Raw genomic sequence first — 72,089 nt, forward strand, 5'->3', positions numbered from 1 at the left:
ATAGAGATTGTAATTATGAGCATTTTTAGTATTTATTTGAAATTTTTTACATAATGATTTTAAAAATATAGAGATTTTTGTCTACTCTAAAATTTATTTTGACATCTAAAAATAGTAGTGTAGTAGAATAAAAGTCTTAAAGTGTCATTTTATATAATCCCTAGTAATTTGGTAATTTTTTAAAAATATGCATTTTTGTCTAATAGGATTATTTATTGTATACCGTTATGACATTTTGACATCTTCTTAATTAAGCTCAATTATATACTATTTTTTACAATGCATTGAAAATAGAAGTGGATATGTGCCTGAGTAATAACTGATCGCTATTACTATTATAGTACTGTGATAATAATGTGCGTGTGTGAAACAAACAAGTAAAGATTAGTTGATCCGTTGGTTGGAGACTAATTGACTTGTACAGGATGATGGACCGATAAGCTTTCCTTTAAAACTATGGTTTGGTGTTATCATATATTAATTTACGTGATACACTTATTGAGAGTTATAAGGATATTATTACTATGCCGACGGGCAAAGGATAACGACTTTATATACTGAGCCAACAGTTTACTAACACTGAAAAATATCGTGATAGCTAGGACTTCTTATTTGTTTAGTGCATATTTTTGAGGCATTATTCTTATTATTGTACAGATTTTTTGTACTGCATAGATTTACTGTTATTGTATTATTATACCAATCCTGCCACTTTATTATTATTGATATAGATACTATTTGATACTACTGATTCATTGTACTAATACTAAGCATGTGATATACTAAACACATGATATACAAAATTTATTGAACATGTAATTGGGATATTGAGCTTTAGAATGAGATACTAAATTAATACTGATATACAAAATGACTGAATAACATGTGTATATTTTATATAATTTTAATATATTAATTAATTTTAATAGTCTTTATTTTTATTTGTTATTTTATTTGATTACAGATATTTGATTGATTTATGGATTTGACACTCGTACTATTTTGCTGCTTTTATACTATAGTATTTTACTGTTTATAGATTCTACTGCTATTGTATTTGAGTTTTACTAGTCTAGCATATATTCAATGATCATATAGCTAATACTCCTATAATTTGACCCTTAATATGCATATTGCTCTTTTATCGTGTTTTGAATTCAATTATAGATTTTGGTGACCTGTTGGGCTGTTTAAACTTATTATATATGGTTAATTGATTTCAGGTATAGAGCTTGTCGCGTGAAGCTTTATACTGATGCTAGTATAGTTTTTGTTAGCTTTTGGTTCATGTATTTTGTAGCAAGTGTGGCTATTGTATATATTCTTTTGGATGCTAGTTGTGTATTGTAATTATGAACTGTATTAATGTGAATTATATTTTTTATATTTTATTTGCTTTCTTTAATGCAATTATTAACTATGGATGTTTGTATTGATCTGATAAAAAGAAAAAAAAAACATGTTCTCTCACTTAGATCACGAGACATTACAGTACTGATATTGAGCATATGATATACTAAGCAATGGATCAACTAGTATTTATTGATATTGATTCATTGTATTGATTTATTGATATTGATTCACCATACTGATGTTAAGATACTGATTTAATGCTGATATAAAATAATTGGATAACAGGTGTATATCATTACAATATTTTACTACATTGATATAATTTTGATAGTCTTTATTGATGCTTTGATTTTATCATTTCATATAATTTTTTTATTGATAATATTAATACAATAATTATTTTATTGATTTGATATTTGTACTAGTTTACTAATTTTTCCATTGTATTATTTACTGGTTCATTAATATACTAATTTATTATTTGTAGATTTTACTACTACTGCATGTGAGTTTTATTATTTTTGCACTGATTCTGTATCTTATGTTTGCTACTATTATTTATTGGTTATTATGTTTAGCTCATTATATGTGCTTTAAATTATTTTATATCAGGAAAGAGGTTTAGAAGTGTGAGACTAGTCTATGTTTCTTATGCTCCATTTCTTTTTATTTTATTTATTTATTTGTAGTTAATATTTTGTACAAAAAATGGAAGGATATATTATGATTATATTTTTTCTAAGTATTATATATGATTTATTTTTTTGATCAATGAATATAGATGTGTATTAATATTTTGAATTATAGAATTTATTTATGTTGTTTATTATTGATAGATGAAATTAGATTGTTTTGATTATTATATAATAAAAGATAAAAGAGTGACTTTTTCCATATTATATTATGAGACGTGATAGCTATGGTGCTAGGTCTTATGTTAAAAATATTTTGGGGAGTTTAGAAGATTATATGGGAGCGTGGTGGCACTGGAAAAGTGAGCACTGCAACACTAGTTTTGAATAGTGAATATTAAATATAAAATATCTCAATCCATTTATTTCAAGTGTTCCTCCCCATTTTATTTATCTTGTCGAGGAAGGAAATAAATGAGAAGAGAGAGAGAGAGAGAGAGAGAGAGAGAGAGAGAGAGAGAGAGAGAGAGAGAGAGAGAGGTAATAACCAGTAGATTCTGGGGCATCACAAGAAGTGAGAGAGAGGAGAGAGAAGGCTTTCCAGGGCTTATTTGTCTATCGCTCTATTATAAAAGGTATTTTGATTGTTGTAAGTGACCTTTATTCTATATATGTTTTCAATGATTTTAAGTATGATAAAATTTTTCTCCAAAAAATGATAAAAATGTGATATTTCACATTTTAATGAACTTTTATTGCATAACTTCTTGTATATGGTAGATATCTTTATTATGAATATTTTGACGCATTTGTACTAAAGTTTTAGTGGATAATTTGGTTTATTTTATATTTTAATTGAAATGAGATATATGTTATTAGGGTATATATGATTAAGAATGATGTGATATGAGTAAAAATATGAAAATGAATAAACTGATGTGATATATGATTGAAAAGATTGATGAGTAATATATGACTGATAATTGAAAATTGATAACTGATTAGACTAATAATTTATAAGACTGATGACTATTATGTTAAGATTGATGACCAATATGATGGATGACAAATATGATAGATCAATGATAAATGATTGATGAGACAAATGCTACATATATAACAAATGATAGATGACAGACAAATAAGATTGATGACTGATACGACTAATGACACATGATGTATAATATACGATGATTGATTGATTGAGGATATTAGTTGATTGAATGATGAGATTGATTGATTAATTAATGATATAAGAGACATGACTAACATGTAGCTAGAATGATATGGTACTAATATGAATACATGATATATGATGCATATGATAAGATTGATCCACTTGATGTGAGAATGACAAGAATGTGTACAACATATGATTGTTTATATGAATATGATTTCTTACATGTATTATAATGGCTCTTAAATTTCTAAAATATATGTTTTGACCTACAATAATCAAATAATATTTTAGGAGTCATTATAAGTCCAATTTATTAATAATCTTTGTTATATCATAAATATTAATATGTTCTAATTATAATTTTTTCCTAATTTTATAGGTAGTGTAGATATGAAAACATGAAACTTCTTATTCAATTGCAATTCCTTAAGAAATTGATGCATGTTAGTACAAGTGAATATTTTAGGATCATTAGGTGTTTATTTTACAAATCGATTTTATTAGAGCCTTCTAGACATGTGGGGCTATTTTATGAATATTTTTTTTTAATAATTTTTTTATCCCAAGTTTTGAAAATATAAAAGAGTTTATATGAATTTTATATTTAAAACTAAATAATTAGCCTAATTATCAATTTACCCTTAAAATATTTTATTATAAAATATCCCCTCCCACTACTAAACTTTGCATATGCCATTTCTTTCCTCAATTCATTTTAATAGAGAAGAGAAAAAGACAAAATAAGAAAAAAAAAAAAAGAAAAATAAATAGGAGAGGAGAGAAGAAATTAAGATCCTGAAGTCCTAGAGTCATTTAATTTTAATGTTTGTCCAGTTAAGAAATTTGTTTGTCTCAAAATAGGTTATCATTATCCTACAATTGATTTTAATGTCTTTACCTATTTTGTGTTTTCTTAATTTTAATTTGGTCATAATTTACAAAAGTTGTTATATCATAATTTTTAGCAAATTTCCATTGCGTAACTTTTAGTATGCAATAGTTTTAATCATTCTACACATATTGACAGAAATATATTGAATTTTCACCAATATTTTTATATTTTTGAGGAAATGCCTTAATTTGATACATTAAATAAATATATTATTAGATATCTTAAACTTGATATGTCATCAAAAAATTATCTTGATCGGGCACGAATCTCGAGGAAAAATCAATCCGAAAACTTCAAAAATTAAATTTGGGATCACCTGAACTCCGATTTCAGCAAACTTATAGTCAAACTGAGCGTCTCAGAAATACAAACACAACAACACCAAAATCGACTCAATCCAAGCCCAAATGGGTCCAAATCAAGCACTTGAAGCACATTTTAAAAGTTCAAACCATAATTTGAGTTACCAAACAGTTTCCAAATATGACGTTCTTATAGCCGAATCGAGCGGCTCGACGAGATGAATCCAACGAGCCCAAGATCGCTGAATTCCTACATCATTAAGACCTTCAAATGCCGATGAACAGTGCACGATCAAGGGATTCAATATCGGCCGTCCATCTGACCACTCCCTATTTACCCCTGATCTCTCACCTATTTACAAGCCATGTCACTACAGAATATCTATAAATAGACCTCTCATTTCTCATGAGAGGGGAGAGCCAAAGCAAGGAGGAGGGCCCAAGCAAGAAGAAGAAGAGAAGGATACGAGGGAAGAAACTCCTCGACTACCGCCGGAATTTCGCCCGACTTCAAAGTGATGCCGAAATTTTGCCCGACCTCCAAGTGACGTTGGAATTTCGCCCGTCTTCAAAGTAATGTCGGAGTTTCACCAAAACTCCAAGTAACATCGGAGTTCTCCCCGAATATCATCTAACGCTGGAGTTCTCCTCGGCCACCAACTAACGTCGGGCTTCTACCTGATGTTGGTCCTCCGCTCTTCGCCAAATTTCTACCTGATACTGGACTTCTGTCAATTATCGAACTTTCACCAGACATCTATCTGATCTTGGATTTCTGTCCATTGATGGACTTCTACCAGACATCGTCTTTCTAACCTCCGTCATCAGACTACAGTCCTTCCGACCTTCATCGCCCACCGACTACTGTCCTTCAGACTTACGTTGCTCACTGAATACAATCCTTTCGACCTTCATCATCCGTTGACTACGGTCCTTCAGACTTACGTTGCCCACCGACTACAGTCCTTTCGACCTCTGTCGCACGCTGACTACAGTCCTTCCAACTTACATCGCACACCAACTATAGTACTTCTGACCAAACTAACACATCAAATAGGATGCTTTGTATTCTCATCATGTAATGTACTCTATAAGATGTATATCAAGTTAAGGCATTCCACCAAGGAAGGGCTTCATTTGTAATCAATTGCAATACTAGTGGATTCATTCATACTAGACCAGGCCCTGTGATTTTTTCCCCTTTTTTCAGGGATTTTTCATGTAAAAAATTTGGTGTCTCTAGTGAATGACGCACTCTCTCTCTTATCTAATTGCGTGCCAGACTTTTGTACAACGCTAAGCTGTTAAACTTTATATTTTTCTACCACCGCGAATAGTCCAGGACATAACAGTTTAGTGTCATCTGTGGAAATGTGGTTCCCAATTGGGGGGAAATTTTTTCTCCAATATTAGAAGGTCATTCAAGTCAACTTTATGATATCACTCATTATTGTATCAATTTCATAAGAAACTGGGGGGAAACTTTGGCTCCATCCGTGGTCAAAAATATCCTCTAATGCTTTTAATATCAAGATGATATTTCAGGAAAATCCCAGTAATAGCAAGGATACTTCCAATCAATTATAAGCTTTATACAGTCCATATCCGAACTTCTACTCCTTGGGCAAGGACTTAATCTTGACCTCAAAAAGGCAGTAATGGTCTAAAGATAGACCATTTTTTACCTTTGATTTGGGATACACACGGCATTTATCCCCTCTCAATCAAGGCAAAATCGATCACAGGGGGATTCGATTCAACCTCTTTTACACAGGTTAACATCATCGAGCAAAGTTCTTTGACATATAATATCAGATAGGTATTACATCCTTGGTGGATTCTCTCGACCTCTTTCACACAGGTTAACGTCATCGAGCAAAGTGCTCTGGCATACAACCTTAGATAGGTCTTACATCCTTGGTAGATTCTCTTGACCTCTTCCACACAGGTTAACGTCATCGAGCAAAGTGCTATGACATGAAACCTTAAAAAGGTCTTACATCATTGTTGGATTCTCACGACCTCTTCCACACAGGTTAATGTCATCGAGCAAAATGCTCTGACATACAATCTTGGATAGGTCTTACATCCCTGGTGGATTCTCTCAACCTCTTCCATACAAGTTAACATCATCGAGCAGGGCTCTGACATACAACCTTAGATAGGTCTTATATCCTTGGTGGATTCTCTTGACCTCTTCCACACAGGTTAATGTCATCGAGCAAAGTGCTCTGACATACAATCTCGGATAGGTCTTACATCCTTGGTGGATTCTATCGACCTCTTCCACACAGGTTAACATCATCGAGCAGGGCTCTAACATACAACCTCTGATAGATCTTACATCCTTGCTGGATTCTTTCAACCTCTTCTATATATGTTAATATCACCGAGCAGGGCTCTAACATATAACCTCAGATAAGTTATACATCCTTAGTAGATTCTCGTAACCTCTTCTACAGAGGTCAACATCATCAAATAATGTTCTAAGTGAACATTCTCTCTAAAAAAAGATTTCATGAAAGTAAGTTATTGATAAAATCATCACTCATATAAAGACCTTAGCAGTCTAACAATACCTCTAAAAATATGGGGGGAAATATATCAAATCATGTCTCAAAGATGTATAAATAATTTAGCTTCCTTAAAGGAACAACTTCTTAACTTCATATACAATATCAATGAATTTACATAAATTCAGATTCAGATGTATATTTATTCTCGCTGGAAGTTGAAATTAAAAAGTATATTGATATCTATTGTATAAGCTACTGTCATCAAGTAACAAGAAACTTGAAAACGATCAAATTTTCTTGGTGGATTCAAGTGACCTCTTCTCTATTATGAATTGAAGTATCTTCTATAACTTCTTTTTCAAAGAAATATTACAATTTGATCTTCATCAGACCCCAACTCAATTGACACTATTAGTGTGTCTCTAGAATGCTGATAGTGCACACCACTTCATAAGGGAGATCTGATGTCATTACATTTCAATATGGATGCACATTGCCTTAACAAATGCCTCTGGACACCTGCCATCATCGGACATTCGTCTGATATCTGCCAGCGGTCCTTTACTTCATATCAGCCATCATCAGATTGTCGATCGACTGCTACTTGCAACGCACCTTTGAACTCTCTCCTTCAGCTCTCCACTCAGCCGTTGACTGTTAACGGACTTCGGCTCGATCATCCCTCGCAAACAAACTCTCGCTCAAGTGGCATCGAAATTCTTCCCATCTACTCATCATTTCTAGTTCTCCTCCTAGAGATTATTACCGTTAGATATTCTCAAATTACCCTCGCATACGAGCAATAATTGATCTTCTTCTATCAAGGATTAACTATTAAGAAGATAGCCTCTCATCGCGACTTCTTCTACACAAGAGAGGGGCTGTCACGACCCGACCCGACGGGGCGGATCCCGCCCGAGCCGGACCGCGACAAAACCTTCTTATCCAGGATCTGGCTTTGGAATTTGGTTACTAAACTGAATCTTCCAAATTAATCAACTCAACAGACACACAAACACAGAACAACAGAGCTACTATAAGTCACCAAATGCAGCGGAACAAAACATCTATATTTTCATTTTCCTCAAAACAATCATCTACAGATACAGTACATGGCTTATCGTCCCGACCGTCCTGGACGGTTCCCAGAACTATTCTCAGGCCGATATTTTCTACAGTGCCGATCGGCCTGGACGATGTCCAAATCGGCCTGGACGATATGTACAGAAAATCACCTGGAGCAAAACTGGACAAATTCTGGAACAAAATTACAACTGATCGTCCCAGTACGATCCTGGAGCAGATTTTTGATATTACAGGGGCACTGAAGCTTGATAGAGGAATGACGCCTATCTCCGACAGTGGAATGCCTCAAATATAAGAAGAAGAACACAAGTGAAAAATAAAGAGGAAAATATATCCTTCTACATAAGAGATGGGCATTGAAGCTTGATAGGGGAATGTCGCCTATCTACGATAGTGGAATGCCTCTAATATAAGAAGAAGAACACAAGAAAATGAACGATTGTAAAAATTCTAACTTCTACACATGGAGAGAGGCCTTAAATTTGAGTAGGGGGTGTCACCTACCAAAATAGGGGAATGCCTCAACTAGAAGAAAGTTAGAACGAGAGAGAAGAAAGAAAAAAAATTTCAACTTCTGTATGAGAGGATGGGCGCCGATTTACGTAAGAAAAGTCACATATGTAAAGTAAGTAGAATACCTTGACTGTAAGAAGATTTGCAGAAGAGAAGATAATGCAAGCAGGAAAAAAAATTTCTTCTACATTGAAGGGGGGTGCTAATTTAAGTAGTGAAAATCACCTACGAAAGATAGCGGAAAGCCTTTAGAGCAGGAAGAAAAAATAAAGAAAATTTCAACTTCTATACCAGATGAGGGGCGCTGAGTCAAGTAGGGACAGTCACCTACTGAAAAACAGCTGAAAGCCTCAACTGCCAAAAAGCCAGAAGGAGAAGAGGAGAAGGTGCAAGTTCCCCCTGGCCCTATGGGCTATTTATAACATTTTTGGGAGGAAGAGAGAAGTTTCTAAAGTTTTTGGAATTTTTCAAAATTTTATAAATTTTTTTTTTTAGAATTTTTGAAATTTTTTTGGATTTTTTTTTCCAGATTTTTTACGAATTAAAAAAAAAATTAAGTCGGCGATCTCATAACCGTCAGCAGCCGCGGACCAGAACTAGCGCCTGGCCACCAACGGTCATGCGGGACTACGTGGGCTAGGCGCAGGCTAGCCGGGCCAAATACGGGGGCAGGCACGGCAAGCGTGCGGGTCGAGCAGGTGGGCGCAGCGAGTCGGAGTGGGCCGTGGGCGGGCCAGCAGTGAGCCGAGCTAGAAGAGCCAGGCGAGCCGCGCATTCAGTTTTGTAGTCGCCGATGGTGGAGACGACAAATGGCTAGCCGATTTGGTTGGTTCGGCTGCCTACACGATTCAGGGTCCAATTTTTGACCCGAAAGGGCCAAATAGGATGTTTTTGGGGTCATAGGGACAATTTTTTAACGTTCCGGACTCAATTTTGGTCTTTTAAAGTTATTCGGGACTCCTACACGCAAGATTGGATTTCAAATAATATGAAAAATTCTCCAAAGTTTGTGACGCATATTTTTGGACTCCTGGAGCTTCGATGTCCGAAAATAGAGGGGGGAAACTGATATTTCATAAAAAATTATCTTGATCGAGCACGAATCTCGAGGCAAAATCAAGCAAGAAACTTTAAAAATTAAATTCGGGATCACCTGAACTCCGATTTCAGCGAACTTATAGTCAAACTAAGCGTCTCAGAAATACGAACTCAATGACACCAAAATCGACTCAATCCGAGCTCAAAAGAGTCCAAATCAAGCACCCGAAGCGCATTTTGAAAGTTCAAACCATAATTTGAGTTATCAAACAGTTTCCAAATATGACGTTCTTATAGTCGAATCGAGTGGCTCGACGAGATGAATCCAACGAGATCAATATCGCTGAATTCCGACATCATTAAAACCTTCAAATATCTGATGAACAGTGCATAATCAAGGGATTCAATATCAGCCGTCCATCCGACCACTCCCTATTTACCTCTGATCTCTCACATATTTACAAGCTATGTCACTACAGAATATCTATAAATAGACATCTCATTTCTCATGAGAGGGGAGAGCCAAAGAAAGGAGGGCCCAAGCAAGAAGAAGAAGAGAAGGATATGAGGGAAGAAACTCCTCCTCGACCACCGTCAGAATTCCGCCCGACTTCAAAGTGACACCGAAATTTTTCCCGACCTCTAAGTGACGTTGGAATTTCGCCCGTCTTCCAAGTAATGTCGGAGTTTCACCAGAACTCCAAGTAACATCAGAGTTCTCCCCGAATATCATCTAACGCCGGAGTTCTTATCGGCCACCAACTAACGTCGGACTTCTACCTGATGTTGGACCTCCGCTCTTCGCCAAATTTCTACCTGACACTGTACTTCTGTCAATTATCGAACTTTCACCAGACATCTATCTGATGTTGGATTTCTGTCCATTGATGGACTTCTACCAGACGTCATTCTTCTGACCTCCATCGTCAGACTACAATCCTTCCGACCTCCGTCTCCCACCAACTACTGTCCTTCAGACTTACGTCGCTCGTTGAATACAATCCTTCCGACCTTCATCGTCTGTTGACTACGGTCCTTCAGACTTACGTCGCCCACCGACTACAGTCCTTCTGACCTCCGCCGCCCACCGACTACAGTCCTTATAACTTACGTCGCACACCGACTACAGTCCTTAAGACCAAACTAACACATCAAATAGGATGCTTTGTATTCTCATCATGTAATGTACTCTATAAGATGTACATCAAGTTAAGGCCTTCCCCCAAGGAAGGGCTTCATTTGTAATCAATTGCAATACTAGTGGATTCATTCATATTGGGCCATGCCCCGTGGTTTTTCCCCATTTTTTCAGGGGTTTTCCATGTAAAAAACTTGGTATCTCTAGTGAATGGTGCACTCCCTCTCTTATCTGATTACGTGCCGTATTTTCGTACAATGATAAGACGTTAAACTTTATATTTCTTTACCCTCGTGAATGCTCTAGGACGCAACAAAACTAATTAAAATTTAAACCACGCTCTTTCTATAAATGTTCAGAATAAAATAATACTTCTATAATAGGCAGTAATATTTTTTCTCAAAAATTTTCTCCTTACAAAAATAAATTATGCCGCAATAAATTCGGATCCGACCCGTATTGCCTGCATCGGCTTTTAGCACTTACCGGCTTGGCTGGGAATCCGCAGAAATAAACATTAATATAAAATAGAGCGATATAAAGCGCAGACTGTCTCTAGGGTTTTTTTCTAGCTCCATTTCTCTACTCTCTCAGCGTCGCGAAGTTATTTCGAGGGTTCGGCTCGGAGAAGACGGTTTCTTTCAAATTTCTGCTGAATAGAAGAAACGCCGGAGACCATGTACAGGTCAAGGGGGTAAGAGAAACAAACAGAAGCCCTAGTTCTTTTTTGTCTTGTTATTCTTTATCTCCAGGCATTCTTTGGTTGGTTCCATTTTATTTTGGTGGGTTGATTTTTTTAAAACATCTTTTTTAACCTTTTCTGACCTTGGTTGATTTATTTCGTTGCTGGTAGTTTTGGATTTGGACATGTGGGTTCTGGCACAGAGGGAGTTTCCTGAAGAGATTATTTCTTGTTTTGAGTGATGGGTTGCTTATAAGAAATCTAAGTTTGGGTTTTGAGAGAACTGTGGGATAGGCGATCCTTGGTTATAGAATTTAAACCATTAGCTCACAATAGGTAAGAAATTTTTTTCTTTTATTTTGGTTGTCTTTCGTTTCAAATGTTTTTGCTTAGAGATCAATGGTGATACTAATCCAGAGTGTATGTTTTTTTTTTTATTAAGCCTTTTTGGTCTATCAGATTTATATTACCTAGCAGAGGCCCTTTTTTTCGTCAAAAATCTAGTTTTGTTGCTTGCAGGCCACTCAACAAAACAAGCTGTTAGCCAAGATGTCAGTCATGGCGTCTTTAGTGACCATATGCATAAAAATTAAGATGCTTGAAACACTTATTTTAGAGGTTGCTTGTGGTGCTTCGTATATAGGGTGGAGGTGCTTCCTTGGGTTCCGGATAGAGTGAGTAGTGAACTCTTATTATTAAGCTTGATCTATATAACTTGCAGTGTCATAGGAATTCCCGTCACCTTACCACTAGAAACCACAAAGGGCTAAGGGAAGTTGGGTGTAAGTTGTTGACGTGCTGGAGCATGTTCCTTTTTGAACTGTTTCTTTCTTTGATTATTTGAAAAATATCCCTTTACCATAGCCTATTTTGTTTTGTGAATAACAAAGGCCTAGACCAGATTCTTTTATAACAGCTTAAAATACATCAAAATCTGATTGTGACAAGCATAGACTAGTCGACATTGGAGGCAAGCTTTGTCTTAATGTTTATAAGCTTAAGGAGTAATGTCCTTGGTGTTTTTAATTTGAATTCCAACACAAAAGGATGACCATGGCTTTTATTGCTTGTTTTTGTTTCTTTTCATTTTCCTTTTTTTTCTTTTCAAAGATTTGGTTGGTTTGTATCATAAAATTGTTATATGAAAGTATAAGAGATATTAGTTATTTGATTGGGTCGCACATAAAGTTTAGGTTTATATACTGAATACAACAATTGACTTTTGTAACGGAGTAATTATTATTTTGCATTGCAATATTTGTGGCAATTGGGTCTTGGTTTACTGGTGTAGTTTCAAAAAAAGACAGAAAGCTCCCATGATGATATTTCCTGCATGTTTTAAAATAGGGCCACTTGTGCTTGAAGGCAACAAATAACTTCTCTGCTTCACCTTGACATGCTTCCTAAACTTGTTTCATGATTTATCAAAGCATAAAATAGACTGTAGAAGACAAAAGGAATCTTGACCTGGCTGGTGTTTGCTATTAATAGGGCTTTTGTGTGTGTGGCAAACCTGTTTTTTTCAGTTGACGCTACATTGATTGCTGCTTGAAACATCTTGATAACCTTGCAACAAAAGTGAAGTTGTGTCTTGTAAATTTTGGACATGATAAGCTATTTTCAAAGCAAATAACAAATATTAGTAAGATAACGTTAATATGATCTAATCTTCAAAGTGCCTAAGATTCTTAGCTTTTTGTACTTTTTTGTTTAGAAATTGGAGGACTACATAACAGTTCAAGTCCCATGTAAATTTATTTGCTGATTCAGTTTTCTTGGAGTTGTCAGCTCAACCATTATTATGCACTTGTTTAATTTAACAAGGTTATCATAAGCTTATTGTCCTCCGACTCTTGTTGAAGTTGAGGTATGCTAAAATTTGATGTCATTCATATGAGGGGAACTTGATGACTTGATTACCTGATACATTTTTTTTATTAACAAAAAAGTGGTTTTATGGATACCAAAATCTGTTGGGATCTTTTTTGCATAGACAAGTTCTTCTCAAGTAAACTCTGTGAATTATCATCGTTAGCCCTATTTTCTTGCATTAACAAATCACTACCACCTTATATTGGTAAAATTAGATGTTTTGATTGTTTTTTTAGTACTTAGATTGTTAATCCTTTAAAACACATTATTAAGAAAGGCTAATCTTAACTCTTTAGGTCACCAAAATTTTATGTATGATAAGATGATTTAGGGTTGAGTCGACAACATCGCAAAACTTGTTGAATAATCATGACATGAAAATGTTTGATGTTTTTTAGTACTTAGATTGTTAATCCTTTAGAACACATTGTTAAGAGAGGCTAATTGCAATTCTTTATTTCACCTAAATTTTATGTATGATAAGATGATTTATGGTGTAGTTGACAACCATCGCAAAACTTGTTGAACAATCATGATATGAAAAGGTTTGATATTTTTGTATATAAGATTAGTTTGTTGTAATGTTTTGAAGTCTAGAAATAGATTGTACACTTAAAAAGTTAATTTAGTGGAGTGAGAATGTGCCAAAGATTATTAGAAAAAATACTTTTGTAGAGTGGCAAAAACTGAATATTATTGATGCTTATAATGATTATAAAAAAGTTAGAAGGCTTTCGAAATATGTAGAAAGCAATGTAAAAGCGACTATTTCTTATGAATTTAATAATAGGCTTTGTACTAATGAAGAAGAAAAAGAGATTTATAGACTAACCAATACAAGAAGAAAAATATCTAGGAACTTTGTTGAAGTTAGATGCATTGGTATGAAATATCATATAATCTTAGTTAAGGATAACATGAAGAAAAGGTGGCAATGCTCTTTGAGAAATTATTAAATGATGATTGCGAGTAAAAAAATATTTTGGAAAAGCATAAAAATCAAAGCAGTGAGTTTTATTATAGATTTTTTTTTAATTTTTAATTTTTATTTTTTTTGAGTTTTATTATAGATTGATCACCTAAATGAAATGATTTTAGCTATGAACAAAAAGCATAAAGGTAAAATGTTAGGTACTTTATGAGATACATATGAAGTTTTATACATTGTGGGAATATTAATTTTGTTTAATTAATAAATATTTTCAATGGAATTTTGAAAATTAAGAGAATGTAAAAAAATAGTAGTAGAAACATTTGAAAAAAAGAAATATTAAAGATTGTGTTGATTATACAGTATTTAAAATTTATGAGCCATATAATAAACTATGTGAGAGAGTAATGAAACTTTAGCTTAAAAAATTATATTAATTTGATAAATCAGTTTGATTTCATACTAGAAAGAATTGACTTTAGAAGCAATCTGTGTTAACACAATTAATGAAAAAGTATAGGGAGAAGAGAGAGTATTGCTATTACTTTTATTGATCTTGAAAAGATATAATCGATCACCATAAGAATGAATATGGGACACTTTAAGAAAGAAATGTATGTCAAATCTATGAAATTATTAGGATATATATTAAAGTGCCCTCATTAGTTTTAGTAGTTATTGAGTGATAAAGAAGTTTTCATTTATTGTAGGATTACATCAAAGATTAGCAATGAGTTAATATATTTTTGTATTGGTTATTAATGTGTTTACAAAAGATATTAAAAGTGACGTGTCTTGATTTATGTTTATTTGCATGTGATATACTTATAATCAATGAGATATTTTTTGAAATAAATGAATGTTTGAATCATGGTTTAAAAAGGCGTTTGAGGCGTACGTCTCGAGGCATAGCTTGAACGCCTTGAGGCTTAAGCCTCACCAGTTTGGGCGAGGTTCACACTTTTTTTCATTGAGGCGTACACCTCGAGACAGTTTTAGCCACCTACCTCGTTTCAATTGTTGGTGTTTTTTTTATATATAATATAATTCGGCCTAGTTGCGCGTATTAGATTTAGGTCTGCCTCATTTTAGATTTAGTGTTGCTTACAAAATTGTTCAAGAAGTTTCTTTGCCTCTTTTGGTTCTTCTCAGCGAAGGTAACGATCTCTTGCTTCGTGTAAACTACTTCGGCTTTGCCTGCTTCAACTTCGCTTCTTTGTGTCAGATTGAGTTTGTCGTAGAAAAGGTAATGATCTTGCTTCCCTTTTGACCCTGTGTCGACTTCGTCTACTTCATGAGAAGTAGAGCTTTGAAAGTTTCATTCCAATAGGAGTCGTAGTGAACGTAACAATCCTTTCAATTTTTGCTTTGGCTTCACTTGCGTCATTTGAATTGTGAAGGTAAGGAGCTTTCTTTCCTTTTGACCTATTTCACCTGCTTTGTGCGAAGTTGAATTTTTATTATCTTGAACTATCTGATCAGTAGTATAAATATTATTTCAAAGTTTGATTTTAATTCAATTTATGCATTCCTCAATAGCACTTGGATGTGCCTAGCAGTAATGAAACATAGCTTTTGCATATTATAGAAGCAGCAGAAAAATGGTACAAAATTATACTTAGATAAATTGCTTTTTCTATTAATTAGATATTAGAAGTTATGCCTCTGTTTGTTCAAAATTATGCAGAATAAAAAAATTGGAGAACTTTATGCAAAGCGGAAGGACCTCCTAAAACCCATGAATAATTGATGTTTTAAATTGCATCAAAAGTACAATTCTTGAAATTATTTCTCCCATTTTTAAGATGCTAAATTAAACTATTATGTGTTTTAAACCTTCTTTAGCATGAAAACTTTGAGATATTTAGGCAAACTAGGAGTATTTATTTTGAATCTTGTGTTTAAGTAGCATTTTCTTTTAAACAAGTCATTATATTTATAATTTTCTTAATATTTTTTATTTTTATGAGTTATTTATAATTTTTTTAGTTATTTAATTTTTTGGTTTGAGGCTTATGCCTCAATCCGCCTCGAGGCTTACACCTTATCTCGCTTCGATAAAATGCCTCGATTCTGATTTCGCCTTTTTAAACCTTGGTTAGAGTAATAGAGAAGGCATATAGATGATAAGTGCATTTGAATTAGTACACCAAATATTGAGTATGATATGTAATTTCAGATTTATGTTAGTAATTATCAAATATTAGAAGATAAATTAATACTTAAGTGTGATATGTTTAAGTATGTTGAATTTATTATGCAAAATAATGTGAATGTGTATCCATTTATTATTTTTTGAGTTAATATTGAGTGGAAAAAAATAGAGAAGTGCCTAAGGAGTATTATGTGTTAAGAGGTTATCATGGAGACTTAAAAGTAAAATTTTATAAGGTACAATTATATGGGTGTGAGTGTTAGGCAATAAAAAGTCATTGCTTGTTGAGTTGAGTGTGGTGAAAATGAGAATTTTAAAATGAATATGAAGCAAATTTACGAAGGATAAATTATGGATTGATTTTATCAAAGTAGTTAAAGTGACTTGTATTGAAGATAAGGTAATTGAAAATAGACTCAAATAGCTTGAACATGTATAATAAATGATAGAAAAGTTAGACATGATAGAATTTGTTTTAGAAGATTGAAAGAGAAACTTTGGGCCTAATTTTGATTGTAGTTGTTCACAATGTCAACAAAGAATATGTTAATGACTTGACTATTAATTTTGTGCAGCCAAGTTTCTTGTAATTTAAATATTTACAAGATATGAGACGTATTTATTGCAAATATGAGATTAAGTTTTCAAATATATGGTTAAAAACTTTTTTATTATGGGATAGGAGATCTTTTGTTGACTTTAAGAGATTTGATAAAATTTTTTAATAAATTAACTTCAAAATTACTACTTTTCCATTACAAGTAGTGCCTTAAAAGGGTTTGATAGGGATGTCAAAATGGGTATTTGGGTCGGCTTCGAGTCGAACTCGGAATTGTCCCGAGTCCAAACGTTGACCCTAACCCGAGGTTTTGTAAACCAGTCAATACTTCAGACTTGGACCCGACCCGTCGGGTTATCGAGTTGACCCGACCCACTAACATGGAATTTTTCGTGTTGAGTGATGATGCGCCGGCGCGTGCGGGCGAAGGGTTTGCGAGTGAGCGAGCCAGCTAGGGTGCGGGATCAGGCGCAGGGGAGCTGATGATCTAGTCGTCTTGGTGCAGACGCGTCACGCGAGCGTGGGCACCGGATTGGGTTAGGGTGTGGACGCGAGCACGGGACCGCGAGAGGTAGAACGCGACTAGTGGCCTTTGTGGTTGCGAGCGTGGGGGTAGGAGGTCGCGAGCGGTATCGGGGTCAATTCGGGTCACCTTCGGGTTTCCGGGTCAACCCGAATCCGACTCAGTTTAAAAATGGGTCAGAATCTCGAACACGAACCCAACCCGAATGGCAAACATGTTGACCCGAACATGAAATTTTTAGGTCGGGTTTTGTTATCTTTATTCCAATAAATTAAGTAAATGTATAGACCAAAAATAAATCTAAACAAGCAAAAAGAAAAGAAAAATCATAAAGACAAAAAATGGAAAAAAAAAAGTGGAGAAGCTATTGATTAGATGAAATAGATGCTTGTAAATGGTGGAGTGCTTACTCAAGCTTTTGATCTTTGAAGCAGATGCATCAATGGGGGCTTACACGGACATAAAAGTTGTAGCCGTCTGAAACCCAATTTTTTTGTAGTTTCATCACTATCTCTTCACTGCATGTCTTATGTGTATGCTTAGACGAGCCAATGCACGCATATTCTTCTATTTGTGGAGCTATAGAAACCAATGTAACGAGTAATCAATCTGTTCAACCAATTAACGTAGTAGCTTTTCCTGTCTTATACTCTAATTTGTTAACTTTGAATACCAACTTTTTGCTGAAGCAAATAAGTTCACGAACTAGTTGTCACAATATCTGCCACTATTTGGCCTTGCGTTTTTTATCATTAGCTCTCCGACTTCTGTTGTTGTTGCCTCTATCTAGTCCACTTCTGTTGGTTTAAGATACTGACTTATCACGCAGATGCTTGGTTAAAGCAGCGGCAATGGTTGGAGACTTCCAATATGGTTTCCTGATGACCATGGGTTGAAACCAAGGATCCCTTTAGCTAATCTACTAATTAAAAAGTTTTAAAAAAAATGGAGACTAAGAATTGCAAATTTTAGTTGTTTTGGGTGACGGTCTATGTGCTGCAAACTTTTAATTGTCTGAAAGCTTATGTAATTATTAATCTGCACTCTGATGACCCGCATTGAAGAAATGCATTAGTGGCAGATTTGCATTAGGTAAACTTTTGAAGTTGTTTAAGTGTGATTTTAGTCTACTTGCAGTCCCACTAAACATTTTTCTTTTCCATTGATTACTTTTCTGCAGTATATGAACTTGCTGACGTTTATTCTTCTTTGTTTGAATGTTGCATTCTTGCATGATGTCTTTGTTGAAAAGTAATTCTTAACCATCCCTTTCTGAGAAAATATTCTCTAATATTCTTGAGAATTCATTTAATTAGATAATTTTAAAACTTTACATCTTGAACTACTTGCTTTTCTGCGCTGTTCTCTTTATTCTTTAAATTTATGAATTTCCTGGAGGAATCATGCTGTTATTTCACCTTTCTGCTGTTTATTTTGCATTTTGCTATACTATAGTAAAGCATGATAAATTACTCCAGCTAGTTAGATAGCCACTAGGGTGAAATTCTAGTGATTACTAGGATTCAAATTTTCAAATGGGGATTGAGTGTTAGGGGGTACCATCTCCTTTTTTTTCTTTCTTTGGGATGTTGGATATTATGAAGGGCAATGATGGGAAGCGGGGGGGTTACGGACGGGTACGAGGGCGCAAAGAGACAGCGAATGATGGAATCCAATCCCTACTTCGCAGTGAGCGGTGGAGGGGTTTCAGACGGCTACGACTTTGCTGCTGCCTCAAAGCGCCCTAGGATGCTCGAATCAAGCCCCTATTTTGGAGGGGCTGGTGCTGGCTCATTTTATGCTTCAGCATATGGGAACTATGGCGGAGGTCCAAGCAGAAGCAGTGCCTACAGCTTCCCTGTGGTTCGTCTGCGTGGCCTGCCCTTCAACTGTGATGAGCTTGAAGTCCACAAATTTTTTGCTGGTTTGGATGTCGTGGATTGCTTGCTGGTGAACAAGAACGGGCGCTTTTCAGGTGAGGCCTTTGTTGTCTTTTCTTCTCCAATGCAGGGAGAGTTTGCCCTTCAGCGAAATAGGCAGAACATGGGACGCAGGTACATTGAGGTCTTTCAGTCCAAGAAACAGGAATATTATCATGCCATAGCTGAGGAGGTGAACAATGGTGGCTCATTTGACGGTGAACATCGAAGCGGCTCACCAGCACCTCGTTTGAAGAAGACTTATGATGACAAGGATCAAATGGATTATACTGAGGTTCTCAAGCTTCGCGGGCTTCCGTATTCTGCAACGGAGACGGACATTGTCGACTTCTTTCGAGATTATGATGTGAAGGAAGGGAACGTGCAGATTGTTCGCCGCCCGGATGGGAAGGTTACTGGGGAAGCTTATGTAGAGTTTGCATCAGCTGAAGTTGCAAAGAAGGCAATGTCCAAGGACAAAATGACAATTGGATCGAGATATGTGGAACTGTTTCCATCAACCCCAGAGGATGCAAGGAGGGCAGAGTCGAGGTTCAAGCACTGAACGCATTGATTGATATGAGCATTGGCATGAATAGCTTGTGCCCTTATCTTTTTCTTGTCCCTTAGATTTCTAATATTTTAGGGAGTTTAATCTGTTCCATCGTGCTCTCTCTCTTCCTGAGGATGTTTTTATCATATATTTTTCATGTCTTTTTGTCAAACTCCCGACCCTTTAATCTTATTATTCTGGATAAATGGCATGCATACTGAGTTGGTTGTTTTATCATGGGGTGCTTTATCCTGAAGTAAATGATCTCTTGGTGAAATTAACAGCCATACTTTGATCACATCTATTCTATATTTTTCCTTTTTGTTACAGCGAATTTCTGTTTAAGTTTACTATGAGGTTTAATAACCTTGCTCTGTTGAAATGATTTGCACACTGCAAAATGAAGACCCTTAAATAAGGTAGATGGACAAGGAAGCAAAAATGATAGAAGCAGTAACTTGATTAATCCATTCAGTATTTCTACATGCTTGTTTTTCAGATTCTGGTCATGAAATTTAAAAATTCATATTTAACTTCAAATTCTGTTATATACAATTGCAGTATTGCGCTTTACGGCCAAAAGAACTTTTGTTTTTCTTTTGCACTTATATATTTTCTCCCTCTTAAATAAACTTACTTTAAAATCTTTATAGAATCAGTTTATTAAAATCATTATACATATATAAATACACACACATGGCATTTAAATTTCTTCTCAATTATAATTTTAGCCTTTTATTTTACTTCTCATAGATAAATTCAAAACATTTATTTTATTTATATGTTTAATTTATTTTTTTTTAACTTTATATTTAATTAAATGCATGATGTTTATTTTATTTTATTTACATTAATTGAATATAAGGAAGAGCTTATGTTAAAAATGCTAAAGATTTTAATAGCATTTATTTCTAGATTTAAATACAAAATAATTATTATATTTATTTGTATTATATTTTTAATTTATACCTATCTTAACAATTAATAATATAATTCATTCATTAATAATAGTCAAAATTCTTTAATTTTCATAATCCATATTTTTAAAATTAAAAAAAAAATTAAAGTATAAATTTTAATTAATTATTTTAGAAATCTGCAATTGTATATAACAGAATTTGAAATTACAAATATTTAAAGTAATAACTATTTTTAATTAATTATCAATAATTAAATTCATTAATTAATATTCAATTGGTAATAACTTTTACATATTATATGACTATGATTAAATAATTAAATCAAAATAAATATATTCTATCTATATTAATATTATAAAAATGACTTGAGTTTTTTTCAATATAAATTTTTAACCACACATTTAACCCTTAATATTTTAAATATCAACCATTCAAATTTATCGTCATTTATCTATAATACTATTATAAATTCTAAAATGAAATCTTCATCTTTGATTTAAAATTTTAAATCTTGATCCTTTAGTTTTTTATTTTTATTTTTTATGATGTATCTATATTACTTTGACTTTCATTTTTATCCTTTCATATTTATACTAAAAAAAATTATTCACACCTGCATATTACAAGTTCATATTAATTTTATAAATAAAATCTTACTCATTTTTATTAATAAATTCTGACTACAGAATTATTCAGTGTTAATTTTTAGTAGGGAACCCAATAGTTGTAGAAATTGGGAGTCAAACAATTTTAGATATCCGGAACCAAATAGTTAGTAACCACATCTTATTAATTAATTATTGATTAGCCAAACTACTTAGTATCTATTCCTTTGAGCCAAAACATTATTGTTAAATAACTATTCATGTCCTATTCTTTTTTATTCATCCCATTCATATCCAATTTCAAGCAACGATCATTCATATATGATATATCATCAAAAAATTATGTTGATGGGGCACGAATCTCGAAGCAAAATCAAGTTGGAAACTTCAAAATTTAAATTTGGGTTCATTTGAACTCTGATTTCATCAAGCTTATAGTCAAACTGAATGTCTCGAAAATACGAACCCAACGAAACCAATTCGACTCAATTCGAGCCCAAATAAGTCCAAATCAAAGACCCGAAGCACATTTAGAAGGTTCAAATCATAATTTGGATTACCAAACGGTCTCCAAAAGTGACATGCTTATAGTCAAATCGAGCGGCTCGACGAGAAAAATTCAATGAGCCCAAGATCGCCAAATTATGATATCATTAAGACATTCAAATGTATGGTAAACGATCCATGAACAAGGGATTCAACATCGGCCGTCCATTCAAACTACTCCCAATATATACTTGATCTTGCTCATATTTACTGTACATGTCACTCTAAAAAAACTATAAATAGTCTCTGGGGGGAGGAAGGGAGCACAAGGAAGAAGAGAAATAAGAGTTCCACCAAACTCCTTGACCAACATAATTAAGCCCAAGGAATATATGCAAAGCACTTAAGGATAAAAGCAAAGTTCAACAATTAGAAAAAATATGGGTTGATCATGTAGTCTAATTCGATAATTGTAGAGTACGATTTTTCAAATAGTAAAAAAAATAATGAAAAATAAACTTGTTTAATCGTACAATGTGATTAAGATTGAATAATATAATTAATTATACCAAATTTGCATTTAATTCCCACTTAATATATCTTAAGCCAGATGGATGCTACTTCTATAAAAATTTCAAATGTAACCAACGACCCAATTGCCCTCAAGTTACCATAATAAAAAAATACATGATCCCAATATACCAAAAAGGTAGCAAACCAAAACAAAATGACCTATCCTAATATTGCCACCTAGAATATTAGTGGTTTAATGACTCTATCAAGGCTATTTCGAGTAAACAATTTGTTAATTCTTGTAAGATTGATATGGTTTGCATTCTTGAAGCCAAAGTCTCGCTTGCTTCTATGAATGACTAGTGGTTTTCAAAAACTCATGAATTTTTTTATGATGAAAGTACCTGTAATAACTTTCATTGTATTATTCATGGCAAAATTTGGATTAAATAAAATAAATCCAATTTTACCTCTTCCCCACTTTCACCCTAAGCCAATTGATTCGTGGGAGCATTCTTGCTAGTTTTGGTTCAAATTTTGATATCTTTGTAATATATGCCTTTGATAGGGATCTTTTGTAGCAGCAACTCATTAGCATTGGGAAAAATGCATGTCACCCCTATATTTTGATGGGGGATCACTTCAATAGTTGCAGGAAAATGAGGAAAAGGTGGGTGGTAACTATGTGCGTTTCAATAAATTTGGTTTTCTTAACAATATGATTTTTGTTAACTATCTTCATGAACTGGCTTCTATTATTCTATGTTATACATGTTTTAATCAAAGATCTGAAAATCCTATTCACATTAAGCTTTGGTGAATGATCTTTGGGTGTCTTCTTATCCTATATCCTTTTATCACGTTGAGAACCCTAATTATTATGATCATGCTCCCTTGGTTCTTCACATTAAACCAAAACCTCAACCTAAAAGTGCCTATAGATTTCTCTTTAGGAATTACTGGACCAAGCTCCGTGCTTTTTGGGATGCTTTGCACACCTCCTTTTATCAATCCCACCTTGGTAATCTCATTTATGCTCTCTACTTGAAGCTCCAACCCCTTTAAAAAAGGCCATTAAAAGTAAGTCTTGGGCTTCCTCCAATCATTTAACTTCTAGCATTTCAGCTCTCCTAAAGCAACAAGATATGGTTCTTCAACATATTCAACTGGATCCCTCAAATCAATGGCTGAATGGTTCTATGAAGAACATTAATAGGCTTCTCTATGCCTTTTATTCCTCTTGAAATTCTTGGGTGTTTAAGAGATCTAAGAAAAATATGCTCTCATCTGGAGAGGATATTGATTTGCAGTTTATGTATTGTAGAATAAAATTTAGAAGGAGCTGCAATCACATAAAAGAACTACTATTGATGGTCAAGTTTCTGAGCACAATGCGACTTGTGATGCTATCATTCACCACTTTAAAAGACTCTTCAATTCATCCAAAATTTGTCCCAATGATTTATCCTTCATTCCTGTGGGGAAACACTACAAGAAAAATGCCAATATACGACGATTTTTCCAGCATAAATAAATTCATTAGAAATTTTGTCATATTTTTGGCATATTTTTTATGAATTTTTAGGTAAATTTCTTGTGGAATTTTTCATGGAATTTCCAACAAATTTTTGACACAATTTTTAATATTTTTGTAAAATATTTATTCTTATTTTTTAAAAATTTGTTTTGTAAAATTAAATTAATTAAATTAATTAAATAAAGTATTGTTAAACTAAAATAATAAAAATGTTTTAATAATAATTATTATTGTTATTTAACTAATTAAAATAAATTAGTTATATAATCTAATATATGTTGTTAATACATATTAAATAATATAAAGTTATTATGTATTAAAAATAATTATTAAGAAAGTATAATTTAAATAAAAAATATAACAAAAATAACATTATTTGGAGTGTTTGAAGTGGGAGGGAGTCGAACCCCACGCAGCACAGGTAGGGTGGAGTAGCGAGCGAGCCTAGCTAGTTCACGGGCTGGCAGAGTAGTAGGCGGACCTGATTCATGGGCCCGTAGAATAGTAGGAGGGGGACCTGGTTTATGGGCCCGGTTCATGGGATGACTTGTTGCGTTTCACATGCGGGCATATTGCGGTTAATGGGCAGACTTGGTTCACGACCCACGAAGTGCAGAGCGGGCCTAATTCATGGGCTTGCTCGGCTAATTTTTTAAGCAATTTATGGAGGAAAATTTGCTAGAAATATTTCACGCAAATTATTTTTGATGGTATTTATTTTGTGATGCGTGATTTATAGTCAAAAATATGTCGAAAATTTAAATTACCCATAGATTTCATTCATTTTTCGACGGAAATGGCTGACAAAAAATGACAATTTTCCTATAGTGAAGGCCACCGTCATCACCATCTTCCTGCTCTCACATATCCTTGCAATAATTTTGAAAAAAAAAATGTTCTTTTTTTGCTCCTAGATTCTTTGTTCCTGGCCCTGATGGTTTTATAAGTATACACGAGGAAGCATTGGCTTTTATGTTTGTAAATTTATTAAGTATTTTTTTCCTAATGCCTATTTGAAGTATAGGGTCAAAGCCTCTACTTTATTCTTTATTCCTAAGAAATCTCATGCTTAAAGTGTTTCTCATTAAAGGCTGATATCTTTATGTACTACTTTTTATAAGATTATTGCAAAGATTCTTGGAAATAAGCTTAGAGAGGTCATACTTATTATCATCAGCATAGTTCAAGTTAGTTTTATTCAAGAGAGAAGCTCTAAATAACATTTTTCTTGCCTCTGAATTATTTAGGACTTTATCCATGTCTGGCAATAAAATACTTTTTTGTGCTAAGCTTGACATTTTTAAAGCTTTTGATATTATTTCAAGAATTTTTCTTTTTCAAAGAATGCTTTTAAAAAGGTTTGCCTCCTCTATTTGTCTCTTGGGTCCAATATTACATTGTTAATGTTAATTTGTTTATTTGCATTAATGAAGCTCTTTAAGATTATTTTGCATCAAAATAGGGTTTAAACATAGTCATATCCTTTACCCCTTATCTCTTTTATATTGCGATGGATGGGCTATCTAACCATTTGGATAATTCACCTGGCCTAACTCCTTTATTTGTTTGCATGATGGGAGGCAAATATTTCTCACCTTTTTGTATGTGGACGACTTCCTCATATTTGATGAAATATCTAGAGATAATATTCTTATACTGACAAAAAATTCTGAATGACTTTGGGGTTGTTTCTTATGCTGGGACTTTTTCTAAACGTTCTTCTAATTGTTCTAAGATATGCAATATTCTAAATATCCAAAATATTGAAACAACATTTAAGTACTTGTTATAATTGAACTCCTATCTCATATGCAATATTATAAATATACCCATTTCTTCTAAGAGGCTTCTCATATATGTTTCCAAGCCCTTCTTTAGAAAATTATCAATCATTCAGCTGGATGGAAAGCCAAATTATTATCTTTTACAAGTAGACTGTAGTTTATTCTTTTGACTATATGGAATAATTTTGCTTATTGGATAAGGGGTTCAATTATGACTTAAAGTTGTTGTAAGTTAATTGATAAGGCATGTGCTAGGCTTCTTTTTCATAGGGCTTTTGAGAAAAGGAAGCTACAGCTTATTTGATGGAGAAAATCTTGCCTTCCTAAAGAGTTTATTTTGCGCGCGCGCGCGCGCGTGTGTGTGTGTGTGTGTGGGGGGGGGGAGAGAGAGAGAGAGAGAGAGAGAGAGAGAGAGAAGCTGATTGCAAATCATCATTTTTCTCCGGAGGTTACGTTTTCTAACTTTATTTATTATCTCAACTACTCTTGCCCATGACATTGTTAATGCTATTCTTGATGATCCTGCCTCTGATGATTAAGTAAACTGTCTCTTTTGGAAGGGTAACAAGAATCCCATTTTTACAAATTTTCTTGAGAATTTCTATCAATCTCACCAGCATACTTCATAACATTCTTTCATTTAGCATAAGAAATTCTCCCTCGGGTTCTCTGTCTAAGCATTACTTTCCTTGGTTAGTGGTTTAAAAAACATTGATGCTTTGATTAAACGCAATAATCATGCTCAACCTTTACGTATAGCTTCTGTTTTGAGTTTGAGGAGTTTGCTTTTCATTTATTTTTTGAATGCCATCATTCCTTTTGCATCATTAATTTCCTCTCTCCTCCCGTGGGCTTCACATTTTATTCTTAGGTTGAGCCTTATAAAACTTTACTCTTACATTTCTTTTATGGATCATTTTGGAAATGAGGAAACATTTTACTTCTTCTTGGTTGCTTCTTGCTTAGATTTGGAGGGTGAGTAATGCGAGGAGATTCAACAATACAATTGAAAGTGCTTCTACTACTTCTGCAAAATTTTTTTTTTTAAAAAACTTTTTATTATAAGACTTCCGTTTGGAAGAATTCGAGTTCAATGCAACAACTTATCAATTAAATGGTATGTATAGACTTAATAACATTTGTTTTGATGTTTCTGGCTTCTTCTTGTTTGGCATGCCTGCATCACTTCATTCGACATGAGCTGAACAAGAACGATTGTTTAATTGTTTTTGTAAATTTTGATCAATGTGGTCACTGTTGGGAGTTTTTGTGGACGATGATGAATATATTTTTCTCACCTAACTCTCTTTTGGTGGCCCCCGTCGAAACCAAAATTTTTCTTAATTGATTGACTTTAGAAGGCTCCTATTGAATCAGGGGATTGCTGGACTGTTATTGGATGGATCACACGTAATTTTTGGATTGAGTTATGATGTAATTCCCTTAATCCATAGTCTACATTTTGTTGTCCTAATTTGTATTTTGGCTTTTGGTTTCTATTTTTTGTTTGAGCATTGCTTTATTTTTTATCACAACTCAATCCTATTCCATGTCACACAATTGAGTTGTACTTTTGGCTTTTCAGATTTCATATAATTATTTCTTTATAGTGAAATAAAATTGGGCAATGCCCCTAATTTTTCCACACAAAAAAGAAACCCTCCTTTTTAACTGTTTTATTGCCAATGAGTGATATTTTTTCCCATTCCAAGTTAAACTCCTCTTTTCAATATAATTGAAATTGTATTTAAATTTTAATCTTTGTGTACTTATATTTTTTAGTGAATGTTGATTAGCACTCTCTCTCAATTTTCCGAAAAAAAAAAAAAAAACAGAAGAGAAAAGAATGTGAACGGAATGACTAAGTTCTCATTGATTTTGACAGGCGATTTTTCTCTCCCAGGAAGTTCGACATGACTCATTGACGCTTGCATGGCCGATAAGTAACCATTAAATACTCCTGACGCGTCCATTTTCCATTGCCTCTCTTCTTTCAACCATCAATGCTATGTCCACCAGCGGATCAACCCAACCAGTAAGTTAACTTGACCATGACGAAGGCAAGAAGGAGACCCAACTCTTTTTCTGTTTTTAATTTTTTTATAAGCTTCATAGTTCGACGGTCGCATTATTAAAGATAAAGCAACAAATTCCTCCTTTTATTTCTCTCTCTCTTTCTCTCTCTCTCTCCTTCCTTCAACCAATTCCCGCCATGATCATCTCTGCTCAAGCTTCCTAGAGATCTTTGTAGAAGAAGAGCAAGGGAAGGGGTGGGGTAAATAAGTAGGCAGAGGTAGAAGAAAGGTCAGAGGACATGGGGAACTGCCTCGGCTCCTCTAATAAGTCCGCGAGTAAAGGAAACACCATTTCAGGTACGCAGATTTTGCTTAGGGGTTTGATTTGTCTGTTTCTTCTATTATGCTTTGATTCACTGCTTTTGGTTTTCTAGAATGAGTTCTTTTGGGTTCTGTTGCCGTTGGGGACTGTTTTTGCAAAGCTTTATTTTATAACGGTCGTCGTGCCTCAGTTTGGCGATAGCCTTTTTCTACTCTTCAGAAAATTCTCCAACGAGTTAGTTTTCTTTTTTATACGGAATTTTTTTTCTTTTTCCCATAAAAATGATTTTTCAATTTATTGTTATGAGAGAAATAAATATACTATTTCAATCATCATTAATTTAATTTTAAGTTAAATTATTTAGGATATAGATAATATTCTAAGAAAATAAAATTGATGATAGCTTTCATATTTTCATAATAAAATTTACTTTTGATTTTATTTGTATATTCATCTATATATATTTAGGCTCTATTTGGAGATAAATTATTACACACAGAGTTTGGACCTGACTACATCCAGATTCCTATGAAATCAAGCTACGTGGTTTGTACATAGGACGATGTTCATTATACATACCATATGCACAATTTATAAACATGATGTGCACAAGCCACGTGTGGCTTGATTTAATTAGATTCAGGACGGGAGCGAGCTACGTCGTTTGGACTCCACATGTAATAATTTCTCCTATTTGAGGCTGTTTAAAAATTTTCAATTTTCTTTTAAAAACTATTTTCTCTATCATAATTTTAAAAATATCTTATCAAAAATAACTTTTTAAAAAACAAAAATTTAAAATAACAAATATCATTCAAATATAGATTTTTTTTCTACTAACTATTTATCTTACCAATAAAGCAGTTTGAAAAGCTATTACAAACAAAATTTATTTAACACACTTAATTTCAGCCATTAAACTCAAAACAAACTAGCTCTTCACGCATGCATCTCTTTTTCTCCTTTCCCACCATACACACTTCAGTTTGACTTGAAAGTGTCTCCATTCATCTATGTTTAGACTAACTCAAATTTCTTTTCTACATTTAAAAGCTTGCATATATAATATATCTCAATATGATAATCGACACCTTTGTTTCTTCTTAATCCTTCTTTCCAATCACAGGGCTATCATCAGCTAAAGCAAGCAGCAGCAGCAGCAGCTCAACTACAACCGGGAAGTTCTCAACATTTAGCAGCAGCACATTTGAGCAATCCACAGGCAGTGGAGGGAGCAACGATGATGCATTTCCAGACGGTAGAATTTTAGAAACGTCAAATCTTCGGATATTTACATTTGCAGAGCTAAGGAGTGTGACAAGAAACTTTAAGCCAGAAGCTGTTCTTGGAGAAGGTGGATTTGGTAAGGTGTTCAAGGGCTGGGTTGATGAGAAAACTTTGGCTCCTGCAAAAACTGGACTTGGGATGGTGGTTGCTGTGAAGAAACTCAACTCTGAGAGTATGCAAGGCTTCGAAGAGTGGAAGGTATTTGTCGATCGAGTGATGAATTTGATGATTGTAATCAGATTCATGAGTGGCTATTCATCAAATGTTCCTGTTTAAAACTGCTTCGAAGGCTTTTCAAACTTCTTATGAAATATTTGAATGATGTGTTTTTCTTATTCTGCTTACTTTTAAATGGCATTCTTTGCTCGTATTTAACTTAATTACTTCAGTTTTTTTGCATCTAGAATAGGATGATAAAACATGACTTATTTGTTGCTTTCTCCAATTTTATGTTCATTTTCACGTTAAATTATATATCCTTTTAGGCTTTGTTTGGGACGGCTTTCTTACTGTTTCTTAAAGCAACTTTTTAGTACAAATAATTTAATTTTTTACTTAAAAAAATATTTTAAAAAGCAGTAAAAAAAACTGTCCCAAACAACGAATGCCAGCCTTGATCGAAATGCACTTGTATTTTTCTTTGGTTACTTTTGCAAGCCTAATTTCTTTATGCTGTTTATGTTGCAGTCAGAAATTAATTTTCTAGGAAGGCTTTCTCATCCCAATCTAGTCAAGCTTTTGGGCTATTGCTGGGAAGACGAGAGGCTTCTCCTTGTCTATGAGTTCATGCCGAGAGGAAGCCTAGATAACCAACTATTTAGAAGTGAGTGCTATTTTTTTTAAATGATATTTATCATGACACAATAAAACTGTATTAGAAGCAATGGCGTAGTTCTGTAAAGAGGAATATCTTAACAATTTTATGTTCATGAACTTCCAATTACTTGTCTTTAACAAGTCTCGTTTTTCTTTGCCATGCCCTCATGATAAGATATGCTCGAGCATCGTAACCAACTAAAACGATAGGCAATAGTATCAGTGAAGTTTCAAATACACCAATCAAAATGATAAGCTGTTTTGTTTGAAAATTTGTTGGACTTCAATTATCATTTCATGAAAATTTTGTAGGATGGTCATCCTTTACACCACTTTCATGGAACTTAAGGCTAAAGATAGCCATAGATGCCGCTCGAGGTCTTGCATTCCTACATTCTTCAAAGAAACAAGTAATCTACCGTGATTTCAAGTCCTCCAATATCCTCCTCGACTCGGTATTTCTTCCTGCATTTAAAACATTTCTATCTTACCCTATCAAAAGGTATTTTTGCGTTGACATACACATAGTTCATGAATTATTTTTTTTTTCTCCTAGGATTACAATGCAAAGCTCTCTGATTTCGGACTAGCAAAGAATGGACCTACAGATGATAACTCTCATGTTACTACCAGAATCATGGGAACATTTGGTTATGCAGCACCTGAATATATTGTTACTGGTATGTATCATATTGGTTTGAAAACTAGCTTAATCTTTGTGATTACAAAGCAATACAAATAAAACTGTAAAGGAAAAGGCTAGAGAGAAAAAATTTCTTCATCTTTTACAAATAAAACTGTACTCAGAGTCTACTTAGAATCTATTAAAGCTGATGGCCACTTAACCATCTAAACTGGTTTATAAGCAATAGTAGTCAGTTTCTTCTCACTGCTTTTGGATTAAATCTAGGCAATCAACTGAACTGTAATGTTGCATTTTCATTTGACCTCAAATCAAATAGTGATGGGTAGACCCATCTCCTAATGATTCTAAATGCCTTCTCTTGATAAAGACTTTGATTTTGTTGTGATCCTAACAGGTCATTTATATGTTAAGAGTGATGTGTATGGATTTGGAGTTGTCTTATTAGAGCTGCTCTCTGGTCAGCAAGCACTCGACCCGATCCGCCCAGCCGAACAACAAAACTTGGTCGATTGGGCCAGGCCATTTCTGTCTGATAAGAAGCAACTGGCTCGGCTGATGGACCCCAAGCTTGAAGGAAAGTATCCTTCAAAAGGAGCTCTTCGAGCAGCTCAACTCACGCTTAGATGCCTTAGTCAGGAGCCCAAAAAACGGCCATCAATGAAGGAAGTTGTTGAAATACTGGAAGGCATCAAAGACAATGCAAAGCAGACAGAGGAAGGTAAAGGTAGAAGGCACAAAAGATCAGGAGTGAGAGCTACGGCTATTAACCACTTTCCCAAAGCAAGATGATTGCTTTATGATCCTTGAATTTTTACGCATTCCTCACGTCGGAACAGTTTTTTTTTTTTTAATCTTTTGTAATTGAAATCTTTGTAGTTTTTCCTTTCAGTATTGCTACAATTTCAGCATTGTTTGCCAATGTGTTTTGTATTCTTATTGAAGAATATGAACTGAATAATATTCGTTTCATAAGGAAAATTAGGGGAAATTATTTCGAACTCCGTTGTGTACTTCAATGTTCTCTGTCTTCACCAACAATTTATAAGATTTGGAGTGGTTTGTGTTGCGTCCAGGAGTATTCGTGGCGGTAGAGAAATATAAAGTTTATCATCTTAGCGTTGTACGAAAATCCGGCACGCAATCAGATAAGAGAGAGGGTCTAGCATTTATGATACACCAAGATTTTTACGTGGAAAACTCCTGAAAAGAGGGAAAAACCACGGGGCCTAGCCCAGTTTGAATGCATCCACTAGTATTGCAATCGATTACGAATGAGGCCCTTCCTTGGGAGAAGGCCTTAGTTTGATGTACATTTTATAGAGTACATTACATGATATGAATACAAAGAATCACTATTGACATGTTCATTTGGTCGGGAGGACCGTAGTCGGCGGGCGACGGAGATCAGAAGGCTTGTAGTCGGTGGGCGACGTAAGTCAGGAGGACCGTAGTCGGCTGGCGACGGAGGTCGGAAGGACTGTAGTCGACAGGTGACATAAGTCAGGAGGACCGTAGTCGGCGGCCGACAGAGGTCGGAAAGACTGTAGTTGGCGGGCGAAGTAAGTTAGGAGGACCGTAGTCGACGAGCGACAGAGGTCAGAAAGATTGTAGTCGGCGGGCGACATAAGTCAGGACCGTAGTCGGCGGGCGACGTAAGTCAGAAGGACCGTAGTCGGCGGGCGACATAAGTCAGGATGACCGTAGTCGGCTGGCGACGGAGGTCAGAAGGACAGTTGCCTTGCGAGGGAGGCTGCAAGGACTGTGTCTGACGGTGAAGGTCAGAAGGACGGCGTCAGGTAGAAGTCCAACAATGGAAAGAAATCCATATTCGGATATACGTCCAGTGAAAGTTCGATAACCAGTAGAAGTACGGCATCGGATAGAAACTTTGCGAAGAGTGAAGGTCAGGTGTCGGGTAGAAGTCCGACATCTGTTGGTGGACGAGGAGAACTCCGGCATCACTTGGGCGGAGTTTCGGCGTCAGGAGGGAACTCTGTCGTTAATTGAGAAGAATTTCAGCATCTCATGGAAGTTGTGCAGAATTCCTGCGTTTCCTGAAAATTCGGCAGAGTTCCGGCGCTTGGGCTCGTTGGATTCGTCTCGTCGAGCCACTCGATTCGAGTATAAGCTCGTTAAAATTGGAGACTGTTTGGTAACTCAAATTGTGGTACGAGCTTTTCAACAGCGCTTCGGGTGCTCGATTTGGGCTCATTTGGGCTCAGATTGAGTTGAATTTGGTGTCGTTGAGTTCGTATTTCCGAGACGCTTAGTTTGACTGTAAGCTCGCTGAAATCGGAGTTCAGGTGCTCCCGGATTTAATTTTTGAAGTTAAATCCCGCTATACCGAGGTGTACCGATTTTTTTTCAAAAAACTCGGTACACCTAGGTACAGCGGGATTTTGCCTGCGACCGAATGTTTCTCTCATTCGGTTGACCGGACCAAATAAAACTTCCAAAAGGAGAGACTTAAATTTCAATGATTAAGCCAAGATTAACCCGAGGCTGAACTGAATGATATAATAAATATTAATATTATTTAAATAAAATCTAAATGATATAATAATTAAATAATAATTTAAATTTAAATGTAAAAAAAATAAATTTCATATACAAATAACACTATATAATTTTAAATTTAAAGACCATCAATCTTTAAATTGAATTCACATTTCATAAAAACTTAATTCACATATAAACTCATAAATATAATATAATTTATTATTAATTTATATTATATGCAACAACAACAACAAAAGAAAAAGCTTTCATCCCACTATATGGAATCGACTACATGAATCATTTTTCTTCATTATTTTTTGTAAGAGTGAGTTCTCATTTAAATCTGATAAAAATGTCATTTTAATACTTTCGAACCAAATTTTTTTAGGTCTACCTCTACCTTTCTTAAAAGAGACTGGATCTAATACATCTACTCTCCTAACAAAGTCATCATAAGGTTGATATTTTACATGACAAAACCATCTAAATGACTTTCTCTAATTTTATTTGCCACTCGAGCTACTCTAACATTTTCTTTTATACACTCATTTTGCATTATCTCTAATTGCAAAGCCACTCATACACCTGAGCGATTAATTTTATGCTTTTCTTTTAGTGGCCAACATTCTACGCCATAAAATATTACAGTTCTCGCTACCATCTTATAAAATTTCCCCCTAACTTTGAGGGGTACTTTTCTATCACACAACAAGCTCAACTCGTTCCTCCACATCAACCATCCAAATTGGATTCTACTAATAATATCCCCATCTATTTCATCATCATTTTGAATAATAGACCTAAGATATCTAAAACGTGCACTCTTTTTAATGACATAATTACCCAATGTCACAATCCCACCACTAGACCTATTACACTTCATGTATTCTATTTTAGATCTACTCAAATGAAAACATTTACACTCAAAGGTTGATCTCCATAATTCAAAATTGTCATCAACTCCCTCTCTAATTTTATCAACATGAAGAATATCATCAGCAAAAGCACACACCAAGGTATTCTCTCTTATAAATGTCTAGCAAAAACATCCATGAATGAAGCAAAAAGACATGGGCTTAAAGTCGGTCCTTGATATAATTCAACTGAAATAGGAAAATACTTGATTAAATCACCTTATATTTGAACACTAATAATAACTCTAGCATTATTAACTCCATTCTCTTCAAAAACTTTGCAAATCTCTTCTCTCAGAATTTTGTCATATGCTTTATCTAAATCAATAAATATCATATGTAGATCATTCTTACTCTTTCTATATTTTTTCATCAAACCTCTCAGCAAATGTGAAGACTCAATAGTAGACCTACGTGGCATGAATCTAAATTGCTTTTGAAAAACATTAGTATCACATCATAATATATGCTCAATTACTCTTTTATAATATTTCATGATATATTAACTTAATTCCTCTATAATTTGCACACTCTTATGCATCACCTTTATTTTTAAAAATATAAATCAACACACTCTTTCTTCATTAATCCGACATCCTTTTAGTCTTTAAAATAATATTAATATGTTTAGTGAGCCAAAAAAGTCTCGATCTCCTGAAAATTTCCACACTTCTATTGATATATCGTCAGGTTTTACTGTTTTTCCACACTTCATTTTTATAAAACCTCTCAAACTTCAATTTTACTAACACTGCAACAAAAGCAAAATTTTCAATTTTCACTTAAGGTGATACAATCGCTGAAGTCAATCGCATTTTCACAATCTTCATTAAAAAGCTTGTTAAAGTGTATCATTCATATATATTAAATATTCTCTTATAAGAAAATTATTTTTTGAACTTTATCTTTAATATACTTCACTTGAAGTAAATCCTTACTTATAATATCCTTTTATTTGTCAAGCTTATATATACATATTACACCCTTCTTAATATATATTATATAAATTACTAAAAGCTAAATTCCTTGCAACAAACATATTGATTTCCCAGACTCCTTACAATCCCCTCTAAATGTATTCCAATTTTTCAAGTTTTTACACCTAAATCAATTTTTTATAACAAAGCTTTTTATCTTTTTTATTTTTTTATTTTTTTTATTCTGAAAAATAATTTTATTAATACTATTTAAATACTTTCTTTTAATTTAGGATAATTTTTTAGTTTATTTTTTATTTTTTACCCCTCAAGCTTAAAATTTAAAACTAACAATATTAAAAATATAAACTTGTAATCTAAAAAATCTTTTTTTCTTGCAAAAAAAATAATCAATCTGAATGTTATTATATCCATTATTATAAGTGAATAAATTATAAGTGAATAGATAATCCCCTATTTCTTAAATAAAATATTAGCAATTATAAAATCATAAACTAAAATAAAATTTAGTATACCTAAAATAAAATTCAATATAATCATACCATCTTCATTAATCACTCCAAACCCATAAGCTATCATGAATACTTTTAAAATTTTCTATCACTTCACTAACACATCTATTTAAATCCCCCTCAAATAATTTTTTTTTCTTCAAGAGATATCATTTATATTAATTATTATAAGTTAGTTCAAAATTTTATTTTAAACACATATTTAAAACTTATCAAGGAATATAATCACTTATAATATAAATAATCTTAACATCAAGAACAACCTATAAAACTATAATTATATCTCCAATTCTATTAATTTATACAATATTATCTTTCAAACTTTCATTAATAATCGCACCTACATCATTTTTAATGCAACTCTTACATGAATACTATAATTTAATAATCAAACCTACTAGATCGACCATATGACTTATTCATGATCGGGCCCACCAATCCCATGTGATTTTTAAAACTATGAGTATAATTGAAATTTTGGTCTAATAAGATGAAAAAAAACATCATTATTATATAAGCATTCTAACAATTTTTTTTTTCATGGATCATTCTTTATTTATATATAATTTCCTGCAATATAATTTATCATGAAAAATATTGTTGATGAATAAACCTTTGACATCAAGTTAATATTATTTACAACATCATTATTATCTTAAATATCACCCAATGGATTCAAAACTATTCATAAATGAAAATAATATCTTAGTAATAAATATGATTTGAGGCCAAGGAGATAAAAATAGAGATTGAGAAGTTAGACAGGAGCTCTAAGTGCAAGAAATTATAAAATTACTATGACGTATCAAAATATATTAAAATACTCTTTGAGCTCATAATTTAACTCTAGTTATGCTTTATTTGGGACAGCTTTTGGCAACAACATTTCATAGCTTTTAAGAAATTTTTATATTAAAAAGTTGCTTTAAAAAATAGTAAAAAAACTGACGGAAACGAAATCTTAGGCTTCATTTGAGGAACAATTATTATGTCCTCCGACCGGACGTAGAGGAACGTCCGGTCGGCACTAAAATCCCGCCAAAAAACTCGGTATTTGCTCGGTATTGCTAGGTATTATTTGGTAATAACGAGGAATACCGCTATGTGAAGATCAATACCGAATTATACCGAGTTATACAAAAAATACCGAGTTTTTTCTAGGAAAAACTCGGTAATTTTTTTTGTATAACTCGGTAATGCTCGGTATAGCTCGATATAACTTGATATTGGGTCTTCACATGATTGTATTCTTCGTTATTGTTTGATATTGCTCGGTATTTTTCATTTTTTGGCGCGATTTTGAGACAACTTTCTAATACAAAAAATTTTAATTAAAAAAAAAACTTATAATAAAAAAATCTTTAAGAAGCAGCCAGAAAGCCGTCTCAAGCGAACCCTTAATATAGAGTAGCTGAGTTCTATAAGCAAATGGCAGTTGCAAGCAGGCATCTTCATGAGAGCTATGAGACGAGTTCAATAGCTTAGTAATGTTAACAAGTATATTTTCTTTTTAGGAACAACTTAACAAGATTCAGCTCAGGAACACTAAAGCTTTAGTTGACTTTGACAGTACCTCAATTCACCTACGAACATCATTAAAGTTAGTAAGACCAGCTTCATTTGTGCCGGCTTTTTTTATGTTTTCTAAAGCAATTTTTTAATAATAAAATTTTTAGTTCAAAAAATTTTATATTAAAAAATTTCTTTAGAAAGCAAAAAAAAAATTAAAAAAAAAAAGTCTCAAATGAAACCTCAATCAATGCAAATATGAGTGTACATAAGCACGCTTTTATGCTTAAAAGCCAACTAAAAGGCCCTTTAAGAATACTACTTGAGTGTATTGAGGAAATATAATTGTTGCGTCCTGAAATATTCGTGATTGTAGAGAAATATAAAATTTAATGTCTTAGTTTTGTACAAATATCCAGCACAATCAGATAAAAGAGGGAGTGTGACATTCCTAAGAGACAATAGAGTATTTATGTGGAAACCCCTGAAAAGGGGGAAAAACCACGGGGTCTAACCTAGTTTGAATGAATCCACAAGTATCTATAGTGTATTACAAATGAGGCCTTTCCTTGGGGGAAAGCCTTGACTTAATGTAGCAAACATACATCATACAGAGTGCATTACTTGGTGGGAATCGGAAGAATCAATATTGATATGTTCGTTTAGTCGGCAGGACCAAAATCACGGTGCCTGACCCAGTCGGAAAGACTGTTGTCGGGTGACGGTGGTCGGAAGGATCATAGTCGGTAGACAATGGAGGTTGGAAAGACTGTTATTAAGAGATGGAGGTCGAAAGGACCATAGTCAACAGACAACGAAGACCGAAAAGATCGTTGTCTTGTAACATAGGTTAGAAGGACCATAGTCGATTGACGATAGTAATCAGAAAGGACATTGTCTGGCAATGGAGGTTAGAATGACCGTAGTTGGTGAGTGACGGAAGTCTGAAGGACCGTAGTTGGAGAGTGAAGGAGGTCAAAAGGACTGTAGCTGGTGAGTGACAGAGGTTAAAAGGACCGTAGTCTGGCAACGAAGGTCGGAAAGATCGTAATCAGTGGGCGTAGTGGTTAGAAAAATTGTTGTCTAGCGACGGAGGTTGAAATAACCGTATTTGGCGGGTGGCGAAGGTCATAAAGAATGTTGTCTGGAGACGAAGATCAAAAGGACCGTAGCGGCAGACGACGGAGGTCGAAAAGACCGTAGTTGGCGGGCAGTGGAGGTCGGAAAGACCGTTGTCTAGTGATGGAGGTTGGAGGGATTGTATTCAGCAGACGAAAGTGATCAAAGAGACTGCTGTCTAGCGACGAAGGTCAGAAGAACTGTAATCGACAAGTGATAATGGTCAGAAAGACAATTGCCTGGCAACGGAGGTCAAAAAAATCGTAATGGTGAAGGAGGTCATAAAGACTGTAGTTGGCGGGATACGAAAGTCAGAAGGACCATAATCGGCAGGCGACAGTGGTCAAAAAGATCATTGCTTGGTGACGAAAGTCGAAAGGATTGTAGTCGGCAATTGGGTGGAAGTCTGGCATCAGACGATGTTTGGGCGGAAGTCAGCGATAGTCCGGAGACGATCAGTGGTCCGATAGTGGTCGAAGAGTCTAGAAAGCTCTAATTTCTCTCTTTCTTTCTCTTCCTTGCTTCCGACCCCTCTCAATAAGGAATGAGAGGCCTATTTATAAATTTTTAAGGGTGGCATGACCACTAAATATAGAGAAGATTAAGGGCATGTTGGAAGTGTTTTTAATGGATGGTCAATATCGACTCCTTTGATCGTGGACCGTTTATTAAGTATTTGGGTGTCTTAGTGATGACAGAATTCGATGATCTTGAGCTCGTTGGATTTGTCTCGTCAAGCCACTCGATCCGACAATAAGCATGTCAGGTTTGGAAATCATTTGATAATCCAATCTATGATTTAAATCTTCCAAATGCGCTTTGGGTCTTCGATTTGTGCCCATTTAGGCTCGGATTGGGTCAAATTTGGTGTCGTTGGGTTTGACTTTTCTAGACATTCAGTTCGACTATAAGTTAGTAAAAATCAAAGTTTCAACGGTCTCAAATTTAATTTTGAAAGTTTCCAACTTAATTTTGTCTCGAGATTTGTGCTATTAACTGGTAATTATAGCTTAATAACATTAACTTGTATGGACGATGCTGATGTAATTTTAATTTCAGCTTCTTGTGAAAATGAAAGTATACTCAAACTCGATATAAAATTGTGCTATGTAAATTCAATATATTGTATATGAATTTGAGGTTATTATATGGGCTTAATGCTTATTTTTCACTTGAAATGAATTTATTCCCCAGAAAAAACTTATCATGTACCTTATGAGGCTTTCTAGCCTGCTAAGGTCTCTATACAAGCAATGACTTTTTCGTCTTTCTAATAAGTCTTTCCAAACTAGTAATGACTTTCAGATGAAACTTATCCTTTTATCATGTTAACATGTATAGAAGAGGCCGTGAGAATTCACCAAGGATATATGACATATCCGAGGTTTTTTGTCAAAATATTGCTCGATAATGTTAACCAGTGAGAAAGAGATCAAGAGAATCCACCAAGAATGAATGACCTATCCGAGGTTATTTATCAAAGTATCGCTCAATGACGTTAACCTGTGTGGAAAATATCAAGAAAATTCACCAAGGATGTACAACCTATCAGAGGTTATTTATCAGAGCATTACTCAATGATGTTAATATGTATGGAAGAAGTCGAGAAAATCCACCAAGGATGTATGACTTATCCGAGATTGTTTGTCAGAGCATTACTCGATGACATTAACATATACAAAAGAGGTCGGATCAAATCTCATGGGATTGATCATCTAGTGATTGAGACACAATAAAAGTTGTGTATCTCTCGAATCAAGAATTTAAGATTTCTTTGACATCCTCCTAGAATGTTTGACCTATCCAATGTTGTTTGTCAGAGCGTTGCTCGATAATATTCTGTGTGGATGAGGTAGAGTTGAATCCCCCTGGGATCGAGTATGACTTGATTGGGAGGGGGGGGCAACATGTATCCTAAATCAAAGGTGAAGAATGTTCAATATTTAGACAGTTATTGCTTTTTTGAGATCGAGATAAATACCTTGCTCAAGGAATATAAATCCAGTTAGGGACTGTATAAAGCTTATAATTAATTAAAAATATCTTCGCATACATTAGGAATTTCCTAAAATATTATCTTAGATGTTGAAAGTATTGAAGCAATTTTCTTGGCAATAGTTACAATCAATGTTGGCTCCAGTCCGTATCTAATTCCCATAAAATTGATGCAGAAATGGCCGATATCAGAACATTAACATAAATGACCTTTTGAGGTTGGAGCAAAAATTGCCCCCAGTCAGGAACGACGTTAGCATAAATGGCGCCAAACTATTGTGTCCTAGAATATTCGCGGCAATACAGAAATATAAAGTTTAACGTTTTAGTTTTGTATGAAGATTCATCACACAATCAGATAAAAGAGGTGTGACATAAGAGACCAGAATTTTTATGTAGAAATCCCTAAAAGGGGGAACAAGGCATGAGGCCTGACCCAGTTTGAATGAATCTAGTAGTGTTTGCAGTCGATTACAAATGAGATCCTTCATTGGGGGGAATGCCTTGACTTAATGTAGCAAATATAATCATATAGAATGCATTACATGGTGGAATTCAGAAGAATCAACATTGACAAGTTCCTTTAGTCGACAAGGTCATAATCGGCAGGCAGCTGAGGTTAAAAAAATCATAGTCGGGTGACGGTGGTCGAAAAGATCGTAATCGACGGCGATGGAGGTCAGAAAGATCATTATTAGGCGATGAAGGTCAGAAGGACCATAGTCGACAGGCGATGGAGGCCAGAAAGACCATTGTCTTGCGATGGAGGTTGGAAGAACCGTAGTCGATGGGTGATAGTGATCAGAAAGACTGTTGTCTGACGACGAAGGTCGGAAGGACCGTAATCGGCGTGCGACCGAGGTCAGAAGGACTGTAGTTGACGGGTGGTGTAGGTCAGAAGGAACATAGTTAGCTAGCGACAGTGGTCAGAAACACCGTTGTTTGGCGACGAAGGTTGGAAGGAACGTAGTCGATGGACGATGGAGGTTGGAAGGACATTAGTCGGTAGGCGACGAAGGTTGGAAGGACCGTAGTTGGCGGGTGACGAAGGTCAGAAGGACCATAGTCGGCGGGAGACGGAGGTCAGAATGACCGTAGTCGACGGGCGACAGTGATTAAAAAGACCGTTGTCTGGCAACGGAGGTTGGAAGGACCTTAGTCAGTGGGCGACAGTGGTCAAAAATACCGTTGTCTGGCGACGGAGGTTGGAAGGACCGTATTTGACAGACGACGAAGGTCAGAAAGATCGTTATCTGGCGAAAAAGTTAGAAAATTGTAGTTTGCGAGCGATGGAGGTCGGAAGGACCGTAATCAGTGGGCGACAGAGGTCGAAAAGACTGTTGTCAAGTGATGGAGGTCGGAAGGACCGTAGTCGATGGAGGTCAAAAGGATCGTAGTCGGCGGGTGACAATGGCTAGAAAGATTGTTGTTTGGCGACAGAGGTCAGAAGGATTGTATTCAGCGGGTGATGGAGGTTAGAAAGACCGTTGTCTGGCGATGGAGGTCAGAAAGATCGTAGTCGGCGAGAGATGGAGATTGAAATGATCGTAATCGGCAAGAGACGGAGGTCGAAAGACCATTATCTTGCGACGGAGATCGGAAGGACCGTTGTAAGCAAACGATAATTATCAGAAAGGAAGTTGTCTAGCGACGATGGTCGGAAAGACCATAGTCGACGGGTGACAGTGATCAGAGAGGCCGTTGCATGGTGACGGAGATTGGAAGGACCATAGTCGGCACGCGATAGTGGTCAGAAAGACTGTTGTCTGGCGACGAAGGTCAGAAAGACAATAGTCTAGTGACGGAGGTCGGAAAGACTGAGTCGACGGGTGACATAAGTCAAAAGGATTATAATCGGCGGGTGACAATGGTCAGAATGGTCATTGTCTAGTGACGAAGGTTGAAAGGATCGTAGTAGGCAATTGGGTGGAAGTCCGGCGTTAGTTGGTGGCCGGACAATTGGGTGGAAGTCCGGCGTTAGTTGGTGGCCGGACAAAAGTCCAACATCAGTCAGTGGCCGGGAAGAAGTCCGACGATAGTCCGGTGAAGGTCGATGGTCCAATAGTGGTCAAGGAGTCTAGCAGTAAGAAAGCTCTAATTTCTCTCTGTTCATTATCTTCCTTGCTTTTATCCCCTCTTAATGAAGATGAGGGGTATATTTATAATTTTCTAGGAGTCGTGTGGCCAATAAATAGGGGAAAGAATAAGGGCACGTTGGGAGCATTTTGAATGGACAGTCGATATCAACTCCTTTGATCATGAATCGTTTATTGAGTATTTGAGTGCCTTTATGATGTCAGAATTTGACGATCTTGAGCTCGTTGGATTCATCTCGTCGAGCCGCTCGATCCAACTATAAGCATGTCATGTTTGGAAACTGTTTGATCATCTAATCTATGATTTAAATCTTCCAATTGCGCTTCGAGTATTCTATTTGGGCCCATTTGGACTCGGATTGGGTCGATTTTAGTGTCTTTGGGTTTGTCTTTTCAAGACGTTCACTTCGACTATAAGTTTACAAAAATCAGAGTTCGGATGGTCCCAAATTTAATTTTGAAAATTTCTAACTTGCCGAGAGATTCGTGCCCAATCAAGATAATTTTTTTTATGATATATCAATAATTAAAACATGCGAGTGGCTTAATTTACATTCACCACAATGAATTGCTGGAGAACACTCGTAACATGTGACAGCAATCTAAAAAATGAAGGATATCAGTCAAGAATAAATTGGATGATCATTGCTAAAGGTCGATCCAATGTCCAAATTACTCCATATAAAGTGTATGTCCAAAAAAAAAACTTGTCGAGGATGATATGGCCAAATATAGATCCTATGATTTGCCAAATTACCAATAATGCCTTTGATTTTCTTCCATAAATACCCCACAATGGGGCTGAGGCAAGAAAACTCTATTATATTGCATTCTGGGCTTAAGAAAAATATTACCAAATTTCTGATTTAGCATCTAAGTTACTTCTCGAGGGACACTCCCTTTATTTGGTTGAATGTGAGCATGAGAACTGCTTGTACACTTTCTGGTACACAATATTACTGAAAGACAATTTTTTTGTTTGGTTAGTACTCTTATGTTTGAACAAAATGTCCATCGACTAATACATCCAGTGGTCTCTAAACTAACAAATGATATGTGATAATAAGACATTAACAAAAATATCAAAGATACATTAGAAATAATGGATATCTCTCCACAAGTTGCAAATAGTAAAATGGTCGTCAATAAAATATCATCATAGCTGATTTCACACAACTAATAACTTGAAACAACAATATCCTAGAGCATTATTTCGTTCTAGTTCTGAAAGCAAAGTTGGATTAAGTACCAATTAGATAGTACAACAATGAACTCAACTTTATAACAAAGGTATATATAAAACTGAACCAAACAACATTTTCTTCAAAAGATTCTGGAACATAAATCATCAGCACCCACAACCATAATCATGGATTATGAACAAATCACAAAATGACAGGCAGGCTTTAAGCAAATGTATATACAAAAGCTGTCTTTAGCATGATCAACTTAGTAAACAGATTAAAATCAAACTATGAACTCCCATATAGCAGCAAATAAAGCACAGAGCTTTTGAACGACACTGCTAGTTATTCCATACCAGGAAACAAGCAGCAGTGAGGAAGCACTTGATTATCATAAAGGGAAAACAAGCGTGTGGAATACACGGGAGGGCCTTACAGACCATCTTAAATTGATGTTGAAAAGGGAGAAGGTACACAAGAGAGAGTTTACCTTGAATCTAATGACCCATGCTTCCCAATAGCCTCTCCACAGCGGCATGGACATTTCCAGCAGTAGCAATGAGGGCTCGGATGTTCTCCTGGGTATCAAAGAAACCCATTTCCTGAAGCTGAGAAAGCTGTGTGGCATACAGCTCTTCGGGTGGCACTGCAGAAGAGTATAAACAAGTTTTTCTTTTTTCTTTTATATATATTTTTTTACTTGAACAGCACTGAAATAAAATTTTTTCTTTGATTGAATATGTGACCATTAAGTTATATAAACAATGTTACCATCAGGGTTGCTGGGAACACCATGATTAACGCCTGCCCCCAGTCCGCCAAACATCTGCATCAAATGTTCCATTCCTGCAGTGGACGGCATAACAAAAAGCGGCATTAAAAAAATGGATGTCTCTATTTCAAATCAAAATTTTATAAAGACAAATCGAGGAATGCATTCATCAACAAATACTGTTAAGCTTTCTAGAAGGCTGTTGACTGGCTAGTCTAATGCTATGGATTTTAGATAACCAGAAAGGGAAAACCACTTTCGTTTCCTTGTAAAACAAAAAAAAATGCAAGAGCTCAAGTTGATGCTTGAAATTAGAAAATTAATTATAGAAAATGACAAAATTTACTATAAGGACGTAACCAGAAACAACGTTGATTTTTTAAGAGGTACAAAAAACTCTGAAAGCCGTCCAATGTAATAAATGGATGAAAAAAAAAATCCTTCTGTAAATCCTACTTGCTATCTACAAGCGATCAAATGAGCCTGAAAAAATAAGCTAAAATATATTAGAAGAGATAAGACAGAATGCTGACGGAGACCTATGCAAGGTTTGACCTTTTTCCTTTGGTGGGGGCAGTGGCAGACATGGCTAATGCTTGAAATTTCAAATGTGCCATTGAGCAGCCAGCATTAATTATAAGCATGGTTTTGTCAACTAAAACACTTGCATTTTGATGTTATTCACTAAGGATCAGTTTCAGATATCTAACATTTTTTTGTCAGTTTAACTTGAAGCAAAGAGCTTCAGTCTGATAAAAGTGGGTGGGGCAGCAAAATACTCCTTTTTGCATGCAAAAATAATTGGTTACCCGAAGCATCCAGGGGTCTAGAAACAGATACCCAGTTATTTCACAAGGGCATGCCATCAAGCAGCCACATCCAGCCTTTAGCATTAATCACTACATCAACAACATCAAGCCTTTGTCCCACTACGTGGGGTCGGCTACATGAATCCCTTTTCGCCATTGTCCTTTTAAAAGTCAAATTCTCATTTAAATCTAATAAAGAAAGATCATTTCTAATATTTTCTAACAAAATCTTTTTAGGTCTATCTTTACCTTTCTTAACATAAGCCAAATCTAATACCTCAACTTTCCTAACCGGGTCATTGGAACCCTCCGTTTAAGGCGACCAAACCATCTAAGGCGACTCTCTGTAATCTTATCTTCCACTGGAGCTACTCCAACCTTTCATGTATATGCTCATTTTGCATCCTATCTCTAAGGGTAAAGCCACTCATCCACCTGAGCATCCTCATCTTTGCAACATTTAACTTAGTATTATGCTTCTCTTTTAATGGTCAACATTCGACATCATAAAGCATGGCAGATCTCACCACCATCTTATAGAATTTTCCCTTAAGTTCGAGGGGGACTTTTCTATCGCACAACAAGCTCGATGCATTCCTTCACTTCAACCATCCAACTTGAATTATGCTGATAATATCCCTACATATTTCACCATCACTCTGAACAATAGAACCAAGATATCTTAAGCGTGACTCTTATTAATTACTTGATCGCCCAAAGTCACAATCCTCTCACTAGATCTATTGCTACTAAAATTACACTCCATAAATTCAGTTTTAGATCTACTCAAGGGAAAACCTTTGGACTCTAACGTTGACCTCCATAATTCAAGTTTACCTTTAACTCCCTCTTTAGTCTTATCAACAAGAAGAATATCATCAGCAAAAAGCATACACCGGTACATCCTCTTGCAAATGTTTAGTGATAAAATCCATGACTAAAGCAAAAAAGATACGGGCTTCAGGCTAGTCCTTGATGTAATCCAATCAAAATAGGAAAATACTTTGTCAAACCACCTTGTGTTTAAACACAAGTAATAGCTCATGCATACATATCTTTAATGATTTGAATATAAGCATTATTAACTATTTTCTTTTCAAGACCTCTCCATAGCACTTCTCTTAGAACTTTATCATATGTTTTCTCTAAATTAATATATATCATATGTAGATCTCCCTTATTCTCTCCAATTTTCTCCATCAAATCTCTCAATAAATGTATAGCTTCCATAATATACCTACTGGCATGAATCCAAATTGATTTTGAGAAACATTAGTATCACATCGTAACCTATACTCCATAACTCTCTCCCATATTCTCAATTTAGTTCATCAATTATGCAAAATTGTTCCCAAATGATCATTTAGAATCAAATTGAGATCAACTTTGTATAATTAAAGGACTAAATTATGATCAATTTTGTATCTCCATTTTTATCAATCTATACATAAAGGATTATTTGTGATCAATTTTTTATAGTTGTGAGGTTAAATTGGAGAAATGTGATACTCTAAGGCTAAATTTTTACTTATTTCCCATGAGCATAGATTCTCTCACTCTATTTAAGTAATCATCAATGAGTGACAGCATAACTCCACCTCTTGAAAACACCTTGTCAGACCTATAGAAGTCCAAATGTATGTAGTCAAGAGTTTGTATTCCTGTGCTAAACATCTATTAGCTTGTCTTTCTAAGAAAACAACATTCATCGAATTTCAGAGTGTCAATCTTTGTTAAGACAGAACATACCCCTTTGACTCAAGATGATTATATTTTTTGGACTTATATGACTAATGTTCTCAAAAGATTTCCTAGGCTTCTGTTAACGACTTCAGTCTGACCATCGGTCTGTGGGTGGAAGGTTGTGGAAAACTGCAATTTCGTACCCATCTAAAACCATAATGTTTTCCAAAAGTAACTAGTGAACTTAACATCCCGATCAGAGACAATAGTCTTTGGTAGTCCATGAAGTCTCACAATTTCGTTAAAATAGAGCATAGCAACCCGGGAGGCATCAAAGGTTTTGGCACAGGGGAGAAAATGGGCCATCTTTGAAAATCTATCAACGACAACACAAACAGAATCGTGTTTTCTCAATGTCTTAGGCAAACCCAATACAAAGTCCATACTTAAATCTTGCCAAGGGCAATTGGGCACGGGGAGTGGTGTGTAGAGACCCGTATTTTGCTTACGTTGTTTGGCCAATTGACAGGTGTGACACCTCCGTAAGAGTTTGTCGACGTCACGTTTGAGGGTGGGCCAATAAAATCGATTTTCTAGTGCAGCAATAGTCTTGGCTTGTCCGAAGTGGCCAGCTAAACCTCCGGCATGTAACTCCCAAACTAGAAATTCTCGTAGTGAAGTGTTGGGAATACAAAGTTTTTGCGACTTGAACAGATAACCATCTTCTATGAGAAAATCATTTATAACTCGATCTTCCCCGTTAGCCAGTAGGGAATAGGTTTCTTAGAAATCAGGGCAGTCCAAGTAACCTTCCTCAAGGCGTTCAAATCCGGTAACCTCAGCTCTCATTCCTTGAGTAATCATCAGCCTTCTACTAAGGGCATCCGCAGCTTTATTCTCAGATCCAGCCTTATGTCTAATCGTGTAGGTGTACTCTTGTAAGAACTCAACCCAACGACCACGGCGGGCATTGAGTTTCTTCTGAGAGTTGATGTATCTTAAGGCCTCGTGATCCGAGAATATCACAAATTCTTGTGGCAATAAGTAATGTCTCTAGTATCTGAGGGACTGGATGACAGCATAGAATTCTTTGTCATGGGTGGAGTACCTTTGACGAATATCGTTTAACTTTTCGCTAAAATATGCCACAGGGTGTCCTTCTTGGGATAAAACTCCTATACCAATCCCTGATGCGTCGCAGGTTACTTCAAATACTTTAGAAAAATCAGGGAGGCGCATAACAGGGGATTCAACCATTTTTCTTTTAATGTCCTCGAAGGCTTTAGTGGCAGCTACTGTCCAATGAAATTCACCTTTCTTGAGGCAGTCAGTTATAGGTGCTACTATAGTGCTAAAGTTCCTAATAAACCTCCTATAGAAAGTGGCCAATCCGTGAAAACTCCGAACATCTCTAATATTTTTAGGCTTTGGCCACTCATTAATTGCTCTAACCTTTTCAGGGTCAGCGGAAATCCCTCGAGATGAAATTATGAATCCTAGAAAGGTAACACTATCAGTGAGAAACACACATTTTTGGGGATTGGCATATAACTGTTCTTTTCTTAGAATCTCACGGATTTGCTTCAGATGTTTCAGATGTTGATCCACTGAGTTACTATAGATCAAAATATCATCAAAGTAAATGACTACGAACTTCCCTAGGAAAGGTCGAAGGACTTGGGTCATTATTCGCATGAAGGTGCTAGGAGCGTTGCTAAGACCAAATGGCATAACCATCCATTCATACAACCCATCTTTCATCTTAAATGCTGTCTTCCACTCATCCCCGGGGCGGATTCGGATTTGGTGATATCCGCTTTTAAGGTCAATCTTTGAGAACAGCGTTGCTCCAGTCATCATGTCATCTAATCGTGGGATCGAAAAACGATACTTCACAGTAATCTTGTTGATAGCACGACTATCAACACACATCCTCCAAGAGCCGTCCTTTTTCGGAGTTAAAAGGGCGGGAACTGCGCACGGGCTAAGGCTTTCTCTGATAAATCCGCACTGTAAGAGCTCATCTACTTGCCTTTTCAGTTCTGTGTGCTCTGTTGGATTCATCCGGTAGTGAGGGAGGTTTGGTAGGGAAGCTCCTGGCACTAAGTCAATCACGTGTTGAATATCTCTAAGGGGTGGAAGTTGGTCAGGCAAATCTTCGGGAAAAACATCAGCGAAAGTTTCTAAAATAGGCTTAATCTCATCAGGGACAGGCTCCCCTTGATCATTCTTAACTTCCCTAGCTATTAGGGCGTACATAGGGGATCCTTGGTGAAAGTCCATATCCATTTCTTTCGCCGTCACGAGGTGTAGGTCCTTATTGTTCTTAGGTGGGGTAGTCTTAGAGTCACCCTTGTCGGTCTTAGGTTGAGAGGGGATCAATTTAATTTTCTTTCCATTGTGTTCAAACACGCAGGTGTTTGTTCTCCCATAAATATGAACGTCGTTGTCAAACAACCAAGGGCGGCCTAGAATAATTTGGCCCACATCCATTGTCAAAACGTCACACCAAATCTTCTCTTGATATCCATTAAATTCGAGAGGGATAAGGCTTCTATCCTTGATTTCTATGGAGGTCGAGTTAATCCAAGCAACCTTGTAAGGGTTTGGGTGAGGTGTGGCCTTAATGCTAAGCTTGGAAATCATTGCGGAGGAGACGGCGTTAATGCAACTCCCACTGTCAATAATGACCTTGCAGTTCTTATCTCCAATCTTGGTAAAGGTGTGAAATATGGAAGTCCTTCTCCAGTCATCACTTGGTTTTGGCTGGGACAAAGCGCATCTAACGACCTTAAGGGTGACAGGTTCATCCTCAGTGAAGGAATCTTCCTCTTCATCAACATGATGAACTAAGTCAGTCTCAGGCTCTTCCTCGTCATCATCCACCTCTTCTATTATGGTGACTTTATAGGGGCTGGAACATTGTGAAGCAATGTGCCCATACCCATGACACCTATAACATTTGGTTTCGGAATTGGATTTGGGCGCGTCACGTTTGAGGGCTTTACCTTTGGAGTCAGGGCGAGGTGGGGCCGGGTTAGCAGTGGGTCGACTACCTATCGAGTTCGAGGGTCGGTTTTGGGCCTGGTTGGTGGAAGTACGATATGGGTTTGGTCGAGAGTCAAATTGTCTAGTGTGGGAGTGGGTCTTGGACTCCTCTAGGTCAAGTACTAGACTGCAAGCTGCCTCTAAGGTGTCAATTCCTCTGGCAAAAAGTTCGGTTCTAAGATCTTCCCTAAGGCCAGCTCTAAACATGGATAGGATTTGGGTTGGGGTGGCGGACTCCTCGCCGTTGCAACGAATCAGGAAATCGTCGAATGCCGAGATGTAGTCCTTAACAGGTTTGCTTCCTTGAGTCAGTCTATTCCACTTATCTAGGAGTTTAGGATAGTAGGATGGCGGGAGGTATTTTCTCCTAAGTTCTTGCTTCATGGTTCTCCAATCGTTGATAGGGTGTTCACCGCGAGCTTCGCGCATGTTTTCTAAGTTGGTCCAGTAAAGGTTGGCTCGACCAATGAGCTTCATTTTGGCGAACCTGACTTTCCTAGTTTCAGAGATGTTGTACCATTTGAAATAGCTATCCATTGACTTGAGCCAATCTAGGAAAACTTGAGGGTCAAGGGATCCGTCATAAGTCGGGGCGTCAATCCTAATATTTTTCAACAATTGGGCATCGTTGTCTCTCCAAGGGTTCTCATCTCCTACGGGTTCGTGACGGGGTCTCAGGTTATGAAGGTAATGGTTTCGAGGAGGGATATTATCTTGGGGTTGATCACGTTCATTTCTGTTGTCCTCACCATAGGGCGAGTGTGGTCTTGAAGGTGTGTAAATAGCGGGATTCCCGATACGTTCAATGTTATCTAGACGGTCACTTGTGTGGCGCCTAAAGTCTGCTAAATCCGTTTGGGTGTTGCGCACTTGCTGTGTCAACGTGCCGAGTTGCCCCACAATAAGGTCGAGAGTCGCTTGGATGTGTTCTGGATCCATGGTAGCAGGTTAGAGGTTGCTAGTGAGAGTGTCGGGATGCGGGACAGCACCTAGACGCTACGGTGTGAAGCTTCCTAAGGCCTAAAGATGCAGCTGGAATGTTATGGACAGCAACCTACAACAAAAGCCCAAGTTGCCTAAGTGTTTGGATAGTTTTGGGTGAGTGGACAGCACTTACACAAAGCCTAAAATTCTACTAAATGAAGCCTAACAGTGGCTGAAGTAGTGTGGACAGCAAAGTGACAGCAAGGAAATAAATGTTCTAACACTTAAAACCTTACAGATAAGAGGCTAGCATGTAATACAACTGTTAATAGGTTCTAACTTAGTTAGATGCGTGCAGGATTTTGCAAAGCAGTGAAGAAAACAGTGAAAAGTCTTAATTACTAAATGATATGCATGCCAGATTAAAACTACAATGAGAAGCTAGACCGTAGGATGTTTTCTAAACATGCCAAGCATGGTAGCCATGTTCTGATACCACAAATGATGTGAAACAATATGCGGTGAATTAAGAATTGCACTTGAGAAATTAATAAAAATATTGATTTCACGTTACTAATTAAAACTTCTTGCTTACTCAAGTTTGGTTTAAGAATAGGACATGGAAGATTAAAATAATGGCAATACGTTACAAGTAGAGAGTTGATGAACCTCACAAAATAGCACCAAAATTTTAAATAATGCAAGTAGCTAGAAATAAACAAGAGCCCCAAATTTAAAATCTAGATCCTTCACCTTGAGATCCGTCACTCGTATTGAAAGTGGTAGCTAGCGGAGGAGGACCGTAAGTAGACTTAGTGATGCCACTAAAAGGCAAGTGATCTTGAGAGGACTTGTCGCCGGGGAAGGAACCGGGTTCGAAGGAGCGGGTGGACGGCCTTCAATGATCCACGTGTAGACGGAAAAATGTTCGTCGATGGAATCTACTAATGTTGGTAGAATTCGGTCCAAGTATTCTTCGACGGTGTCGTCGAAATCGAAACCGACGTCGAAGAAGGGCGATCGGAGGATGTTGACTCTTCCTCGGTTGTCGTACTCAAACCCGAAATTCCACTCGGGTACCTCCATGCGTTTAATTGCCTGCCATAATATGGAATATTAATTAGGCCATTAATTAAGCATTAAGATTTGAAATTCCACGGGCTGGGCAACACAGGGAGGATTGGCGGCAAGGGGCCTGCAGGAAAAAAAAATTTTAGTGGGCTGGAGCTCACGGTTTGGCTCAGTTGTGGAGTTGGGGAGCTGTAGAGGTGGGGTGGCTGCACGGGATGGTCTTGGGTCGGCGGCCAAAGGCCTGGAGAGGGGCTGGCCGGCGGGAGGAGGCAGCTAAGGTGGCCGGCGGCTTGAGCAGATAAAGGCTAGGCGGCGGCAAATGCAAGGGGAGGAAGAGATTCAAGGGATTCGAGCAACCATGAAATTACTAACCTCAATTATATTCAATTTGAATTTCCACGAGATTGGCTAGCACGAAAACTAGAACTCACAAAGAGATCTAGTCTTCTCCGGCGAACTCACTAAGAGATCTTGGAGAGAGGAACTCACAAAGAGAACAATGATCAAATTTCATTTCATCAAAAACTAACTATTACAATCCATCATGCCCCATATAAAGAGGCCCGAAATAAACATAAAACAAAATGACGTAAATGCCCTCGGGGCTACATAAAAGAAGCAATGCCCTCAGGGGCAAACTATGAAAATAAAAGAAATGATCTAAAAAACAAATACATCAAAAATAGAGACTCTGGATCGTGGCCGTCGATGTGCGCCTCCGGCGGTGGTACACGTGTCGAAATCTGATGTCCCCATCACCTTCTCTCCAACCCATTTAGTTTCCTGAATGCACAGAATATTTATCTTCCTATGAATCACAATATCTATTAATTCCATTAATTTTTCTATAAGGGAGCTTATATTCCAAGTTCCTATCCTAATTTGGTGACAAGGGATCTCTAGCCTGGCTATTACAGAATACAACTAGCAGCTAAAAGGCCTACCATCTACCTTGTATACATGCACACATATGTTTTCCTAATAACAAAACGTATGAATTAAAATATTATTTATCAGCAATTCCTCATACTAATTGAATGCAATTTCATATAAATCATACAAGCACGCCTATGTATATATATATATATACATTTTTTTAGGCATAGCTGAGCCATCAAATAGATATCACTCTACAGGAGCTAAAAATTCAAACTTTTGTCAGTCCTCAAGACCAACAACATTAAGGTTGACTGTAAGAACCTATTATCCTAAAGACCAACAACATTATACAATTTCTAAAAGGTAACAGAGGCCCTCAAAAGTTTTCTCAAATTAAGGTTGACTGTAAGACCCATTTATTGAGCAAGGGCAAGCATTTGTTGAGCAAGGGAAAAAGCTGATCAAAGTGAGTAGGATATAAGGATGATCTCAATATTTCACATTGACGGGAAAGTTTGGCACCTCAATGTCAGCTCTTCTCCATTCGAAGATATAGCATGTTCTAAGGTCCCCTCAATGTACTAATGTTCATACCAAACATAAAAGGTGCATCAATGCTCACCCAGGTGTTACAGCTGAAGCAAGTGAACCATCTTCTTGCTCTAGCTAGTGGTGAAAACTAGTAATACCTACAACCAGACTATAGAGGAGGTTGGCAATTATGGGTCTACAATAACTGATGAAGAGTCCCTATTCCTCATCGTAAAGCATATCTAAGAGATTTGTAAGCATCTACGGCCAACTGGTGGTTGGTGACAAGTAAACAAATATGATAAGGAAAGATGACAAATGGCTGGAGGTTAGAAGTGCAAGCTAGTTGGGTCCTTGCCCGACGATTAGGAGGATCGATGGAGATGGGAACCAAAACACATAGGAGTGTCAGTGGGGTTGCATGTGAATGGGGTTTGGGATGGGGCGAGCACAATGACACATTTAGAATTCAATAAATCTAGGTGAATATGAAATCACAAAAAATGAGGCTTTTGAGGATTCCAAATTCAGTTAAAAAATACTAAACATCTATTTTACATCACACTAGACACCTAAAAAAATCAAAATCCATGTTTTTCTTTACTTTAAACCCCTAATACTTGCTACCAAACACTCATAGTGATTGAATGCTTCTTATATATCTCTAAGAAACTTGTCGATATAGGTCTTTCCAATTGAGAAGGAATAAGCATTGATTGAGACAACTTACACCAATATACCTTTCTTAACATCTCTTTAACTCAACCTCTTTTAACTAGATTGCTATTTATGAATCTCCCTAAAAAAAGGGTGAACGATTCATCCAAATCCATCACTCAAGAGGCGAAAAATCTCTAGTAGTAGAATCCATTTGTTTGCATAAAACAAACACTCTCACTATTCTTTTAATTTGAAAGAATGCTTAAGAGTTGATAACCAAGTATGCCAGAGTGGATAGCTAATAAAGCGAGGTTTGTGACTAGGGAAATTGTCTATTGAGATCTTTAAATCTAGCAAGTAACTAAGATCTAACAAAGGTCACAATAAAGTTAATTTCTTTTGTTATTCATCTTATTAAATAGGTGGCTATTCTTTATATTCATTTTTAATCCTTCATATTAATTTTATCTACTTATTTGTTGGGTGAATTTTCTATCATCTATTGCATATGTCCAAAGCAATTAAATTTAATTTCAATAGACTTATCTTCAACAAATACCATTCCAACTATTCTCCTAATAATATATCATTTCATGATTTATTTAATTTTGCTACACATTTATCTTAAAATTCTCCATTCTACCACATAGAACATAGTTATAACAAACTTTTTAACTAACCAAAACTTAAGTACATACAGCATAATCTTATTTATGCATAATTTTATCTTTAAGTCTCAATGTATCATCTTCTCACAAAACTCTTAAAGCTTTTCCATTTAAAACACCCAATGTAAACTTCAAAAGCTTTATCCTCATTTATATCACCATAATTCATAATACATCCAAAATACTTAAACAAATCATAACTATGTATCATCATACCTACTAATAATATTCACTAATAATTGTTAATATCACACCTCCTAAAATTGCATATCTTATGCCTAGGAGGCTAGAAAAAGTAACAAAATTCTTATTATTCTTTCAATTACTTAGGCATAGTAAATAAGATAGTCAATATTAACTAATCATTAACTAATTAATTAAAAATTAATGCATGCCCATAAATAATTACTAATCAATATATCTTATGACAATTAAAAAAGTTTGAACTGTCATTTATTGAATAATAATCAGTTAAGTTAATTAAAAAGTACTAATATATTAACAAGAATAATTAATAATACATTATTCATTAATTTAGATACTAAATTAGGTTAATCAGTCAAGGTTTTTAAGTCGACTAAATTTAAATTATTAGGTGCTATGTAATATGGTAGATCGGTCATGTTATAGGAGGCGGACAAGCAAACACCCGCCCCCCTTTTGGGGTGGGGTCCAATAGCAATTAGAAAGAAAATCAAGGGGGATTAGGAGGAAAAATTCAAAAGAGGGGCTATTTAGGGATTTGCATTATTTTTGTATGTTTTTTTAATTAATTAATTATTTATTTATTTATTTTTATTATTATTATTTTTTTTTGCTTGCATTAAGTATGTTATATTCCTAGGATTAGGGTTATGTATGTATTTGCTGAAATTAAAATTTCCTAGGAGGTTTGAGCTCTAGCCGACGGCTAGAGATTTGGTAGAGACGGATCTTCCTCTCCAATTGAAGATCCATTGTATTTTGTTCGTTTTCTTCCATATATCATCAATCAAAAAGGTTTTCTCATAGTTTTCCACATCTTTCTTCATAATTACTGTTTGGACTTTGCTGAAATTCAATTTCAGCCAAGATATTCTTCTATTTCTACAAGCGTTACCTGTCAAATTGGTATTAGAGCGGTGACTTGGGCTGCAATAGGACTTCCTTGTTGATTTATGCTGCGCTTTCTCTCCGATTTTGCTGTTTTTTTATGTTTGGAGACCAGATTTGAGTCAAAGTTGTTGTTTTTGCTATTGGAGTATAAATCCGGGTACCTATGGCAGAAAGAAAGGTAGAAGTGCTGGAAGGGGAGATCAGACAAATGGAATTTGAAATTTCAAATCTACAAACTCAAATTTCATAATTCAAAAATCAAATTTCAAACGTCCACGAGAAGATTGATGGAAAACTTGTCATCCTGGAGGAGATGCTAAAGAAGTTGCTAGAGGGACAATCCAAAACGATATCGTCGGAGGCAAGGGAAGTTGCCGACAACGAAGGAAGTGAGAAAATTCTAATCCGATAAGGAGAAGAGAAGATCGGGAGGTGGAGATTCTAGAGGGAGAGGAGAGAATGCCTCCCCTAGAGCCTATTCCTAGGGTGGAGCCGGGTAGAAGGTATGGAAAGAGGGGTGAGGAGATCGGGCATGAACGAAGGGGTGTTGAATTTGAGAGGAGAGGGGCAGCAGTTAGAGTAATGATGACTCGTGATTTGGGAGAGGCTATGGAGCTAGCCAAGTTAGTGGAGGATCAAAGGCACCTGGAGAGAGAGACTGGAGGCAACAACTCAAGAGGTTTGTATAGGATGACCACCACCTTTTTGGCATCCAAGGAGCCGACACTGGGTACTCTTAGGGAGACCCCGAAGGAGAAGATTGTAGAAGGGAGACCTAGGAAAAACTTTAAGAAGCTCACAAAAACAGTGTTACACAAGAGAGGGTGAAGGGGCTCTATTTCAAATGTGAGGAGAGGTATAAATCGGGGCATAGACGTAATGATCAAACTCTTCAAGTTCTCACTATTTGTGATGATGAGAAAATTGACGAGGGAGCCGTCTTTCTACCTTGCCGATAAAATGAGTCTTTGGAGGTATTGTTAGACCAGTCTTGTTACAGAAAGCGAACAGGCTCCGCATCAAATTCACGTAGCCCCTTTTTTTGTGTGTGTGTTGGGTAGGGGGGGAGGGGGAGGGGGGGGTGTTCATCAGCAATTAGAAAGACAATTAGGGGGGTTAGGAGGAAAAATTCGAAAGAGGGGCTGCTTTCGGATTTGCATTATTTTTTTATAATTTAAGTACGTTGTTTTTCTAGGGTTAGGGTTACGTATGTGTTTGAAGAAATTAGAATTTCCTAGGAGGTTTGGAGGAAAAATTCAAAAGAGGGGCTGCTTTGGGATTTGCATTATTTCTTTATAATTTAAGTAGGTTGCTTTTCTAGGGTTAAGGTTATGTATGTGTTTGCTGAAATTAGAATTTCCTAGGAGGTTTGGGCTCTAGCCGGCGGCTAGAGATTTGGGAGAGACAGATCTTCCTCTTTAAATGAAGATCCATTGTATCTTGTTTGTTTCCATCCATATATCATCAATTTAAAATGTTCTCTCCTAGTCTTCCACATCGTTCTTCTCAATTACTATTTAGACTTTGCTGAAATTCAATTTCAGCCAAGGTTTTCTTCTATTTCTACAAACATTACCTATCATAATCCCATTAATATAATTAGATTAATTTGATCACTCAAGCTCAAAGGAGTGCTCACACGTTAAGTTCTCTTTTCAATATAATTAGCTTAATCATGCTTATGACTGGCTTTAAGAAAAGAAAAGGCTTCGGCCTTCTAAGATTAAAAAAACTGTCAAAAGAATCTGTCTTGTAAGCCTAAGAGTGCTTAACTTGACTTGAACCAGGCTTAAGCCCCCATCCACCAAGCTCTTGACTCAATTGTTTCCCAATGAAAGGGCATTGAAGTTGTAACGCTAACTAACTAAAATAAATAAATCCTAGGCAGCATTCCTTCACACTAGAAGTTATAATGGTCATGGATCTGAGATTAAATTGTAGGGTTGTCAAATCGGGTCACGAGTAGGGTTCGGGTCCAACCCGGAACTGACCCGACACTGTTCGACCCGACCCGTTTTTGCATATGGGTCGATTTTTCAGACCCAAACCTGACCCGCTTCGGGTATATTTTACTAAAAAAATTTTATGTAATTTGATATATTTAAATCTAAACCAAATTATGGTAAGATTTACTTCAATAAATTTAAAATAAATCAAACTTAATTCAATTTGGGCAACATGATTTATTATTTTTGGAAATAGCATTTACTTATTTCATAATAATCTTTTAAAACTCTCCTAAATTAATTAAAAATGGATCAAACCTGGTTGATTTCGTGTTTTCGGGTCAACATGAATCCGACCCAGTTTTACAAACGGGTTGAAATCCCTAACCCGAACATGAACTCAACCGATTCTAGTTCGGGTCGGATTTTTGGGTCGTGTCAAATATTGTCACCCCTATTAAATTGACATTTTCTCTTACTTCCCAAGAAATTTGGGATTATCATTTGTGCTACAATATATTTCATACAATGACCAAACTATTTTAAACACATTTTCAACCCATTAGATTAAATTGAATGTTTCACTTACATCACAGATATCTGACAAATAAACAAATCCTTTTAAATACCTCCAATATTTATTATGCATCAAGGTTATGATTTTTTCTTCCATGCATCAAATTTTAAAGGTAGAGGTAGATTTAAAAAAAATTTGTTAGAAAGTACTAAAAATAATTTTTTTATTAGATTTAAATGACTCTTAATAGGACACAATAGAGAAAAATGATTAATATAGCTGACCCTATATAGTGGGAAAAAGGCTTGTTGTTGTTATTGTCACCATCATCCAAGTGGCTCAGCATTACGAATGCAAGGATTTTGGGGGGGGGGGGGGTTTATTAGAAATTGTGACATTGTTAAATCAAAAATTTGAATGAAGTTGCTTCTTGTGTTTGTTTACCAATAGAAACATTGAATTCCGTCTGCTTTTTACATGGATTTGGCTCTCTTGGAAGTAGAAAAGGTATAAATATGAAAATAGCAATGCTAATAAAAATATAGTTTCTTAATTCAAACATTCTTCTTTTCATTAATGTTCATAAGAAATAAGAGGAAAAATAGACAAATAGGAATAATTCTAACTCTAAATTAGAGTTTAGTTTGACTCAATTTTGAAGGATGATAGCCTACAAATACTTTCAGTAACATTAATACATTGCACAAAATAATTTTCACATTTCTTTAAGATCAAAAGGATCAAGTCATTCCTTATGGATAAAAAAACTCCCACTTTCGAGGAAATTATACTTGTGCACAACTTAAAGGTAAACAAGCATGACCTTTAAGGACAGGACAAAAAAAAAACAGAAAAAAAAAAGTATTATATTTGTTAAAGGAAAAACAAGATATTAAAAAGAGCATTGAGTTTCTACAACTTACATCAGTTGCAAGTCAGTAAACCCAAAAGGTTGAGACAGTGAAAAGCGGCAAAGTAACACAAGGGATTCAAAGTTTCTAAAGGAAAAAATAAAAATAAGAAAGGAAGCATAAGTCATAGTTTCTATTAGTTTCAATACCTCCAAACATAACAGAATAATTGTGAGAGTAGAGGTTTCATCAACAATTGGATAAGTCAATGTCGCCATTATCATTAGCGTCGTCCCAACTATTTAGGGTCAACTTTAAAAATCTTTATTTTCCATTCATTTATATATAGCGTGCATGAGTCATTAAGCTTATCACACATCTTTTTCATAGCTTTTATGCATAGTACCATTGGCTTACTCTTTTTCTTCCTAATCATTTGAGAGTAAAGAAAGCGCATAATGAACTATGTTTCCACCTCATAACAATTACCACCAACCCATAGCTCCAAAATGCAAACATTTGGATGAACAAAGAAAAATAACCATTACCTGTGGCACCATTGCTCTGGTTTTGTACCCTGCCATACAAACACGGTTATATTAGTAATGGATCAAGCTTTGAAAAAGAAAATAATAATAAATAAACCAACGCAAGAATCTTTCAAAAGGTGAAGAAATCCTTATAAAATAAACAAATTATCCAACACAAAGGAAAGGATAAACACTAAACTGAAAAACAAATTATCATTAAAAAGCTATTTTTGGCAAGAAATAATTTTGTAGCACATTTCACAAATCTAACAGCACAGAGTAAGAAAGAAATATACATGGCAAGCAAACATTACATAATAGCAGTGGTAGAGTTGACAATACTAAAAAAGATAACGAAAAAAAAGCCATGAGATTGCATTTGTTGGTGGACGAGTAGAAAGAAGAGGCCGGTTATAAGAGGCTTACAATAAGAACAGAAAGTTATGAAACTGCATTTGTAGGCGGATGAGTAGAAAGGAGAGGGCAATTATAACAGGCTTAAAATATAAACAGAAGCCTCTGAGATTGCATTTGTAGGAAGAAGGAGATTAGATGCCTACTGGTTCAACTGCTGCCGACCAATCAGTGTAAAAAGAGATTGTTGTAATGACAGAACTTGCTACAGGTAAAGAAAACAGAATTTAGTTAAGCCCTCAGAATAAACCTCAATAACAACAAATTCAATGAGAACCTGCAATGTCTCAGGTGATGCTAGCTGCCGAAGAAATTCTGGATTTTGTAACATTTCTCTCAACTGTGTATTTGATTCCATCATGCTACGAAGCTGTGGATTCATATTCAATATCTAACAGCACACAAGAAGTGTGAGATCACAAGCATGCTCAATGGGGCAAATTTTCAGGTTTCATCATAACATAAACAAGAGAAGGACCTGGCTGATATATTGCGGATTTGATAGCATAGATTGCATCATTTGTGCCATGGCTGGATTTTGCAACACCTGACTCAGGACAGATGGGTCAGGCATGCCACCAGCGCCAAGATCCGGACCACCAAGCCCACCAAATACAGCAGACCTTGCCTCACCATTAGGGGTTGATCTTGTATTTGTTGTTGGTGTAGGTCCTGTTGCTTAATAATATTAGAAACTTATGCAGATACAGTACTGAGTGGTAAGCTTCAGCAGTATAACTAAAAGCAACTTTCAATCAGTATATATACCAGCATTGTTCCATGGATTAGGAAGTGGGTTGCTATTTGGTGAAGAACCATTTGTTACATCTGAATTAGTAACTGATGAGTTTGTTGACCGATCCCTTGACTGTGTGTTTGCATGGTTCCCCAAGAGGGCTGCAAATGGATTTGAACCATCCCCACCAGTGTTTCCAGCCATGGTCGTTGCATTTAGGAATGGCTCCTGCACAGTTTCATACATACGCCTGAGCATGTTAAACCCTTCTGGTGAGGACTCGATATTGCTCATAGCTCTGTCTGTATTCCGCATCATTTCTCTCATTAATTCAGGATTTCTAGCAGCTTCCAGAGTCTGCCTAAGAGTGCTGGGATCATTTAGGACATGTGCAAGATCAGGATTGCGGTCTAGTATCTCCCGCATTTGGGGATTGCTCATAATGAGATTGCGCACCAAATCAGGATTATTCATTAAATTTTGAATGGCTGGCATGTTCAGCATATCCCTCATCATGTTTGGATTCTGAGTAAGCTGCTGCTGCACTTGATCAAACTCAGAAAATCCGGACCCAAGTAAGCCAGAAGCACCAGTACCAAAAAGCCCACTAGCACCAAGTCCAGGGAATAATGGAGAAGCAGAGCCAACACCACTAAAGTCCCCACCATCAGTGGAACTAGCATCTCTTGGAGCTGCTGCAGTGGTACCTGCAGCTGAAGTACCAAGATTGGCTGAACTATTTGTAGATGCAGTGGACAGCACAGCACCACGAACCAAGTGAACTGTATGATCGGACTCCAAGCCTATGAAAGGATGAGAATAGGAAAAGATCATTTATCTAGCATCAAATGAGAATCATTATCAAATAGAAAATACTGTCTTGAAGATAAGATGACATTCTAAATCAAATACTGTTAGCTCATCAAACATAAAAGCATGATTTATGAAAAAGTATAACAGATTTTTACTGGGAAGTACAGCAAGTTTTATATGAATCATTCAATCTTAACACATGAAACATGACTAGCATTACTATTATATCGTACTAACAATGAAGACAGGCCTAGCATGAAGGAGCGATACAGAGGAAGAAAAGTCAAATAGATGTCCAATTACCAAAACAACATAACATTAATAACAACAAAATAATAATCCTAAAGAGGAGTTTCTCATTCTTATTAAGGTATAAAAGACAAATATTTGAGCCTTACAAGTGCCGTGAAGGAATGCAAGAATATTTCATGGGAAATCATATCAAAAATGTTTTTTTAAGTTATGCAAGGTCAAGATTCCATCATTCAAGGCCTTGAATATGGGCATGAAAATATTTAAAAATTAAAAATGTAGTATACAGACTGGATGGAGCATACATTTTATCTATACAACAATCTAATGGGGCTGTTCATTTCGTTCTTTAGTAGCAGTTATAACAGGATTTCCCAAAAAAAAAGATGATCACTTAACATGTGGATATCCCTTTGAAAAGCTAAAGCCTGACTGATAGTAACACAACACAAAAACAACAACATCAAACCTTTGTCCCACTACGTGGGATTGGCTACTTGAATACTTTTTCGCCATTGTGTCCTATTAAAAGTCAAATTCTCATTTAAATCTAATAATGAAAGATCATTTCTAATATTTTCTAACAAAGTTCTTTTAGATCTACCTCTACCTTTCTTAACATAAGACAAATCTAAAATCTCAACTTTTCTAACCAGGTCATCGGAATGCCTCCGTTTAATGTGACCAAACCATCTAAGGCGACTATCTCTAATCTTATCTTCCATTGGTGCTACTCTAACCTTTTCACGTATATGCTCATTTCATATCCTATCTCTAAGGGTAAAGCCACTTATCCACTTAAGCATTCTCATCTCTGCAACACTTAACTTAGTATTATGCTTCTCTTTTTATGGCCAACATTCTGCACCATAAAGCATTGCAGGTCTCACCACCATCTTATAAAATTTTCCCTTAAGTTTGAGGGGGACTTTTCTATCACACAACAAGCCCGATGCATTCCTCCACTTCAACCATCCAATTTGAATTTTGTTGATGATATCCCCATCTATTTCACCATCACTCTGAACAATAGATCAAAGATATATAAAACATGTACTCTTATTAATGACTTGATCGCCCAAAGTCACAATCCCCTCACTAGGTCTATTGCTACAAAAATTACACTCCATATATTCAGTTTTAGATCTACTCAAGCGAAAACATTTGGACTCTAAGGTTGACCTCCATAATTCAAGTTTACATTCAACTCCCTCTTTAGTCTTATCAACAAGAAGAATATCATCAGCAAAAAGCATACACCAAGGTACATCCTCTTGTAAATGTCCAATGAGAACATCCATGACTAAAACAAAAAGATATGGGCTTAAGGCTGATCCTTGATGTAATCCAACTCAACCGAAATAGGAAAATACTTGGTCAAACCATATTGCAAAAAATGTTCACACCTCATATCTCACTCTCTTAGCCATTAGATCATGACCAATTACTAAATTTTAAGTAAATATAAATGCATCACTTTTGAATCCTAATCAGCTAAGCTCGTAAACATAAACATCTTCTTTGTATCCCTTTGAAAAGCTAAAGCCTGACCCTTAAACCACAAAAAAATATTCACATATCAAATCTCACTCTCTTAGCCATTAGTTAGAGACTCATGACTAAAATTAAACAACGATAATATAAATGCATCACTTTTGAATCCTAATTGATCAATTAAACTCTTAAACAAGCCTGTCCTTTTTGTATCCCCTCAAATTCTCACCACTTTGATTAAGCTAAAACCCAACTGACAATGGACTGCAAATAATGTTAACACCTCATATGTCACTCTCTCACCTATTAGATAGTGACTCATGACTAAAAATAAGCAAAGTAAATATAAATGCATCACTTTTGAATCCTAATCGGCTAAGTTCTTAAACATAAACATCTTTGTATCCCTTTGAAAAGCTAAAGCCCGAACATTACACAACAAAAAACATTCACATATCATATCTCACCCTCTTAGCCATTATTTAGCGACTCATGACTAAAATTAAACAAAGATAATATAAATGCATCACCTTAAATCCTAATTAATCAATTAAACTCTTAAACAAGTGTGTCCTTTTTATATCCCCTCAAATTCTCACCACTTTGATTAAGCTAACCCCGACTGACAATTAAACTGCAAATAATGTTCATACCTCATATGTCACTCTCTTACCTATTAGATAATGACTCATGACTAAACTTAAGCAAAGTAAATATAAATGCATCACTTTTGAAACCTAATCAATCAACTAAACTCCTAAAGAAAAATGTCCTCTTTGTATCCCCTCATATTCACCTCTCTCATGCAGGCCCACGAATCACTGGACCAAGGACCAATCAACATCCGAACAAAGGAAAGCCATAAGCAAAAATCAGCAAGGTGTTGGAGCCCTTGCAACTTTTATCATTTCTCACACTAGGTGGCATCTGTAGTAAAACTAAGTGCAAAAAATAGAAGCTTAATAAAAAACTTAAGGATTTAAATGACAATTTAAACATATAAAATCAAGATAAAAAATTTAATCAAGGAATTGAGAGCAGCACTATCATTTGGGATTGTTTTTGCCTTCGGATCAAGTGTATTGGTCAAAGGTTGATTGACGAAACCCTTTGGAGTTAAACAATCTCCCGATACACCATGGACGAGTTTGTTAGGATCACAAAAGCAACCATCTTTTATGGCAGGCAACGCTTACAGTTGATGCTTGGCATTGCCTAAGGTTTAGTGTGATGTATAACAACCATCTATAGCTTTTCCAAGGCCCATAAAAGAGCCCTCTGCCATAAATAACAAGAGGTTTTCCAAGTGGTCCTTCTCCTCTATGTTATTGGCCAAGCTTCAAACCATGAGCTTGCTCAAACTCTCCATATTGATATATAACTACAGATAAAGATGCCAACGGACATCAAGCAATGTGTTGAGTCGAATAATGTGGTTCAAATGGAGGTGGTGCAATCCATTTAGAAGCACTCGAGTTCTTGTAGCTCACAATGGTTGTGACCTCTCACTATCGACAAAAAAAAATATGGCTTAGAAGCAATCATCACATCTGCTCAACTTATGAAAAGGAAATAGCCCTTGTTCCTAAGTTTGTGATGACAACAAAGAGGGTGAAATAAACAAGTAGAATGAGGCAATTGAATGCAATGGACCATTATAGTTAGAACACAGAGAAAAGGAGGAGAGAAATGTGAGTAGAGTAGATTCCAATTAATAATCCCTGCCTATGTTCAGGAAGCCAAAGCATTCTCAAAAGCTAGATGACCAAGTCAATGCAACTCATGCTTAGGAAACATAGGAAATTTGAGCATTGAAATAATCAATATTTATTTAAGAATCCCTCATATGTCAAATGCAAGTTACTTTGCCAAATAAAAAAGATGCATAAGCACTAGTATTGTTTAGACCATGAACAATACATATGGTTAATAAGAATTTACCTTAAAGAGTATAAGAAAACTAGGTTTCAATGAACATCATTCCTTTAATTTGAATTATATATTTATCACTAAAATGGCATTTTTAATGAAGTTGGTCAAAGCAATTCAACACATTTTTCCCTTGGGACATTAGACATTATTGTGTTCATTATCACTCTAGAAAATTTATCATCACTTATACAGAAAACAACCTCAAATCCACAATTGTATAGGTGACTCAAACAAGTGTGCATTACAATTGAAAACATCATGACAAATTAAGGATTATTAAAGGGTTATTTGGTTGGCCAACAAATGAATGTAGTGTAAAAGGAATACTTTAGAGTTGTTTGGATGAATGTAAAGTAAATACAGGTGAATGTTTTTTTTGTTTTTTGTTTTTTTTTTTAATTTTTTTTTTGTTAGAAGTAAAGAATGTAGAGTAAAGTCATAAATGGTGACAGCCGGCTGCAGAGTGTGATGACGGCCGGTGGTTGGCGATGGCGGCCGGTGGTAGTGATGGTGGTCGGTGGTGGCGGTAACCAGTGGCGGCGGTGGTGACCGCCGGTTGCGGTGATGACAGGTGGCAGGCCTATGAAGGTAGTGGTGGCGGGCGGCAGGTGGTGGTCAAGCAAGCTTGTAATATAAACGATTTTCCCTTAAAATCGAAGGAGTTTGCTTTACTCAAAATGTACTACTTTACTTCATATTACATTTACTATATTTTACTTCGCATCATTTTATATTCCAACCAAACACCTAAATTTGTAAAACTCCTGCATTTGTAATATTTTACACCCTGAAGTAATCCAACCAAATAGCCCTTAAGAGAATGTTCAACATTTCTCACTGTAGTTATACATTATGCAAAACTATATGAAGGATAGAGTCTCACCAAATTAACGAAGACATGCATTACCCATATTAGGTTACCATATTTGTTAACTTTTGTAATAGACACAAGTCCCGCTCTACATGATCTATATTCCACTAGTTTATTGCCTATTTATTCAAAACATAAGTAATAACAAGCCTTTAGTTAATTTGGTAGACAATATCCCTAAATTATTTAAAAGGCTCATTCATCTGGGGTTAGATAATGCATAAATACAATTAAAAAGATTGACCAATGCTCTTAATTTTTACACTTAAGTTTGGATGATATATTTTGCAACAATGCACACTTGGTAGAGTTGTATACTTGTATATATGATCATTGAAATGAGACTGCATCAAATTCTTGATAAAGTAATTTCAAATGAAATATATGGGGTTTCATTAAATAAATATTGAATATTTCAAAGTCTTTACATTCTCTACATGAATTGCATGGGACTAGTGTTGAGGATTTTTTTTCTTTACTAGTGTTGAGGATCCTTTCACTTTCTAAGCAAGATTAGGCTTTAAAAACACCACTTTAGCTTGCTAACTCATCTCCTCTTATCTACCCTACTTCAAATCTCCCTCCTTTATCATTATCACCACTGAAGTTAGAAACTACAATTTTTAGCATCTTCGTATGATCAGTATCTCCTCCACAACCAAAAATAGGAGATTGCAAAGATCATTAATTATGAGCACTCCAGCAGATGCCTCAATGACTACATATCATCAACTTCATTCAATACATGCATCATTGAATTCAACACATTATTTCTCCATTCCATCATCTCAATAAATAGCCACTAAGGGACATTTAGAGCTTGAAAAGGCTTTGAGGTCTAAAGCTTGGCAAACAATACAAAAGAGGGGACCACTTGGACAACCTCTCACTATTAGAGGTGTTGACTCCCGAATATTCCTTGGCAATGATACTCAAACCTAACATGATGTCATAACTCAAACCTTTGACAATCTCAAGCAAACGTAATTATTGTTTCTTATAAAATGAACATTGCTCTGATGATCCTCATTGGTGAGCGCACTATGTGTATGAAGAATTTTTCTATCCTAATGGATTGACAAGCATAACCTTTGCATCAAGACAAATTATTCAAGGAGAAAAAACAATCTTAAAAGATAGTGCCTAGGCATAACTAGGCTATAAGAATTTGAATCTTCATAATATATATTTAATTTGTCATTTTAACCATTTAAGTTTTAGATTATGCTTCTATTGTTTCATTAGTATTACTACAACCTTTAAGACCTATGCTATGAATGCTACCATGAACATTGTCATGATTATTATAGTTAAATCTACCACTGAGGTCACACAACTAGAAGCACTTCCTTGGGTGCATTTGAAGCATTGGCAAACCAAAATCATTTGTATTTTATAAGCTTCTATTTTTGCACTTATTACTACTATAACACGATCCACCCCACATTTACCAATTCAATGAGGAGCTAAGAGGAGATAGGTTCAGAAAAGGAAAAATAAGCATGCAATTTTAAAAAAATCAGTTTCAAAAGCATAACCATAAAAAACCGAATAAGATGAGTAACATATTTTCATATGTAAGTTACATAACACAACGCAGCTCACCTTGGTCTAATATTTGGGAGCTTTGGCTCCTATCAATAGGTCTTGGACTCAAAACTTGCTAATGTGATGTGTGTGTTTGCCTTAACAGCTTGAATGTCCAAAAAAAAAGGGAGATTTACACGTAATAAGCATAAGATGAACTGCTTTACACGTAATAGAAATAATCATCAGACGTTCTTTCCTCCTAGTACGTTATCATACACCAAGAGTCCACTCCGAACCTCGTCATGGGAGTTTCTATATCCAAGGCACTGAATCGTATTTATTCTGCTAGGGTTCGTAAACAATCCGCGTCATCCTAGCAACCAATCATAGCACAAAGAAATAAAAACAAATAAATCATAAACAAAAAACCGGTCTTTAATCACACCAGGGAACAAATTAATTAGGAGAAAATAATAGCAGAATTAGTAGGAGCACCGTAGCTCTCTAGGGTCTGCTCGTCCTTCAAAATCCGCCCTTTGTAGATCAACCTCTGCTGCTGCGTCGGAACATCGGACTTCTCAGCAAGGAGGGTCTTGAAGGCGCCGACGGTGGCGTCGAGCGCGATCTGAACGGAGAATTTGGAGCCGTTGGAGCAGCGGACGTTGACGGTAGCGAGAAGGGACTTGCCGACGCTAGCGGCGCTTGAGTCGATCGATTCTCCTTCGATGCCCATGAGATGGATGAAGATCAGGGCTCTCGAACCCTAGGAATGAAAGAAAAAGGCCCTGATCAAAGAGATTGACTGGAGGAAAGGAAGCACCGCAGCCAGTAAGCAAGAACTCGAGAGGGAGAGAGGGAGAGAGGGAGAGAGACGACGTTTTTCTTTCTCTCTCTGGATTGAGCTCAGAGAAATAGGAGGGCCAGATGATCGGAGCGGCGGAGGAGAGGCGTTCTCGGGCCGAAGATACGGGTACGGTGATTTCACACAATGGAAAAACTGAAAAAGTAATTTTTGTTGAAATACTAAATTTAACTTAAATTGTTACTGAAATTTGTTACCTTCTCTCTTATATATTGTACATTTTTTGAATTAATAATTTTTATATAAAAAGATTAGAATTGTTTTCAATTAATTTTTTATTAAAATTTTCTCAATGAGAGATAATTTAGTTCAAAATAATAAAATTAATTTTGAACTTCATTTAAATTTTATTTGATTTAAATCTAATTTGAATACAGTTCCAACTCGATTGACCTAATTCTAACCTCTCATCTCTTAATCTATTGATCACTTGCAACTCTAATGATCTCTTCACCTGCATAGATCTCTAGAACTCTACAATTAATGGCACCATCTTCCCTAACATTTATCTTCTCTTGGAACTTATTAACATCAACCTATAAAATAACAATTTCTAGCCTCAAGTCTTGTTGAAACTCTCTCCATATGTCACGACCTCTTATATTTCAACCTCTCCGACAATCTCATAGAAGATAAACTCATCCTCATCGACAAGTTCGACATGCTAGCAAGCCTAATTAAGGTGTTCTCGCGGTGGCAAGGATTGCAGGCGACAATGTTTGAGATGATGCTTGGAGCTACAACAAGTTCAACGAATTAATGAAAATGCCGTCTCCATGAGTGATGTGAATCTTAAGGAGATAATGATTAAAAGATTTGTTAAATATAGATTTCAATTAATGAAATGCACATTACCAATTTATCCTTCGAAAATTGTATCCACTTGGAGTCGAACTCAACTTTACACATGTCCAACATGAAGCTCGTGATCTCAAGCCTTTTTAACCATCATAGTTGGGATCTCAAAGGTGTCCTCAAAAAGTTTCTCAGGGAAATCCTTAGGAAAGCTCTCGAGAACAATTATTGCATAAGTTCATGTGTTTGCCTTGTTCAAGAGAGCTTTAGCCTCAATAGTTATGCCATTCTCACTCATGATCACTTCAAGCCTCATGGTAGCCTTTTCTCATGACTTCTTACGCACATGCGGAACATATGGAATATGACAAGGTACATGAATATATAAATATCTATGAAAAAGGTTTGACATCCATTTCATCAAGTGATATTTATTATGGTCATTCATTTTATTGAATATAATTAGGTCATAGGCTCAACTGTCATAAGCATTTATCATTATCACCCATTCAGCCCGATATAATCAAGGTGAAAATTGTTTTATCATCACCATTTTATTATTGTCACCCATCCAGTCCAATAATATTGACCTTTGTGGCTATTACACACTATATCTTCAACTTATCATTAGCCTTGAAATTCATCTTAATAATGGCTCACCTAAAATAATAGAATCAGCAAACCTCATTTCGTATAAAGTTCTCCTCAATTAGGGCAAGTTACCTATATGGATCATCTTTACTCTTTTGGTTCTTAAGATTTCTAAGCTCTTTAGAATTTTCTCCTTTTAAAACTCTCTCTTTCTCAAATAAGGAGAACTTTGATTCCATAACACCAGAACTTACAACACTTCTACTAGCTTGGCTACTCTAAGCCACCACAAACAAAAAAACATATCATCTTCATCTTCTCCTATCTTCTTCTCTTCTCTTTAGAACCTAATGCAACTCAAATATAAAAGCATTCTTCTTACCATTACACTTCTCTCTATTGTAATTCTTCTTTCTTTCTTCTCAAGGTGAGCTATGCTTTATGGGGCTCTATCCTAAGTACCTTTATAAATAGTTCAATAAACCTTTTTAGCATACCCATTGTAAATATAGGTCATTTGATCGAATCATTTTAAAAAAATTGTGTGCTTTATTTATGCATCCCTTAGATCCTTGATTAGTTGGTTCCACTAAAGTTTAAAACCCTTTAGCAAGAGGTGTATAATGATGGTAGTGCTGCTATCATAATCTTAATATATTTAATAATATTATGTTAATATAAAACATATCTCTTTTAATCAAGTCTTACGACTTTGCGAGCACCTTCAAGGATACATCTTAATGGTGGTTTAATTCTCAGTCTATTTCAAGGTTACGATGAGCTAATATGTGACTCGTCAAAGTTTGAAATATGTTTAAATTTTCTTTGATATAAAATTAGTAACAACCCACTAAATTATGTAAGTATACGTACTAAATAAAGTAAAAAAGTGAAAGAGTTGAGTGTCGAACTCACGAGGAAGTGCTCTACTAAATTACAACTTAACTAATATTACTTCAAATGCACAACTTATCCTATTGAAAATGAAAATGATGTTTAGAGTTTTTATCACTAAAAGAAAATAAAGACTTTTAAAAAATATATTTTTGATACTTTTAAAAATAAAATGTTTTAGGAAAATGAATATAAATAGCATAGTCTTTCTAGTGTGACCCTTAATTGTAGATGTGGATTAGAGCATAAGCATCCCTAGATCTCTGTCGAGTTTGTAGGGGTGAAAAGAAAGGTTTAAGGCCTTTCTACAATTTTACTATCTCCATAGAATCTAGAATATTCAAATTTCACATATCTAGGCATGCAAATATTTTATTTTAATATTCCTATTTGTTCCAGTATTTCTCTATCGAGGTTATTCATCACACTAAATTTTAACTTCACACATAGTCATTATATGCATTAAATGAAGATTGGGAGATATTGAAAACATCATTTATTATTCAAGGAATAAGATATTACATTCATACTTACTAAGCTTTTTACATCATGAGCCCAATACTAGAGAATTAGTCATATATGAAAAATATAGCAAGCAAACTCATTTTTATTTCATTCATTGGAAGTAAAGATACAAGAGAAGTAATAAGAAAATTATCACCATGATGGATCAAATGATCTTCTCCTCACTTCTTCTTCCACCACTACACAGTCTCTTATACAAATAGACTAAGATCTCTACAAGAAAAGTATCTGGCACTTCTTTAGTCTCCCATAGACTTTAATATATGGGGGCACTTAGGAAATACACTAAAAATTATAAGAATTTACTTAAGTTATAGAACTCTATAAATGACATAAATGAAAAACTATTTATAATAAATATAGATACAGGTTCAGGCACCGTGACACTCGACAATGTGGCTCCACGATAGTAAAAAAGAACTATCACCTTGGCCCTATAAAGTTTACTTCGATACATCTCTAGCTTACATGGCATGATTACAAATTGAAATGGTGCATCTTTTTACTAAGTCAACGTGGCTCCTTGTATTCGTAACTACTCTACTATGGTTCTCCAAAAATTTGAGCACTACAACACTGTAATGTGATTTTGGTGTTAAGGCGTTACAAGGCTTGGCACTTTGGCGCTCATTTTCTTGAGGCTTATAGTGTTGCGGTGCTAATTTTGGGCACAACGATGTTGTGTAATGTTGCAACACTGACTATTGTACCACTACAATGCTTGCAAATAGAGAAGATGGTGCTGCAACATCTAAAATGAGTGCCTCAGCATAATTGATCTCAATTATATGACATGATATAAGCCAGCACTATGGTGCTGCTTAACACTCATAATTTTTTCCATTTTTGAACATT

At 35.6% G+C, this 72,089-nt stretch overlaps 3 protein-coding genes across 5 annotated transcripts; 2 read left to right on the forward strand and 1 right to left on the reverse strand.

The window, feature by feature from the left end:
* The first annotated feature begins 11,189 nt into the window (after window positions 1-11,189).
* Window positions 11,190-20,081, forward strand: LOC110094638 (heterogeneous nuclear ribonucleoprotein F). 3 transcript variants are annotated; one of them, XM_020819904.2, is made up of 2 exons: window positions 11,190-11,344; window positions 19,063-20,081. In XM_020819904.2, the coding sequence occupies exon 2, from the start codon at window positions 19,122-19,124 to the stop codon at window positions 19,854-19,856; it is 735 nt and encodes a 244-aa protein (XP_020675563.1). In that variant the 5' UTR covers window positions 11,190-11,344; window positions 19,063-19,121; the 3' UTR covers window positions 19,857-20,081. The 3 variants fall into 3 exon arrangements, with proteins under 3 accessions (XP_020675563.1, XP_020675561.1, XP_020675562.1); XM_020819902.2 differs by having other exon boundaries at window positions 11,191-11,344; window positions 18,977-20,081; XM_020819903.2 differs by having other exon boundaries at window positions 11,206-11,344; window positions 18,202-20,081.
* A 7,672-nt stretch (window positions 20,082-27,753) lies between these two features.
* On the forward strand, window positions 27,754-31,776 carry LOC110094637 (probable serine/threonine-protein kinase PIX13). The gene is made up of 6 exons (XM_020819901.2): window positions 27,754-28,061; window positions 29,153-29,511; window positions 30,001-30,136; window positions 30,442-30,584; window positions 30,686-30,809; window positions 31,170-31,776. The coding sequence occupies exons 1-6, from the start codon at window positions 28,004-28,006 to the stop codon at window positions 31,562-31,564; spliced, it is 1,215 nt and encodes a 404-aa protein (XP_020675560.1). The 5' UTR covers window positions 27,754-28,003; the 3' UTR covers window positions 31,565-31,776.
* Window positions 31,777-43,576: 11,800 nt separating this feature from the next.
* Window positions 43,577-68,569, reverse strand: LOC110094636 (ubiquitin domain-containing protein DSK2b). Its single transcript, XM_028693965.1, has 8 exons — window positions 68,063-68,569; window positions 60,708-61,478; window positions 60,418-60,611; window positions 60,217-60,330; window positions 60,086-60,144; window positions 59,544-59,572; window positions 44,313-44,387; window positions 43,577-44,187 (listed from the first exon to the last, which is right to left on the reverse strand). The coding sequence occupies exons 1-8, from the start codon at window positions 68,298-68,300 to the stop codon at window positions 44,039-44,041; spliced, it is 1,629 nt and encodes a 542-aa protein (XP_028549798.1). The 5' UTR covers window positions 68,301-68,569; the 3' UTR covers window positions 43,577-44,038.
* Between the last annotated feature and the right edge of the window lie 3,520 nt (window positions 68,570-72,089).

This window comes from Dendrobium catenatum, unplaced genomic scaffold (genome assembly GCF_001605985.2).
Source record: "Dendrobium catenatum unplaced genomic scaffold, ASM160598v2 fragScaff_scaffold_390, whole genome shotgun sequence".
Classification (NCBI taxonomy): Eukaryota; Viridiplantae; Streptophyta; class Magnoliopsida; order Asparagales; family Orchidaceae; genus Dendrobium; species Dendrobium catenatum.

What these genes read in the sequence shown, in the direction of transcription:
- LOC110094637 (XM_020819901.2), top strand. Translation starts at nt 28,004, where the DNA reads ATGGGGAACTGCCTCGGCTCCTCTAATAAGTCCGCGAGTAAAGGAAAC. An exon ending in TAAAGGAAACACCATTTCAG is followed by an intron (nt 28,062 to 29,152) that starts GTACGCAGATTT and finishes TTCCAATCACAG; the next exon opens with GGCTATCATCAGCTAAAGCA. An exon ending in ACCTGAATATATTGTTACTG is followed by an intron (nt 30,810 to 31,169) that starts GTATGTATCATA and finishes TGATCCTAACAG; the next exon opens with GTCATTTATATGTTAAGAGT.
- LOC110094636 (XM_028693965.1), bottom strand. Translation starts at nt 68,300, where the DNA reads ATGGGCATCGAAGGAGAATCGATCGACTCAAGCGCCGCTAGCGTCGGC. An exon ending in GCAGACCCTAGAGAGCTACG is followed by an intron (nt 61,479 to 68,062) that starts GTGCTCCTACTA and finishes ATCCTTTCATAG; the next exon opens with GCTTGGAGTCCGATCATACA. An exon ending in CCAGAGCAATGGTGCCACAG is followed by an intron (nt 44,388 to 59,543) that starts GTAATGGTTATT and finishes CGTCCACTGCAG; the next exon opens with GAATGGAACATTTGATGCAG.